Source organism: Oryx dammah, unplaced genomic scaffold (genome assembly GCF_014754425.2).
Source record: "Oryx dammah isolate SB20612 unplaced genomic scaffold, SCBI_Odam_1.1 HiC_scaffold_27, whole genome shotgun sequence".
In the NCBI taxonomy this organism is placed as follows: Eukaryota; Metazoa; Chordata; class Mammalia; order Artiodactyla; family Bovidae; genus Oryx; species Oryx dammah.
The window spans coordinates 134,701,456-134,773,544 of record NW_024070211.1 but is presented as its reverse complement, the minus strand read 5'-3'; the positions used below and the strand labels follow the sequence as shown (position 1 = coordinate 134,773,544).

At 41.9% G+C, this 72,089-nt stretch overlaps 1 protein-coding gene and 1 long non-coding RNA gene across 2 annotated transcripts; one reads left to right on the top strand and one right to left on the bottom strand.

Annotated features, from left to right (window-relative positions):
* The first annotated feature begins 12,367 nt into the window (after positions 1–12,367).
* AMER3 (APC membrane recruitment protein 3) lies at positions 12,368–17,787 on the top strand. Its single transcript, XM_040227877.1, has one exon. The coding sequence runs from the start codon at positions 12,368–12,370 to the stop codon at positions 14,786–14,788; it is 2,421 nt and encodes an 806-aa protein (XP_040083811.1). The 3' UTR covers positions 14,789–17,787.
* A 26,665-nt stretch (positions 17,788–44,452) lies between these two features.
* Positions 44,453–45,052, bottom strand: LOC120854076. Its single transcript, XR_005718913.1, has 2 exons — positions 44,943–45,052; positions 44,453–44,495 (listed from the first exon to the last, which is right to left on the bottom strand). It is a non-coding gene; the product is annotated as an uncharacterized LOC120854076 (long non-coding RNA).
* Positions 45,053–72,089: the final 27,037 nt, after the last annotated feature.

Sequence of the window (72,089 nt, the reverse complement as noted above, 5' to 3'; positions counted from 1 at the left end):
GATAAATATGTGTTTCTTACTTTCAGACCATAATGCTGAACTGGGTAAGAAATTAAAGGATTCTAATGGGAAACCTGATGGCTTCATAAAAATTAACAAAAGGACTTAATGAACTGGTGAATATGCTTATAACTTTTATGGTTTCTATCTGAAAAATTTACTGGTTTGAATATATGTTTTCTAGGTATAAGGAAAACCTTCCCCTCAAACTAATTATGACTTACAGTAATTTGGTAAAATTATTCTTTTGTAAGCAAAAGTAAAACATTTATCTTTTCTCTCTCTGATCCCTCTAGAGACTGGGAACTCTTAGATTTCCAGTAGCTTTATCAGATAAATTAGGAAGGCTATCTCACTAACAAGTACAGAAATCTCAAAGAATCTTGGAGCTCTTGAGAAGGGAGAAATTCACCTAAATTTATTAAGCAAAATCTGTAATAAGCCCTTGGCATAACTTTCCTAGCCTTGAATTTTTTTTTTAAAGTTCAGCCTGAGACCCAGCAAAGCAAAAAAAAAAAAAATGTCTATAAGAACTGTGGTTTTGGAGAAGACTCTTGAGAGTCCCTTGGACTGCAAAGAGATCCAACAAGTCCATTCTGAAGGAGATCAGCCCTGGGATTTCTTTGGAAGGAATGATGCTAAAGCTGAAACTCCAGTACTTTGGCCACCTCATGTGAAGAGTTGACTCATTGGAAAAGTCTCTGATGCTGGGAGGGATTGGGGGCAGGAGGAGAAGGGGATGACAGAGGATGAGATGGCTGGATGGCATCACTGACTCGATGGATGCGAGTCTGAGTGAACTCCAGGAGTTGGTGAGGGACAGGGAGGCCTGGCGTGCTGCGATTCATGGGGTCGCAAAGAGTCAGACACGACTGAGCGACTGAACTGAACTGATAATCAATTATGGCTATATAAATCATAAGGTCAAGTTTATTGAGACCAGACATTTTCCAAAAAATGTCATCTTAATTTGGTTATATTTGGTAAAAATGAGGGTAACCTTAGGGAGAAAAAGATGTTTCAATAAATGTTAAGTCCTAGTTTTGTTAATGGAGGTCTGTATCTACTAAGGCTCATTTCCTGGATAGTTCTCTACTATATTAACATAAACTTTAATTGAGTTATTAAAGGACACTCTAAGTTGGTTTCTGAAGCTTATCTCAGTAATGTATCATTGGACAAAGATCAGATGCCTCACAACCTGCAACCAGGACTGGAAAATAATTTAAGGGACTGTCTCCAACCCAAATGGAAGGACTTTTTTTTTTAATCAAAGGAAACTACATTACACCAGGACAAGAGGAAGATATCAGAAGCAGACACTTTGCCCAAGATGTTGGACCCAACTCATGATAATTTATAACGTTTTCTTGACTTCTTGGGGCTTTACACACAAAATGTTTTCTATCATGGACATCATCCTATGCTAGTTTTAAAACTCAATCCAGTTGTTGGGTTTGTGGCTAATCACCTGCATCTAATACTTCTAAATTACTTTGGTGGATGTCTCCACTCCAAGGCTTTAATTGGATGACCCTTAAGAAATTTATTTTAGAAGAATGAGAGTTCAGTCCTGTTCTATCTACTCATACTACTAGATGGGACCCTCTCAGATGGCCTATTGATAATACCTGCTCTGACCTGACCATAGTTTCTTTTCAGGTCACTCAAACTCAGTCAGAATGATGACCTAAGTCTCAATCAAAAACTGTAACCTCTCATCTGTTTAGAGGAAAACTCCCATAAAAATGGGATGGACCTATATGGTTGGCATCAGTCTGTGGTCATTTACGGTTTAAGGCCCCCTGTTTATCTTGGGAACAAGTAAATTATACTAGAATAATCAACCTAGTAACACTAGGAAATTGGGCTGAGTCTTATATAATATTCCTAAAAATAAAAAATATTGGTACAGAATAGACTAAGTAAAATGACCTAAGAATGTACTGTTGTACACCTAATGTAAGTTCTCGGCTTAATTCTCACTTAAGTCTTTAATAATACTGCCAATGATATTATTTGTATTTGCTAGTTTTACAAGAGTATTGTTTCTTGCAACTACCAAATATGTAACTGAGTCCCCAATGAAAATAATGATGACTAGGAGGCTTGCAGTGGTTGATGAAACATATAGTTCTGTATACCATCAATGATTGTAATAGTGTAACTCCAGATATGCTGCTGCTGCTAAGTAGCTTCAGTCGTGTCTGACTCTGTGCGACCCCATAGATGGCAGCCCACCAGGCTCCCCCGTCCCTGGGATTCTCCAAGCAAGAACACTGGAGTGGGTTGCCCTTTCCTTCTCCAATGCATGAAAGTGAAAAGTGAAAGTGAAGTTGCTCAGTCGTGTCCCACCCTTTGCGACCCCATGGACTGTAGCCTTCCAGGCTCCTCCGTCCATGGGATTTTCCAGGCAAAAGCACTGGAGTGGGGTGCCATTGCCTTCTCCAAACTCTAGATTTGGGAAGATGTAATAAGAGAGAATATTTTCCTGGACAGAAGACAGGTGTCCAGAGACCTTTAATTATTAAAGACCCAGTCCAGTAATAGCACATTGGCCTATCAGCAAAACCTTTTCCAGAACTAGGAATGAGCCATCCTAACAACGTGGGATGAAATAGTCATTAAATGCCTCCCAAATTATGGTCAAATTTATGACTATGAGGGGGGTCTTATCAACCACAAATTGGTGCTTGCCAAGGGCATTTGCCATTTGTCTCTCTGGAGATTGACTCCTGTGCTGCTGCAGCTATCGACCTGCAACATGTCCTGAAGGAAGTTCAGGGTAGGGAACGAGCACAGTCTGTGCTCCTGGTAAATTAGTGGGACAGGTCTTTAGATAGCTAGATATTTCCAGGAACTGACTTCATAATCACAATGTTTGTGTCTCCTCATATCTAGAAAAGCACTAAATCCCTGCATGGTGACATCAGCTTCTCACAATTAGCAGAAAACCTTTTGCAAAATAAGTGCCTGATTGCATGAACTCCTTCTTCACCAAAATCACATATTTTGACATTCCCCAACTACCTCTTTGGGCCATTTTCTCAGAGTTATCTGTACTATCCCCTGGGCTCTGGCCATCATTTTTTCCCCAATAAAACTCATGACTCTTACATTGTGCATGTTTTTTAAATCAACAACTCCTTTAGAGTATTTTTAATTTCAGTAATTGTGTTGTTCATTGCTGTTTGCTTCTGTTTTATTTCTTCTAGGTCCTTGTTAAATGAGTTAAAAATTTCTTGCATTTTCTCATTCTATTTTTGACCTTTTGAAAATTCTTTATTATGTTGTTGTTCAGTTGCTCCGTAGAGTCTGACTCTTTGCCTTCCAACGGGCTGCAGCACGAGAGGCTTCCCTGCCCTTTAGTGTCTCCCAGAGTTTGCTCAAACTCATGTCCATTGAGTCAGTGATGCCATCCAACCATCTCATCCTCTGTCATCCCCTTCTCTTCCTGCCTTCAGTCTTTCCCAGCATCAGGATCTTTTTCCAGTGAGTCAGCTCTTCACATCACGTGGCCAAAGTATTGGAGCTTCAGCTGCAGCATCAGTGCTTCCAATGAATATTCAGGACTGATTTCCTTTAGGATGGACTGGTTTTATCTCATCGATGTCCAAAGGGCTCCCAAGAGACTTATCTGGCATCACAGTTCTAAGGCATCAGTTCTTCAGTGCTCACTCTTTTTTATGGTCCAGCTCTCACATCCATATAAGACTGCTGGAAAAAAACCATAGCTTTGACAATATGGACCTTTGTTGGCAAAGTAATGTCTCTGCTTTTTAATCACTGTCTAGGTTTGTCATACCTTTTCTTCTGAGGAGCAAGTGTCTTTTAATTTCATGGCTGTAATCACCCTCTGCCGTGATTTTGGAGACCAAGAATATAAAGTCTGTCACTGTTTCCATTGTTTCCCCATGTATTTGTCATGAAGTGATGGGATCAGATGCCATGATCTTAGTTTTCTGAATGTTGAGTTTTAAGACAGCTTTTTCATTTCCCTCTTTCACTTTCATTAAGAGGTTCTTTAATTCCTCTTCACTTTCTGCCTTAAGGGTGGTGTCATCTGCATATCTGAGGTTATTGATATTTTCCCCAACAATCTTGATTCCAGCTTGTGCTTCATCCAGCCCAGCATTTCGCATGATGCACTCTTCTTATAAGTTAAATAAGCATGCTGACAATATGCAGCCTTGACATACTTCTTTCCCAGTTTTGAACTAGTCTGTTGTTCTGTATCCAGTTCTAATTGTTGCTTCTTGACCTGCATACAGGTTTTTCAGGAGGCATGCAAGGTGGTCTGGCATTGCCATCTCTTTAGGAATTTTCCACAATTTGTTCTGAACTATATATGCTGCTGCTACTAAGTCACTTCAGTCGTGTCTGACCCTGTGCGACCCCATAGATGGCGGCCCACCAGGCTTCTCTGTCCCTAGGATTCTCCAGGCAAGAACACTGGAGTGAGTTGCCAGTTCCTTCTCCAATGCATAAAAGTGAAAAGTGAAAGTGAATTTGCTCAGTAGTGTCCCACTCTTTGCGACCCCATGGATTGCAGCCTTCCAGGCTCCTCCGTCCATGGGATTTTCCAGGCAAGAGGACTAGATTGGGGTGCCAATGCCTTCTCGATACATATAGGTTATTTATATATATATATAAATATATTTTATATAATGTATAATTATATAGTTTTTTATTACATGTAAATACATATTTATGTTATTTATATGTTTATGTATACACACACACACACACACATATATATATTGTTTTGCTTTGGGGTTTTTAATACCCAAAAGCAAAAATGTTTTTAAACTCTCTAAAAGAAGGAAGTAGATGGCTTAGAATAGCTCTCACTGACAAAAGGGTGGCAAGCAGAGCATTGACTAAATCAATTATCACTCATTGGAAGAAGTTAATCAAAAGGTGACAAGTTTAAGGAATATAAAGTCTTTGTAATGCTGTAATTTGGAAGAAGGGAGACCATGGTTGGAGAGGCTAAATGTGTATTACCAGTTGTTGTTTTTCAGTTGCTCAGTCATGTCTGACTCTTTTTGACCCCACGGTCTGCAGCACACCAGGCTTCCCTGACCTTCACCGTCTCCTGGAGCTTGCTGAAACTCATGTCCATTGAGTCGGTGATGCCATTCAATCATCTCATCCTCTGTCATGCCCTTCTCTTCCTACCTTCAATCTTTCCCAGCATCAGGATCTTTTCCAATGAGTCAACTCTTCCTATCAGGTGGCCAAAGTAGTGGAGTGTCAGCTTCACCATCAGTCCTTCCAATGAATATTCAGAACTAATTTCCTTTAGGATTGACTGGTCTGATCTCCTTGCAGTCCAAGGGACTTTCAAGAGTCTTCTTCAACACCACAGTTCAAAAGCATCAATTCTTTGGTGCTCAGGTTTCTTTATGGTTCAACTCTCACATCCATACATGACTACTGGAAAAACCATAGCTTTGACTGTACAGATCTTTATTTTATTACTAGTAGTCATGTAAAAATGTGAGACTTGAAGCATAAAGAAGGCTGAGCACTGAAGAATTGATGCTTTCAAATTGAGGTGCTGGAGAAGACTCTTGAGAGTTCCTTGGACTGCAAGGAGGTCAAACCAGTCAATCCTAAAGAAAGTCAACCCTGAATATTCATTGGGAGGATTGATGCTGAAGTTGAAACTCCAGCAATTTGGCCACACTATGTGAAGAGCTGACTCAATGGAAAATACCTCAATGCTGGAAAAGATTGAGGGCAGGAGGAAAAGGAGGCAGCATAAGATGATATGGTTAGATATCATCACTGACTCAATGGCCATGAATTTGAGCAAACTTCTGGAGAGAGTGGAGGACAGAGGAAACTGGTGTGCTGCAGTTCATGGGGTTGCAAAGAGTGGGACACAGCTTAGCAGCTCAACAATAACAAATGTTTATTAGCTTTAGCTGGTGAGGACTGTGGAGTCTAGGGGATCCGACACATGATTCAGGATTATTTGGTGATAAGGCACAGATCCACCTTTGTTTTTACCTAATAGGGTGAAAACTGATTCAGGGACAACTGAAGGCCAGAAATTGCTGGGAAGTTCAGGACTATACTATCAACATGAGTGGAGGGGGACTTCTGGGATAACAGTGAGTCAGTCACTGGGCTTAAAGATGGTTCAACTCCAAGAAATGTAAGAAGGGGGCTCACCCAAAGGTGGGTGGTGACCCTCACTGAAGGAGGGGCCTGTGGTGGAGCTCTTGAATGGGGTAACTGGGGTGGGACAGTCTCAAGGTGACTGAAGTTAAAGAAGGCTGCTGCCCTGTGACAAATTCAGCACAGACCAAAGGCAGTATTCAGGTTTTTTTTTTTTTTTGAAATAGGAACAAGGAGGGAGTTCACCATGCTCAAAGAAAGGAAAGGCCTTCATCATGCAGGAATCCCTGACCTCTCTGGGGACTCAGCCCAAGCCTTGGCTGGAAGACTCCTTCATTCTTCCTCCCAGAGCTCCTCTCCTACACTCCTCTGTGCTGCTTGGGATCAGTCCCCTCATCGCACCCCGCACCCTGCCTCACCAGCCCTGTGCTGCGCCCCTCACACATGCTCCTGGCACTTCTCTCTGAGCCATCCCAGAATTGCTTAATCCATATTTTATTCCTACACCCAGTGTGCAAACCCTTTGCCCTCTGCTCAGTGGGGAGAGAGCCCTCAAAACACTTTCGCCCCTCCTGCAAGACTTCGGGGGCCCACAGTACCAGCAACCCCCACACTGTGACTACCTGAAAGGGAAGCACCTCCTTACTTCTCATTAATAATCTAATCGGGGCCCAAGAAAGGTTCTCCATAAGGAAGATTCCGGGAAGAGTGCCCTGCATCTCGAGACTGGCCTTCTCCTTCTTCCAAATCCTCTCTGAACACTGGGTAGGACTCGGGGCTAGGCCCTTCCGAGATGGTTGGGGTTAAACTTGCCAGGCGCTGCGGGATGTGGGGGTTAGGGGTACCCACACCTGCGCACTCTAAGGAGTTCTGACCGTGGCTGTGGAATACAGTATACGGTCGGGGCCGACAGTCATGATTGGATGACTGTCAGTCTGGGGTGCACAAGAGGCTGGGCCTCAGGGATGCAAAATCACAGCCCTGCGGGGAGGCAGAGAAGCACCGAGGCTGATATCAGAATAAACAAAGCGAGACGAGGCATTGCCAGAGCAGCCCCCATTCGGCTCGCGCGCGTCACCTCTCAGACTACTGCGTGGCGGCGGACAGGCTCCCGGCCCACCTCTGCCCCGCCCAGGCCTAGTTGCCCTCTCGCGGTTAACCCTTGCGGGCCCATTTCCTGGAACGGCTGCCCAGCGCCTCCAGCGCCGAAGGAAGGACGCGGGCCCTCCGCCTCCCCCGGGTCCTGAGTGGGAGCCAGGCGCCGGGAACTGGCCGTGGTGCTGAGCGCGCAGCTCGGTATCGGGCGCGGCTTCCAGACCTGCCAAGACCGCATACCGCGACACTCCCGGCCTCAGCGGTAAGTAGCCAAAGCCCCGAGGATGTAGGCGTGCGTGGAGTGGGGGAAGGGAGTGATTGGGGAATTTTTGTGCGATTTTCGTGCAATGGGCGGGCTGAGTGGAGGAACCAGTGTCTGCACTCTGTCCACTCCCCGGTGCCCAGCGAAGATAATGTGGTGTCCGGGAGAGATGATCAGTCTGAGCGAGGGAAGGGGGAAACCTTCTCGCGGATGGGGTCTTGGGAACGGACGAGTAAGACTGGAGGCCCATCTTCTCTCCACTGGGCAGGCCAGGAATATCCAGACACTCCCTTATAAAAAGTGGACCAGGACCTTCGGTCCCCAAAGGTCCCTTTGTCTCCCCAACATGAGGGTTGAGTGAGCTGGTAATGTTCAAAACAGTGCAGTCTCTGTTTCTGCTTTATCCCCCGTCTCACACCCACCCCAGAACACAGAGACTGTCCCTCCCCACAATGGCCTTCACTCCATCCATATGGAAGGTTTTGGCTTCGACGAGGTAGCCTATTACAGAGATAAACTACTGCTCCATACATACCCTCTCCACCCCAGTGTCCAAGAGGTCCCTGGGTGGGGCTCTCCTCAGAAGCCCCTATGCTTATCACCACTCACCCCTTTGTGTTTCATGTTTGTGATCTCCTGGATATTGGGGGGTGGGGCAGGGGAAATCAGGGTAAATACCAAAACTATTAGCCACGATTTTTGTATTTCCAAACTGTTTCTGTTGCATATGTGTAACTCCAATTTTTTATTTTGCTCCATGAAATACGCAATCATTTTCATGTTCAAAAATGAAAGAAAAGCATAGAATTACCTTACCAAAAAGAAAAGAAAATTCCAGGCAGTTGAGCTAGTTAGTCATAATGTAGAAAAGCAGCAAATGAAATTGCTTCATTTTCCCAGTTTGCAACAAGTTCACATGGATGTGCATGCTCTGTGTAAGATGCTTCGAAGGGAAGCTTTCACATGTGGGAAGTCTCTGCCACCACTTTCTTTCCACTGGACCCTCCTCTGGCTCCTAACTGAGCTCTCTGCCCTTTTGCTTCTACTTTACATTCTTATTCACAACTAGAGTGATCTGCTAAAACTAAAAATTGGTTTTCATGGCTGGCAAATAATGGGAGAGTATCTATCAGGTTCCCTCCTAAAAGGGTGTTTAGCCACAGGATAACAAAGCAGAATGTGCATTTTTAAAACTGAGAACCTGGACACATATGGCCTCTGCCCTCAGGAAATGAGAGTGCCAGCACCTGGGTGTCTAGATAAATCCTACTGTGCTCCTGAGAATTATCAAGAAAGATGACTGCTCAGCCTGACTCCACTTGGGTAGTGGATCCTCTGACCACTTAGGGAGTTCCCACCCATGTCACATATGGATTGCAGATTTCCAAAGAGTCAGGATCCAGTAAAACATCTTAACATGGAAACTGAATGGACTGAACACACACCGAATTTCAGTGAAATAATCTTTATCATGCCTGGTTGAAGTTATTTTTGAGAGTACAGTAAGAAAAAGATTTTTCTAAAACATAAGGAAAGTAACTGCATAATCATAATCAATATCTCCAAAATTTCTTGCCATAGAAATTATACTACCTTCAGTTACAATTTTTCTAAGTTTGCATGAGCTATACTTTTGCTTTTAATCTTCATTTTCATTTTACTTTCCAAAATTTCTTACAAAACAAATTTATTCTTCAATTTTTAGATTTCCCATGAAGGGGAAATTGAATTGGTTCATAGAATGTGTATCACAGTTAAGAGCACAGGTTTAATATCAGACAGTCTTGGGTTCAAATCCTAGCTCTGTTGCCACCTGTGTGAGGGCCAATCCATTGACTTTTCTGGATGTTAAATTCTCCTTTGTTAAAAGGGGTTACAGCAGTATGTCCCTTATAAGCTTATGGGCTAAGCATTCTGCCTGGTTACCACTATGCTGTGTGCCCCAAAACCCATCAGGGCTGGACTACAAAGGTTTGGGAGAAGTAAGAATGGGGTCTGCAGGTACGGGTTGGGAAAGGCTTGGGCACATGCTACCTAATAGGAGGCAGAAAGGCAGCTGACCCACTGTCCAGGGTGCTGCCACAAAGAACTGGGCTATAGCCAGAGCCAAGCCTGGGTTCTGCAACTTTCCCTTGCGTGGTGCCTGCTCCTTCTGCTCTCCTCTGTCAAAAGTCCCAGGTGTTCCTCTACTGGGGAGGAAGCATTGCTAAGGGGTGGGAGTGAGATGGAGGTGGTGATGTTTGCCCCCGTGAGCCTGTGAGGTGCCACCTTTGCCACCTCTTCTCATCCTCTTTGGTTTTAATGTTGCCAGTTGGGCTGGGAGTCAGCCCCTCCACTCACCTCCCAGACCTCATGTCAAAGCATTTCTGAGACTCTCTGGAGGGGGCTGATAAGCCTCTTTGGCAGTGGGTGTGAAAGGCATGCATACTGACAGAGTCACTTACTTGCACACCTGCTCTATTCCTTCCTCACAGATTGTGGACTAAGGGAGAGTGAATCTAGGGGCTCCCTATGGAGAACCAAAGAAATCAGCCCAAACTCTATACTCTCTCCCTGGTCAAACTGCCAGAAGACCAACTGGCAGTCCCTCCCTGCCAAGGACATGTGGAGACAGTGAGACAGATGGAGCCTGAGAGCTGGATACCTGTGAGGTCCAGTAAACCAGGATGGAGGGATTGGCTCTAAGGGAGTGCTCTTCACCCGTGCCTTCTTTTAGTTTTTTTTTTAAGAGTTACATTTTATTCAGTGGAAATTTTTAGGGCTTCAAGCCCAGGAGGCAGCATCTCAAGTAACCGTTAGAGAACTGCTCCAAGGAATCGAGAGTGGGAACCAGGTTATATAGAGGATTTGCAACAAGGGGCAGGTATTATTAGTGTCAAATTATTATTGTTAATTAAAGAAAACCAGATATCCCAAGTTAAGGAATTTAGTGCTTTTCTAGGTATGGGAAGATGCAAGAGTCTGGGCTCGCTGGAATCATTCTTTTGATATGCACCTCAGCTATCTGGGGCCAGTATCCTGTGTTTCCACATCCTGACTTTCCTCAGGGCTCACTGGCTCCTCTTGGAGTGCTGCAGTCGCTGATGACTGTGACATCCTTTGATTACTGACACAGTACTGCCTTCTTTTCATGTGTTCTCATGGGTTTCCAAACTCACCCCGAACTAGACCACTGCTTCTCTCCCCCAAACCAGCTCTTAGCACAGGTCACTTCCTTGCCTTCATTCACCTCTCATCCTCTCCACTTCAGCTTTCCCTCTTTTATGATCCCCCTAATGATGGCAACCCACTCCAGTACTCTTGCCTGGGAAATTCTATGGTTGGAAGAGCCTGGTAGGCTACAGTCCATGGGGTCGCGAAGAGTCGGACACGACCGAGCAACTTCACTTTCACTTTTCACTTTCATGCACTGGAGAAGGAAATGGCAACCCACTCCAGTGTTCTTGCCTGGAGAATCCCAGGGACGGGAGCTTGGTGAGCCACCATCTATGGGGTCGCACAGAGTCGGACACGACTGATGTGACCTAGCAGCAGCAGCAGCAATGGCTTGTATCCAGGCCTCAGTGTTTATCCCACTTATGGCATGTATCCAGGCCTCAGTAATTATCCCCCTAATGGCATGTATTCAGGCCTCAGGTTTCTAGACTGTTTGTCTTTCTTTCTTCAGTTGCTGAATCTTGGTGTTTCTTCCTTTGAAAGATAGTATGGCTTTACTCTCTTTATCGTGCTTATAGTTGCAGCCTCCATCCAGACCTTATCTCCTTACACCTGGCCCATTTTACTGACTCTTGTGAGACCCCTCTGTTCAGAACCTCTCTCATGGTTTAGTCCATCCTCCACTCAGACATCAGATAAATGGTCTCAGACCACCAAATTCATTATGCCATTGCTTCCACCTGCTCCCTCAGAAGACTTCTATAGCTCTTTATTGACTCAGGGTAAGGCCAGACTCCCCAGCTGTGGCAACAATGATCAACTTGTTAACATTCTTACCACCTCCCCACTCTCAAGTCCAGGGAAGACATCAATAAGCGATTCCAGCATTCTTTCCCATTGAACTCAGACTGGGCATCAGAAACTTTCTCTGGATGGCACTCCAGGTAGCAATGTCTGTCAGTTAGGATACGCACAAAAGACAACACCTGCCTGCTCCTCCAGCACATGGCCAGTGTATGGCCAGTCTGTCCATTCCTGGTCTCATGCTTGTCTCCTCTCTTTTGCTTTCTGCCACATTGCTGTCTCTCTTCTTCTGCTCAAGCTCTGTGCGCACCATGAAATGCTTGGTTGTGCCTTGCTTGCCTGCTGGGTATATCAGTCCTGAAGGGCACACATGTGTTTTCCCCTTCCACTGATGACCCACGGCACCCAGCCCTGGAAGCAGATTTCCTTTCAGCTTTGCTGCTTACATGAAGGAAGCAACTTACTTATTGACTTCTCTGCTTCATTCACTCAGAAGGGCCACGATACTCCCCCTAAGGATATGGTGCTATTGGTAGCGTGTAGGGCCTGGATATGGGAGGCTAACTTGCCCAGACAAGCTTTGAAAGGCTTCTTGAGTGAGTCACAAGATCACAGTACAGGAACACCAGACCCTGTTTGCTCTCATTTTGGCTCTAACTCTGTGCCTTTAAGCATGTGACTTAACTTCTCTGAGTATCAGTTATCTTCAAAGGCTGGAGCAGTAAGTGTGGGGGTGGGATCGTTCCTATCTCCCCCTCCCCTTGCCTCCGCAGAGGATCCAAGCTCAGATGTCAGAGCTCAGCTCCCATGCCTGTGTGAGTGGGGCCGCGGGTGGGGTATGGGTTTTCTAGAATCACAAGCCTCCATCCTAGATATTGAGTGTCTCCTGCTTTCCCCCATAGCAGTGGGAGACACTGCAGAATGGAGCTGAAGAGAGGAAAGACCTTCATCAAATCTAGCCTGCAGATTGACCATGAGAAACCTCCAGACCCAGCAGCGACTGCCCTGACCACAGAGGATGCAATCTCACTGGGAGGACAGCAGCTTCCCCCCAGTGAGAGGGGCCCCCAGGTTAGTCCCAGCGCCCAAGGATACAACAGATGCCTCGATCGGGAAGCCCAGCCAGACGCCAATGGAGGGCCTGCAGCTCTCTGTGGGGCCCCCTTCAAACTGGTTCGGAAGAGCAAGAATCACGACAGTGTGCCCAGGGCTGACAGGGCAGCCACAGCTACAGAGGGCAGTGCAAGTTCCCCAAGGACCCCCAGCAGCCAGCGCATGATCGACTACCGCCACTTTGTGCCCCAGATGCCCTTCGTACCAGCTGTGGCCAAGAGCATCCCAAGGAAGAGGATTTCCCTGAAACGACCCAAGAAGTGCTTTCGTAACCTATTCCACATCCGCAGAAACAAGACTGAGAATTTGCCCTCAAGGGCAACCAAGGGGCAGGGCTTGTCTTCTCCCAAGGGCCCATCAGAGACTGGAGGGCAGCGAGGCATAGCCTTCCTCCCCTTGGGCGAGGAACTGGGACTGGATGGCCGGTGCCAGGACCTGTCTGACAGTGAGTTCCTGCCCGACTCTTCCTTTGACCTCTGCAGGGCCCTGTGTGAGGACGTGGCGTCACTGAAGAGCTTTGACTCACTCACAGGCTGTGGGGAGATCTTTGCAGATGAGAGCTCAGTGCCATCCCTGGAGCTGAACGAGGGCCTGGCGAGCCCTGCCCAGAGATCACAGGCTTCTGACAGCAAGGCTTCCAGGGGCCCCTTCCAAGGCAGCATAGAGCAGCTGGCATCGCCTGCCCAGAACGAGATGTCTGACTTTGCCAAGTTCTGGGACCATGTGAATCACTCAGTGAGGCAACAGCAGCATGCCCGGCTAGGCCCGTGGCTGGGAGGCCCCCAGGCATCAGACACAGACCAGCCCAGGCCAGATGCAGCTAGGCTGGCTGAGCTCCCCCTGTGCCCATGCAGGGATCCCCACAGCAGCTCCAAAGCCAGCTCCACAGACACAGGGACCCCCAAAAGTGAGCGGCCGGAGTCTGTGTCCACGAGCGACGAGGGCTACTATGACGCCTTCTCACCAGGCCTCGAGGAGGACAAGAAGGAGGCCCCGAGCCCAGGCACAGCCACAGCCACCTTCCCCCGGGACAGCTACAGTGGAGACGCCCTCTATGAGCTGTTCTATGACCCTGCTGAGGGCCCTGGGCGTCCGAGCCTGGATGACGACTTGCGTGGGTCCGAGAGTCTATCGGGGCCTGCACCGGGAGCTCCGTTGTCCATGTGCAGCTTCCATGTCGGTGCAGAGGAGAACCTGGCTCCTGTTCCAGGCCCAGACCTGCTCAGCCAGAGCTTCTTGCAGAGCTCTTGGAAGGGCAAAGAGTGCCTGCTGAAGCTCTGTGACACCGAGCTTGCCATCACCATGGGCATTATCAACTGGCTTCGCCGGGGCCCGGAGCTCCATGCCTTGCCTGCCTCCGCTCTCAGAGAGCCGGCAACTCCCTCAGGAAGACTGGTGGAGAAACCAGGAGCTGGCTCTGAGAAGATGGGCCTAGGTCCAGTGAAACTGGATGGCAGGGGGACCCAGGCTTTAGATGCAGGTAGAATCTCTATGAGCTCTGTACCCAGCAGGAAGGAGCTGTGGGCATGTTCAGGTCCCAAGGGCCTGCTTGCTGGAGTGAGCAAGGCCCTAGCCGGGGCCAAGCAGGAGACCAAGTCTTCATCCTGTGACCCCTGTCTGGAGTGTGTGCCGGTCTCTGGGGAACGAGGGACACAAGGCCACCCTGAAGGCTCATTCTCCTCTGTAGCATCTGCAGCCGCCATGGCAACCAACACATCCAGGAAGAACAAGGTCCCACACCCATCTGTCTGGCCTGGTTCCCAGGAGCCCAGGCTGCCTAGGAACCTTGGGTGTTTCCAAGGTCCCTGGAGGCCAGGTCCTGGGGGAAGCACCATGGATTCAAAACTCACCCTGACAGGCTGTGTGGCCCAGGTGGAAGCCCTACAGATCAACCCAGACTGCCAGTCCCCTGCTTCTCAGCCCCCAAGACAAAACACAGGTAGTGGGCTCTGCGGGAAGCCTCAGGCCAGGGACCCTGACATTCTGCAACAGCAACAGCCTAATGGCTTCCCTAACCTGGCTGCCATCTGTGGCCTGCCCTCCCTGGCCAACCCACTCCACATCCCACAGGACCAGAGATGCCCAGGCAGCATTCTGGACCTGAGTCAGCTCAGGGAGGAGCCTGCCATGCTGAATGTCCAGGCCCGTGTCTCTGTGGAGGACCGGCCCCTGCAGCCCAACTCAAGGGCTGTGGAGCAGGCTGCACAGAGGGGCCAGCTGGACTTGTAGTGTGCCTCTGCCTGGGATCACTTGCCAGAAATTCTGGTCCTCACTTCCAACAGCTAGTGAGAGGGGGGCCCCCTTCTGCAAGTGCCCAGAAAACCACTGCAGCTTTTTGGATCACAAGGGATTCTCTGCAACCAGTAGGAAGTAGGGGCTACCAGGACAGCATGACCAGGCCCCAGCTTTGGAACAGTTTTGCATCCTTGGGATCACATTCAGGAGAGTCTAAGACCCAGATCTCCATCCTTTGTTCCTGATGTGAAGACTGGAGGACTGTGCTGGGGGGAAGGGAGTGTCAGTATTCAGACAGGCGGAGTGGGGCATTTTAACACAGAGGCATCCGTGCCTAAACCCAACAGCTCTGTCAGAAGAGGTCCTGGGAAGCCCAGGGCCAAGGACAACTGCAAAGCTGCCAGCACTCTCAAAATGTTCCTCACACACTCACACAAATGAACAGTCTAAACCCAGGTGTCTAAACATACCCTTGGCCACTTACCATACAGTATGTTGGAGAGAGGAACTCGGGCTTGAAACTTTCGGGGATGGAAACAGTACATATTGTAAAGGGCACATATTGTGTTGATAAGTCTGCACAAGAATTGAGAGTAATAAATGTGAGTGAGGAATCTGAGACTTGGGTAGAAGCTTGAGACTAGGGGTTAGCTCAGTAGTGTCTAGTCACCCCACCTCCAGAATGAGCAGCCATAACCTATGGCTGAAGGGCTGAAGGGCCCTGAAGGGCTAAGGGAATCAGAAGCAGGACCAGCCATCTTAGCAAGAGCCTTGAACCAGCAGATGCCATGCATTCTTGTGCAACCTTGCCAGGGCTGGCCAGACCCTGGAGACCCTGAACAATAGGTGTTCCCTGTCACAAAACATTCCATACGAACAATGGTTTCCCCCCATTTGTGCACTCTAACAGATCTGTGGGTGGCAAGACACTCTTGGGGAAGAAGCTGTCTGATTCTCCACACTGCCATTTTCACCCTCTGTGCTGCCAGCATCCTAGCTGCCTCTTGCAGGAAGGCTCATTTTTGAATGAAGCTGTATCCCCTAACCCCTCAAAAAAATCACAACATGCAGAGCACCAAACATTCAGAATCACAAAAGGAAAGGTGGCTTGTATCTCAGGAAGGGCAGGTGTCTGTCTGGCCAGCCTCAGGGCAGCAGACCAACAGCAAGCTCCTTGACAGGGTCCTCTGATGAGATCCTGCCTCAGGTGCCCTGTTTTGTTGAGTTGCCAGGCCGGGAGAGGGGGGTGCTACAGGCAGCTATAGAGCTGTTTCTTGAAGAGGTGCCATGGGCCCAGTGATGAGGGAGGGATTCCAGACAGAGAGATGCCATCTGACCACAGGCTGGGGCCACTCCTGATTGTCCTAGGCGTTGTTTTCAGGCTGGAACATGCTCCGCGGCTCTCATTAATAATTCCCTGGGGCCTGCTATGGGCGGATGAGGGCAGCAAATGGGAGGCTCAAAGGGCATGACAAGTCTCCTGACCAGGCCCATTGAGACAGGACACACGGAAGGCCAGGGCCCGCCTTCCTGGGAAGCCGCACTTGACCCTTCCTCCTAGGACTGTCACAAGTGACAGTTTTTGGGGCCTTGACACGAGTAGGTGATGCTTGTCAGCTGCTTTCCTGGTTTCTGACATGGAAACGTAGACCATGGTATGGATGTGACTTGCCCACATCATCCTCAGCCAGCAAGTGGGGCCTAGTTCTTGGCAGCCCCCACTGTGAACACCCTTCTCAAGGCCTCCACTCCTCCCTTCTTTCAGGGTACAGATGTCTGGGGCCTCTGGGTGCCAGGAGTACACCTCCCTGTTACTTTGTACTGCACCTGAGCAGAGCGAGTACCCAGTAAATACTGCTGCAAGAATGAAATACCAAAAAGTTGTGCATGGTTTTCTGATTTCTTGCTGCCTGTGGGCCTGGGGTCTAGAGAGCAACAGAGTTGGGTTTAACTTGGTTGAACTTCTGATGAAGACTTCCTTGATATGACACAGTGACTCATGGAGATGTAGAAGAACCAGCCCAGCCCAGAAGTACTGGGAAGGGTATGAACCAAGGTGGTTCCAGGACTCAGAGGCCATGGCAAAGAGGATGTACAATGACCCAACAGCAGGGAAGCAGATATAAAGACCTGGGTCATGCCTGCCTGCCCAGTGGCTCACAATCTGTGGAGGATCTTAAGCAGTGCTGGCACCACAGAGATTATCCTTCAGCAATCTGAGTAGCAGACCCAGCAGTGGTCTATGAGACATCTTGCTGGGAGAATGAAGGAGGCCATGTGGTCTTCCTCTCGTGTTCTGTAAGTCAAGGTTCCCTCAGCCCATCTCCCTTTCTGTTCCCCACTCTTCAGGCTGCCTTTCCCAGAGAGAGGGATCCAGGCAGTGCCAGTCTGACTGGACTCCACAGGTCTCAAGCGTGTCCTTGAGGTGACCCACTGCTAGGAAGTGGGGAACTTTGGGAGCCAGCTCCTGGGACAGGTGTCAAACCCAGTGATGTGTGCAGAACAGTTCCGTGTGGGGCATTCTCAGAACTCTGGTCAATTTCCAGTCCTTCTATTCACACATGGCTGTAGAAGTTACAGAAAGTTTTTCCCATGTAAAGTAAAATCCTGAGAAGAAAGTCCAGCTGTCCCCAGCTCATAGCTGTCCCAGGGTCACACAGTGGTGGGGAGCTGGGACTCACCCCAGTGCCTGCGCACTGTGCTTTTGCCCTTCCAACCTTCTGAGGTTAAGTTCAAAAATGGGAGGTGCTGGAAGGGATCCAGGTAGCCTCGCAGCTGAGCCTGACAGTAGGGTGGCTGGGTGGACCAGGAGGGCAGGGAAGTGAGCAGAAGGTGCTAGAATGGAAAAGGGGGTGAAGGCCAGCACAGGTTGGGGAAGACTCTGCAAACTACATTGGGGGTACTTCTTACATTTCCTGGCTCTTCATTTTATTTATTTGTTTACTTGCTTATTTATATGAAGTGAGGACTGATACACCGAATACAGAACAATGAAAACTAAGTTTCTTCTAATTCCTCTCTTACCCCTGTTGTTTTGATTCAAAATTCCATTCACTACAAGCAATCCAAACAATGCCAAGTGCAGAGCCTTAGCTTCCCTGTCCTTGAAATTGGATGTGTCCTCAGACCCTTTCTGTGCCCATGACATAAATACACATGACTTGCACCTTTTTTTTTTTTCATTGCACACTGTAACATAGACATCTTCCTTGGGCTTAGCAGGCATTAGCATCACGCAGGTTCTCCACTCTCTTGAACAGCTTGCACAGCAGTCTCCTATAGGTGGCAAGTAATTTAGACACTCTGCTGCTGATGGATGCTAAAGTTAATTTCCCATTTTAGCTGTTACAAACAATACTGCACTTCTTTTTTTGGCTAAATGTTCTCTCTGAAAGTCCTCTTCAAAACTATGAAAATGAAACTTAACAAGGAAAAGATGCATTTTTTTTAAATGACCAGAGAATCCTGATTCCATATCCCCACCCCAGTGCCGAACTATCTTAAGGTCCTGGTGTTGTTAATGGCTTGAGCTTCATGCTCATACAAACATACTACATGCCTTCATCTTTGGAAGGGGATAGGTTGGTTCTTTTGTTATTATGCATAAGGTCTTGGAATTTGTCATTTTCCTCCTTACAAGAAAAAGGTGGACAAACTGAAAATCTATGATTTTCTTGACCTGTCAGAGAATGAGATCACAGAGCAAATAATTTCTCTGAAGCCTGGAGACACAGGTACCTCCAGAGAATGAGGCAACTGAGACCTGGAGCAGAAGCTTCAAGATTATGAAGAACTGGTAGGGGCATTTAGGGAGTAATTTTGACAAATTGCTATGACTGAGAAGGCAAGTATAAGGGGCTTGGCAGTAAATGGGGTGCCCATACATTCATGGCTTTCTTCCAGAAACCATTCTATATTTTCAGGGTGGGGACAAACGTCCCCTCATGGGCCTGGCAAAGAGAGAATAGCCACTGTGAAACCCTTCATATCCTTCTCCCTAACAGGCCTATGTAAAGGGGAGAGACTTCTAAGAGGGATATTTTGAAACCTTTTCCAAGCTGAAAGAAGGGAATTCTACCCAATCCCAGACATTTCCAGCCTTTCTGTCTCACTTAAGAAAAACATAGGCAGATAGAAAGACAGAAAGAAAGGGATAGTTAACCAGAAGAGGATTCTAAAATAAAAACCGGAAATGGAGAGCCAGAAGGAACTAGGGTTTCAGAAGGCTTTACCCCACCCCGGCATCACAGGTCTACAAAAGATTGAGACTGATTAGAAGCTTAGAAGGGCACGTTTTCCCGCTTCCAACTAAACCTATCTCCACACTAAACAGCTTTAGTAATAAGAACTGTAGATTAAAACTAAAAGAGCTATGAGACAAAGATTCACTAAAGATCAGAAGAAAGGGGAGCCACAGCGAAATGGAGGGAGGGAAAATAAGCCCATTACAGTAATACAAATCCTCTGGTGCTTATATAAGAAATAAGGAAATAGCCCACCTCTTAGCCAGATTAACATAAACCTGCACACTAAAAACCTATTTACTTCACTACCTGTTACCCTATACAGTCTCTGACTTTCAGCCGAAAACTATTTGCTAAAGGCAAAAGGAAACAATGTCTGAGGAACAAAGATATTACCAGAACTAGTCACAGGTGTTGGAATTATCACATTAAAGCTTATAAAATGAGTGATTAACATGCTGAGAGTTCTAATGAAAAACGTAGACAAAGGTGGTAATACAGCTGACAGGAAAAATTTCAAGAAAGAGATCAAAAGAAACTGTTAGACGTCAGACACACTGTACATTAAATGAAGAATCCTATAAATGAGCTCATCAGTAGACTCACCATAGTTTAGTAAAGAATCTGAGTTTTTGATCTTCCCTGGGGGTCCAGTGGTTACGAATGCACCTGCTGATGCAGGGGACGTGGGTTCAATCCCTGGTCCAGGAAGATTCCACATGCCATGGAGCGAGTAAGCACATGCACCACAGCCACTGAGTCCACGTGCTGCTGTAACTACTGAAGCCCGTGTGCCTACAGTCCGTGCACCACCAGCGAAGCCATCACAGTGAGAAGCCCATACATCACAAGGAAGAGCATCTCCCACTCACAACCAGAGAAAGCCTGAGCACAGCAATGAAGATGTGCTGCAGCCAAAAGTAAATCAAAATAAATAAAATTTAAAAATAAAAAGATAAGAATCTGTGAGTTTTATTAGAAAATACCTGAGACAAATAAAAATGAGACACTATATACCCAAACTTAAGGGATACAGAGAAAGCAGTACTAAAAAGAAAATTTATTGCTGCAATGCATATGCTAAAAAAGAATAAAGATCTCAAATTAATAACATAACTTTATATTCATAATTTAAGGAACTAGAAAAAGAAGAAAAAACTAACCCAGACCCAGCAGAATGAAAGAAATAATAAGCCTTAGAATGGAGATAAATACAATGCAGAAGAGAAAAAAACAGGAAAAAAGTCATCAAAATCAAAGTTGGTTCTTTGAAAAGATCAACTAAATAGACAAACCTTTAGTTTAGACTGAGAGCGAGAGAGAGAAGACTTAAAAGTATTAAAATCAGAAATACATAAGTGGAGATATTAACAGTTTTATAAAAATAAAAAAGATAAAAGAATGCTATGGACATTTGTATCAACAAATTGCATAATCTAGATGAAATGGACAAATTCCTAGAAATATACACCTATCAGAAATGAATCATGAAGAAATTAAAAATCTGAGGAGAATAGATCTATAACTAGCAAAGAGACTGAGTCAGTAATTTTTAAAAAATCTCTCAATAACAAAAGGCTCAGGACAAGATGACTTAACTGGTGAATTCCATCAAATGCTCAAGGAAGATTTAACATCAATCATCCTGAAACTCTTCCAAACCTTTGAAGAGATGGGAACAGTTTGTAACTCATTCCATGAGGCCAACACTGCCCTGATACCAAAGCCAGACAAAGACACAACAAGAAAACTACATATCAATATTTCTTATGAATATATGACACAAAAATTCTCAACAGAATAGTGGCAAACTGAATTCAACAGCACAGTAAAAGGATTACACACACCAAGACCAAGTGAGTTTTGTTCCTAAACTGCAAGGATGGTTCAATATACAAAAAACAAAATATGTAATACTATGCCATTAATAAGATGAAGGAAAAAGCATGTGATCATCTCAACTCGAGCAGAAAAACTATTTGATGACATTCAGCAGCTTTTCATGATAAAAATACTCAGAACACTAGGAATAGAAAGAAATATCCTCAATACAATAAAGAGAATTTATTAAAAACTCACAGCTAACATTACTCTCAATGGTAAAAGACTGAAACTTTTTCCTAAGACCAGAAATAAAACAAGGATGCCCACTTTCACTCTTCTATTGGACACATATTGGAAGTTTTAGCCAGAGCAACTGGGAAAGAAAAAGTAATAAAGTACATCCAAATTGGAAAAGTAGAATTATTTCTGTTTGCAGACAAAATGATTTTAAAAATAAATTCTAAAGACCCACAAAAAAACTGCTAGAGCTAATGAAGTAATTCAGCAAAGTTGAACGATAAAAAAATCAACAAATATCAGTTGAAATTTTGGAAATTTTGAAAATACACAAAATGAACAATCCAAAGAGGAAATTAATAAAACAATTTTTAGCATAAAAGTAAAATACTTAGGAATAAATATAACCAAGGAGGCAAAACAATCATACACTGAAAATTATAAAATATTGCTGAAAATATTGTAAGACACGAATAAGTAGAAAGATAACTTATGTTCTTGGACTGGAAGATTTATTAATTTATTTTTAGGAATTGAATTGAATCTGTCTTTATTATGAAAAGTATTGCTAGTTGAACAATATAAAGTTCAAATATTTAAACACAAGCTGTTTTCCACTTATTTAGGTTCTCTTTATGTTTTATAGTTTTCATAGTAGAAGCCTTTCACTTTCTTGATTAATTCTGAAATATGTGATTTAAAAATTTTTATTGGAGTGTAGTTGATGTACAATACTGTATTAGTTTCAAGCATAAAGCAAAGTGAACAAATTATACATATGCATAAATTCACTCTGTTTTAGATTCTTTTCCCATATAGGTTAATACGGAATATAGAGTACAGTTCCCTGTGCTGGGCTATCTGTGTTATATAGCAGCTTCCCACTAGTTATTTATTTTACTCATGGTAGTATATATATGTCAATGCTACTTTCTGCATTCCTTACACTCTCTCTTGCTCCTGCTGTGTCCACAAGTTCCTTCTCTACATCTGTGTCTCCATTTATTCCCTATAAATAGGCTCGTCAGTATCATTTTTCTAGATTCCATATATATGCATTAACATTTGATATTTGTTTTTCTAACTTACTTCACTCTGTATAACAGACTAAAATTTGTTCATTTTATGGCTTGAGTAATATTCCGTTTGTGGCTTCCTTGGTGGTTCAGTGGTAAAGATTCTGACTGCCAATGGAGGAGACACAGGTTCAATCACTGGGTCAAGGAGATCCTCTGGAGAAACAGATGGCAAATCACTCTTGTATTTTTGCATGGGAAATCCCACAGACAGAGGAGCCTGGTAGGCTATAGTCCATGGGGCTGCAAGAGTCAGATGCTACTGTGCAACCAAACAACAAAAACAATATTCCGTTATATATATGTACCACAACTTCTTCATCCATTCATTTGTCAGTGGACATCTACGTTGCTTCCATGACCTGGCTAATGGAAATAGTGCTGCAATGAACATTGGGTACCATGTGTCTTTTTGAATTGTGGTTTTCTCAGGGTATATGCCCAGAAAGTGGGATTGCCGGGTCATATGATAGATTTATTCCTAGTTTTCTAAAGAATCTCCATACTATTCTCCATAGTGGCTATATCAGTTTACATTTCCACCAACAGTGTATGAGGGTTCCTTTTCCTTCACATCTTCTCCAGCATTTATTGTTTGTAGATATTTTTTATGATGGCCACTCTGATTGGTGTGAGGTGAAATCTCATTGTAGTTTTGATTTGCATTTCTCTAATAATGAGCAATGTTGAACATCTTTTCATGAGTTTGTTAGCCATCTGTATGTCTTCTTTAGAGTAATGTCTGTTTAGGTCTTTTTCCTACTTTTTGATCAGGTGGTTCATTTATTTGATTTGAGCTACATGAGCTGCTTATATATTTTGGAGATTAATTCTTTGTCAGTTGCTTCGTTTGCAATTATTTTCTCCCATTCTGAGGGCTGTTGCTTTATCTTGGTTATAGTTTCATTTTCTGTGCAAAAGCCTTTAAGTTTAATTAGGCCTCATTTGTTTATTTTGTTTTTATTTCCATTATTCTGGGAGGTGGGTTCAAAGAGGTTCTTGCTATTTATCTGCTGCAGTGGTCTGCCTATATTTTTCTCTAAGGGTTTTATAATTTCTGGCCCTACATTTAAGTCTTTAATCCACTTTGAGTTTGCTTTTGCGTATGGTGTTAGGAAGTGTTCTACTTTCATTCTTTTACATGTAGCTGCCCAGTTTTCCAGGCACCAATTATTGAAGAGGCTGTCTTTTTTCCTTTGTATATTCTTGCCTCTTATGTCAGGCGTAAGATCCCCATAAGTGCAAAAGCATATCTCTCAACTTTCTATCTTGTTCCATTGGTCTATATTCTTAAAAAAATTTTATTTTTTATTATGGATAATTGCTTTACAGAATTTTGCTGTTTTCTGTCAAACCTCAACATGAATCAGCCATAGGTATGCATATATACCCTCCCTTTTGAAACTTCCTCCCATCTCCCTCCCCATCCCACCACTCTAGGTTGATACAGAGCCCCTGTTTGAGTTTCCTGAGACATAACAGCAAATTTCCTTTGGCCATCTATTTTACATATGGTAATGTAAGTTACCATGTTTCTCTTTCCATATAGCTCACCCTCTCCCCATATCCATAAGTCTATTCCCTATGTCTGTTTTTCCATTTTTGCTCTGTAAATAAAACCTTCAGTACCATTTTTCTAGATTCCATATATATGCATTAGAATAAGATGTTTATCTTTCTCTTTCTGACTCACTTCACTCTGTATAATATGCTCTGTGTTCATCCACTTCATCAAAACTGACTCAAATGCGTTCCTTTTTATGACTGAGTAATATAACATTGTGTACATGTACCACAACTTCTTTATCCATTCATCTGTCAGTGGACATCTAGGTTGCTTCCATGTTCTAGCTATTGTAAATAGTGCTGCAGTGAACAATGGGATACATGTGTCTTTTTCAATTTTGGTTTCCTCAGGGTATATGCCTAGGAGTGGGATTGCTGGGTCATATGGTCGTTTTATTTCTAGTTTTTCAAGGAATCTCTATACCATCTTCCACAATGGCTGTATCAATTTACATTCCCACCAACAGTGCAAGAGCATTCCCTTTTCTCCACACCCTCTCCAGCGTTTATTGTTTGTAGACTTTTTGATGATGGCCATTCTGACCAGTGTGAAGTCATTGTAGTTTTGATTTGCATTTCTCTAATAATGAGCGATGTTGAACATCTTTTCATGTGTTTGTTAGCCACCTGTAGGTGTTCGTTGGAGAAATGTCTGTTTAGGTCTTTTCCCCACTTTTTGATTGGGTTGTTTGTTTTTCTGGTATTGAGTTGTATGAGCTGCTTGTATATTTTGGAAATTAATCCTTTGTCAGTTGTTTCATTTGCTATTATTTTCTCCCATTCTGAGGGTTGTCTTTTCACCTTGCTTTTACTTTCCTTTGCTGTGCAAAAGCTTTTAAGTTTAATCAGGTCCCACTTGTTTGTTTTAATTTCCATTACTCTAGGAAGTGGGTCATAGAGCATCTTGCTTGATTTACATCATCAAGTGTCCTGCCTATTGGTCTATATTTCTGTTGTTGTACCACTACCATATTGTTTTGATGACTGTAGCTTGTAGTATAGTCTGAAGTCAGGTAAGTTAATTCCTCCAGGTCCATTTTTGTTTCTCAAGATTGCTTTGGCTATTCAGGGTCTTTTGTTTTCCCATAGAAATTGCAAATTTTTTTGTTCTAGTTTTATGAAAAATGCTGTTGATTTAATATATATTGCATTGAATCTAAGGATTGCATTGGGTACTATTATTTTCACAATTGATTGTTCCAGTCCAAGAACATCATGTATGTCTCCATCTGTTTGTGTTGTCTTTGATTTCTTCACCAATATTTTATAGTTTTCTGCATACAGGTCTTTTGTCTCTTTAGGTAGACATATTCCTAGGTATTTTATTCTTTTTGTTGAAATGGTGAATGGGAACATTTCCTTAATTTCTTTTTCTGATTTTTCATTGTTAATGTATAGGAATGCAAGTGATTTCTGTGTATTAATTTTGTATCCTGTGACTTTACTAAATTCATTCATTAGCACTAGTGATTTTCTCATGGCATCTTTAGGGTTTTCTATGTATAGTATCATGTCATTTGCAAACAGAGTTTTAATTCTTCTATTATAATCTGTGTTCCTTTTATTTCTCTTTCTTCACTGATTGCTATGGTTATGAGTTTCAAAGCTATACTGCATAACAGTGGTGAGAGTGAGCATCCTGATCTTGTTACTGATATAAGAGGAAAAGAGTCGGACACGACTGAGTGACTTCACTTTCACTTTCACTTTATTTTTCACCATTGAGAATAATGTTTGCTGTGGGTTTTCCATATATGGCCTATATTATGTTGAGGTAGTTTCCTTCTATGGCCATTTTCTGTAGAGTGTTTTATCGTAAAATGGCGTTGAATTTTGTCAAAAGGTTTCTCTGAATTTATTGAGACGGTCATGTGGTTTTTAAGTTTTAATTTGTTAATATGGGTCATCACATTGATTGATTTGTGTATATTGCAGAATCCTTGCATCCCTAGGATGAACCTCACTTGATCATGTTATATGTATTCTGCTTGCTAGGATTTTGTTGAGCATTTTTGCATCTATGTTCTTCAGTGATGTTGGCCTGTAATTTTCTTTGTGTCCATGTGTGTGTGTGATATCTTTGTCTGGTTCTGTTATCAGGGTGATAGTGACCTCATAAAATGCATTTGAAAGTTTTCCTCCATCTAAAATTTTTTGGAAGAGTTTGAGCAGAATAGATGTTAGCTCTTCTCTAAAAATATGATAGAAACCACCTGTGAAGCCATCTGGCCCTAGGCTTTTGGAAGACTTTTGATCACAGTTTTTATTTCAGTGCTTGTGATTGATTGGTTCATTTTTTCTATTTCTTTCTTGTTCAGTCTTGGAAGTTTACCTTTTCTAAAAATTTGTCCATTGCTTCAATGTTGTCCATTTCATTGGCATTTAGTTGCACATAATACTCTTATGATCTTTTGTATTTCTGCATTGTCTATTATAACTTCTCATTTTTCATTTATAATTTTAATGATTTGAGTTTCATCCTTTTTTTTGATGAGTCTGGTTAATAGCTTCTCAAATTTGTTTATCTTCTCAAAGAATTAGTTTTTGGTTTTATTAATCTTTCCTATTGTTTTCTTTTTTATTTATTTTTGCTTTGATCTTTATATCTCTTTATATCCTTTTACTACCTTTGGGAATTTTTTTCTTCTTTTTCTAGTTGCTCTAGGTGTAAGGTTAGATTGTTTATTTGATATTTTTCTCATTTATTAAGGTAGATTTCTATTGCTAGGAACTTCCCTCTAATACTGCTTTTGCTGTGTCCCATAGGTTTTGGGTATTTGTTTTTTCACTGTAATTTGTTTCAAGATATTTTTTATTTCCTCTTTAATTTCTTCAGTGACCTCTTGGTATTTTAGAAGTGTATTGTTTAGCCTCCATTTGTTTGTGTTTTTAACAAATTTTCTCATAGAACTGATATACAGTCACATAGCATTTGTTGTACAAAAAACTGCCTGATACCATTTCAATTTTCTTAAATTTACCAAGCCTTGATTTGTGACCTCAAGTGTGATCTATCTTAGAGAATGTTCCATGTGAGCTTGAGATAAAGTGCATTCTACTTCTTTTGGGTGGAATGCCTTGTAGATATCAATTAAGTTCATCTGGTCCAATGTGTCATTTAAGGCTTGCATTTCCTTATTTTCTCTCTGAATGATCCATCCTTTGGTATGAGTGAGGTATTAAAGTTCCCATTATTATTATGTTACTGTCAGTTTCCCCTTTTATAGTTGTTAGTATTTGCCTTATACTTTGACGTACTCTTTTGTTGGGTGCATGTATATTTATAATGGTTATATCTACGTCTTGGATTGGTCTTTGATCATTATGTGATCCTTTGATCCTTGTGTTTCTCAGTGATCCTTTGATCCTTTGATCCTTGTGTTTCTCAGTGGTATTTATTATAAAGTATATTTTATCTGATATAAGTATTGCTACTCATGCTTTCTTTGGAGTTCCATTTGCATGGAATATCTTTTTTTCCAGTCACTCATTTACAGTCTGTATGTGTCCCTAGGTCTGAAGTGGGTCCCTTGTAAACAGCACATATATGAGTCTTATTTTATTATCCATTCAGCCAGTCTGTGTCTTTTGGTTGGAACATTTTATCGATTTACATTTAAAATAATTATTGATATGTATAATGTTTGTAGTTGCTCAGTCATGTATGATCATATTAACATTTACTTTATTGTTTGGGTTTTTTAAAAAAGTCTTTTCTTTATCTTGTGTTTCTGCTGTATTTCCTGTCTAGAAAAGTTCCTTTAGCCTTTGTTGTAAACCTTGTTTGGCGACATTGAATTCTCTTAACTTTTGCTTGTATGTAAATGTTTGATTGCTCCTTTCAATCTGAATGAGATCCTTGTTGGGTAGCGTAATCTTGAGTGTAGTTTTTTTTGTTTCCTTTGATCACTTTCAGTATATCCTATCACTTCTTTCTGGCCTGCAGAATTTCTGCTGAAAGCTCAGCCGTCAACCTTATGAGGATTCCCCTTTATGTTATTTGTTGCCTTTTCCTTGCTACTTTTAATATTTGTTCTTTGTGTTTAATTTTTGTTAGTTTGCTTAATGTGTGTCTTCATGTGTGTCTCTGGGTTTATCCTGTATGAGACTCTCTGGGCTTCCTCAACTCTAGTGGCTTTACCTTGTTATGGAAGTTTTTCACTAAAATCTCAAGTATTTTCTCATATTCTTTCTTTTTCTCTTTTTCTGGGACCCCTGTGATTTGAGTATTGGTGCACTTAATGTTGTCCCAGGTGTCTCTGAGACTCATTACTTTTCATTCTTTTTTTCTTTATTCTGCTCTGCTTCTGTTATTTCCACCATTTTATCTTCCAACTGACTTATCTATTCATCTGCCTCAGTTACTCTGCTATTGGTTCCCTCTAGAGTATTTTTAATTTCAGTTATCGTGTAGTTTATTGCTGATTGTATATTCTTTACTTCTTCTTTGTCCTTGTTAAATATCCTCTCAATTTGTGCCTTCATTCTATTTATCTGTGCCTCCACTTCATTTCTGAGATTTTACATCATCTTTACTATCATTACTCTGTATTCTTTTTCAGGTATACTGCCTCTGTCCTCTTTATTTATTTGCTTTTATGGGTTTTCACCATTTTCCTTCATCTGCTGCATGTTTCTCTTTTTAATTTTGTTTAATTTACTGTGTTTGTGGTCTCTTTTCTGCAGGCTGCAAGGTCACAGTTCCCTTTACTTGTGGAGTCTACCCTAAGTGTGTGGGGTTGGCCTCGTGCCTTGTGAAGGCTTCCTGCTGAAGAGGGACTGGTGTCTGTGTTCTGGTGGGTAGAGCTGGATCTTGTCTCTCTTAGGGCAGTGCTATGTGCAGCGGTGTGTTTTGGGGTGTTTGTGAGTTTAGTATTGCTTTGGGAAGCTTGTCTACTGGGTGAATTTGTGCTCCTGTTTTGCTAGTTTTTTTGTGTGAGGCATCTAGCACTGTAGCTTGCTGGACTTTGAGTGGAGCCAGGTCTTGGAGTCGAGATGAAGGCCTCTGAGAGAGCTGTTGCCAATGAATATTCCATGAAGTTGGGAGTGATCTAATGATCAACATCCTGATCTAATGATCAACTCAGGTCTTCCACCTCAGAGGTTCAGGTACAACACCTGGTTGGAGCACAAAGACTCCACAAGCCACACAGTATAGAAGAGAAAGAGCAAGAAAAAAGAAAAAAAAAAAAAACTGAACAAACATACAAACTAAAAAGGACAGATAAAACCCTAAGACAAACAGTAAAAACAAAGCTAAACAAACAAAAACACACAGAGAAACCCACAAACATACACTCACAAGAAGAAAAGAGAAAAAAGAAAAAATAAAAAGAAGAACCAAAGAAGAGGAGAGCAATCAAACCAATGAACAAACCCATAAATGAAAACAAACACTAGAAAGTGGAATAGCAAACATACAAAATCTAAAACATGGAAAATGCAATGTAATGCAAAAGTACTTATAAATAGGAAAAAATAAACTAAGTAAATCTATTTAGAATTAAAAGCATAAAAAAGAAAAAAGTAAGTAAAATAATAAATATTTAAGGAACAATTATAAAAGAGAAACAATAGAATGAAACAAAAAAAATGACAAAAATATGCATAGAAAGAGTGATAATAAGAGTATTTTCCTCAGCTGTCAGTACCCTCACCCCACTGTGAGCACCAGCCAATCTACCTACTCAGGAAGTCCTTCAATATTTCTATTAACAGGAAGGTCTCTGGACTTCCTGTGGGCACTGTGGGTTCAGCTCAGACTCACTCAGGTTTTGCCTTATTCCAACTTACCGATCTAATCACATGGACCACAGCCTCATCTAGCTCAGTGAAACTATGAGCCATGCCCTGTAGGACCACCCAAGATGGTCATGGTAGAGAGTTCTGACAAAATGTGGTCCCTTGGAGAAGGGAATGGCAAACCACTTCAGTATTCTTGCCTTGAGAACCCCATGAACAGTATGAAAAGGCAAAAAGATAAGACACTGAAAGATGAACTCCCAAGGTCGGTAGGTGCCCAATATGCTACTGGAGATCAGTGGAGAAATAACTCCAGAAAGAATGAAGAGATGGAGCCAAAGCAAAAACAACACCCAGTTGTGGATATGACTGGTGATAGACGCAAGGTCTGATGCTGTAAAGAGCAATATTGCATAGGAACCTGGAATGTTAGGTCCATGAATCAAGGCAAATTGGAATGGACAAACAGAAGATGGCAAGAGTGAACGTCAACATTTTAGGAATCAGTGAACTAAAATGGACTGGAATGGGTGAATTTAGCTCAGATGACCATTATACCTACTATTGTGGGCAATAATCCCTTAGAAGAAGTGGAATAGTCGTCATAGTGAAAAGTTGTTGTTGAATCACGTGAAGACACTGGGATTCTTGGCCCCTGGAGGAGAAGAATTCAATCCGGGGTCAGAGATGAGGCTTGATCGCTCAGAGCTTTTGTATAATAAAGTTTTATTAAAGTATAAAGGAGATAGAGAAAGCTTCTGACATAGACATCAGAAGGGGGCAGAAAGAGTACCTCCTTGCTAGTGTTAGCAATGAAATTATACTCTCCAATGAATCCAAAGAATGTCTGGAGGTTGTAAAGACCTCACCAGACCTACTCCCATAATTTACATTTTAAGATAACAGAATTAGCCAGAAGGTTTAATCCAGAGACTGTCCTCAGGCAGGATACATTATTGTTATATAATCCTAAGGAATGGAGAGAAGGAAAAAAAAGTTTGTCCTTTCTTCCTCCTTGAGAATTCCAAACCCCTCTCTCCTTGGGGACACCTAGACTTCTTATCAATCTGCCTAGGAAATGACTCTCTCAATAGTCAACAAGAGTCTGAAATGCAGTCCTTGGATGCAATCTCAAAAATGACAGAATGATCTCTGTTTGTTTCCAAGGCAAACCATTCAATATCATGGTAATCCAAGTCTATGCCCCAATCAGTAATGCTGAAGAAGCTGAAATTTAACAGTTTTTTGAAGACCTACAATACCTTCTAGAACTCATACCTCAAAAAGATGTCCTTTTCATTATAGGGGACTGGAATGCAAAAGCAGGAAGTCAAGAAACACCTGGAGTAACAGGCAAATTTGGCCTTGGAGTACAGAATGAAGCAGGGCGAAGGCTAGTAGAGTTGCCAAGAGAATGCACTGGTCATAGCAAACACCCTCTTCCAACAACACAAGAGAAGACTCTACACATGGACACCACCAGATGGTCAAGACTGAAATCAGATTGATTCTATTCTTTGCAGCCAAAGATGAAGAAGCTCTATACAGTCAGCAAAAACAAGACTGGGAGCTGACTGTGGCTCAGATCATAAACTCCTTATTGCCAAATTCAGACTTAAATTGAAGAAAGTAGTGAAAAATCACTAGACCATTCAGAGATGAGCTAAATCAAATCCCTAACGATTATACAGTGGAAGTAAGAAATAGATTTAAGGGACTAGATAAGATAGACAGAGTGCTGATGAACTATGGATGGAGGTTCGTGACATTATACAGGAGACAGGGAGTAAGACCATCCCCAAGGAAAAAAAATGCAAGAAAGCAAAATGCTTTTCTGAGGAGGCCTTACAAATACCTGTGAAAAGAAGAGAAGCAAAAGACAAAGGAGAAAAGAAAAGATATACCCATTTGAATGCAGAGTTCCAAAGAACAGGAAGGAGAGACAAGAAAGCGTTCCTCAGTGATCAGTGTAAAGGAATAGAAAAACAATAGAATGGGAAAGACTAGATATCTTTTCAAGAAAATTAGAGATATCAAGGGAACATTTCATGCAAAGATGGGCTCAATAAAGGACAGAAATGGTATGACCTAACAGAAGCAGAAGATATTAAGAAGAGATGGCTAGAATATACAGAAGAACCGTACAAAAAAGATCTTCACGACCCAGATAATCACGATGGTGTGATCACTCATCTAGAGCCAGACATCCTGGAATGTGAAGTCAAGTGGGCCTTAGGAAGCATCACTACAAACAAAGCTAGTAGAGGTGATGGAATTCCAGTTAAGCTATTTCAAATCCTGAAAGATGATGCTGTGAAAGTGTGGCACTCAATATGCCAGCAAATTTGGAAAACTCAGCAGTGGCCACAGGACTGGAAAAGGTCAGTTTTCATTCCAATCCCTAAGAAAGGCAATGCCAAAGAATGTTCAAACTACTGCACAATTGCACTCATCTCACATGCTAGTAAAGTAATGCTCACAGTTCTCCAAGCCAGGCTTTGATAGTATGTGAACCATGAACTTCCAGATGCTCAAGCTGGTTTTAGAAAAGGCAGAGGAACCAGATATCAAATTGCCAACATCCACTGGGTCATCGAAAAAGCAAGAGAGTTCCAGAAAAACATCTATTTCTGCTTTATGGGACTATGCCAAAGCCTTTAACTGTGTGGATCACAATAAACTGTGGAAAATTCTGAAAGAGATGGGAATAGCAGACCACCTGACCTGCATCAGAAATCTGTATGCAGGTCAAGAAGCAACAGTTAGACCTGGACATGGAACAACAGACTGGTTCCCAATAGGAAAAGGAGTACGTCAGGGCTGTATACTGTCACCCTGCTTATTTAACTTCTATGCAGAGTACATCATAAGAAATGCTGGGCTGGATGAAGCCCAAGCTGGAATCAAGATTGCTGGGAGAAATATCAATAACCTCAGATATGCAGATGACACCAGTCTTATGGTAGAAAGTGAAAGTGAAAAGAAGAGAGTGAAAAAGTTGGCTTAAAGCTCAACATTCAGAAAACGAAGATCTTGGCATCTGGTCCCATCTCTTCATGGCAAATAGATGGGGAAATAGTGGAAACAGTGGCAGACTATTTGGGCTCCAAAATCACTGCAGATGGTGATTGCAGCCATGAAATTAAAAGATGCTTAGTCCTTGGAAGAAAAGTTATGACCAACCTAGATAGCATATTGAAAAGCAGAGACATTACTTTGCCAACAAAGGTCCATCTAGTCAAGGCTATGGTTTTTCTAGTTGTCAAGTATGGATGTGAGAGTTGGACCATAAAGAAAGCTGAGTGCAGAAGAATTGATGTTTTTGAACTGTGGTGTTGGAGAAGACTCTTGAGAGTCCCTTGGACTGCAAGGAGATCTAATCAGTCCATCCTAAGGGAAATCAGTCTGAATATTCTTTGAAAGGACTGACGTTGAAACTGAAACTCCAGTATTTTGGCCATCTGATGTGAAGACCTGACTCATTTGAAAAGACCCTGATGCTTGGAAAGATTGAAGGCAGGAGGAGAAGGGGACAACAGAGGATGGGATGGTTGGATGGCATCACTGACTCAATAGACATGAGTTTGAGTAAACACTGAGTTGGTGATTGGCATGGAGGCCTGGCATGCTGCAGTCCATGGGGTTGCAAAGAGTCAGACACGACTGAGCTACTGAACTGAACTGAGCGTATGTTTGCATGAGTCATTTCAGTCATGTCCAACTCTTTATGACCCTATGGACTGTAGCCCGCCAGGCTCCTCTGTTATTGGGATTTTCTGGGTAAGAATACTGGAGTGAATTGCCATGCCTTCTCCAGGGGATCTTCCTGACCCAGGGGTTGAATCCATCTCTCCAATGGCTCCTGCACTGAAGGAGGATTCTTTACTGCTGAGCTACCAGAGAAGCCCCATTTTAGCTTATACTTGCTTTTAGAGTCCACAGCTGCCCTCAAAGCCCACAACCTCAAAAGCGGGAACTCTCATTTTTTATTCTGATATTCCACAGATGCGTGGTTTACCAAGCCAATTGCAAGGATTTAATCCACTGCTCCTATAGTGGGACTAGCAAATTTCCTTCCTCTCTTTTGGACACATAGCCCCTAGTGCTCACTGGGTTGGTCCCACCTCTGTTTGTAGGCCACCCTCCATCACTTGTTCCCCATCCAGACAAGAGGATGTGAAAGCAGTGGCTGATTACAGCTCACTTGCTAAGCGGGGCCAGGGAGAGGGAGGGTTATGGCAGACACTGCTGAGATGTGTGAGGGGTGCCTGCATTGGAGTTGCTACAGCCTATGGTGCATTGTAAATTGTCCCCAGGTTGTGGGTTCCTCAGGAGTGCCAGGCTGCACAGGCTCCCCAAAGTGTTGACAGTGATTTGAGTCTGCTCACAGCTTGGTGGCAGCCCCGGTATCCATCAGACCCATCTCTGGGGTTGGGAACAGCAGCTGCATCTTGCCCCTTTCTGGCACTGTTACAGGCAGATGTGGCAGCTGACATGTCTACCTCTGGGACTGGAGAACACAGCTGTGGCTTGCTGCCCTTTTGACACTGGTTCAGGTGGAGGCAGCAGCTGGGCTGCGCACCTCCTGGATCAGAGACTGCAGACACAATTCATCCTACTTCTGACACTTGCAAAGGTGATACCTTGCCACCTGTGAGGGCACGGGGTTAGAGTGTCTGAGTGACAGTGATGTCTTGCCTCTGGCATGTGCAGGTTTTTTCCTGGATTTCCTCAGCTGTGTCATACTAGCACCCTCAGATTTTCTTCATGGCAGTCAGCCCAGTCCTCTCCCTGGGGTCTGACCTCCAAAGCCTGAGCCTCAGTACCCAGCCTTCACCCGCCTCAACGGTGAGCAGACAAGCATCTCAGGCGGGAAGTGCTGGTCAGCAATGATCTCTGTACAGAATTCTTTCCACTTTGCTTTCAACAAACCTGCCGCTGTGCCTCTGAGGCTCCGAAGCCCCTTCCCATCCTTGTCCGTGAGGGGTTTCTGAGTGTGTGCAGAAACTTTTACTCTTTCACAGCTTCCTCCCAAAGACTAAGGTCCCATCTTGATGCCTTTGTCTATTCTTTTTCTTATTTCTTTTACCTTACTACATTATGTGGAGATTAGGATGCCTTTTTTGAAGTCTGAGGTCTTGCTGCTGCTGCTTCCACCCGTACCAGTATCAGAAGTGCATCAAGCCACAGCTGTGTTCTCCAGTCCCAGAGGTGGACATGTCAGCTGCCACATCTGCCTATAACAGAGCCAGCATTAAGTTCTCTAGGAATTGTTCCAAATGCAGATATATTTTTGATGTATTTGTGGTGAAAAAGGTGATCGCTAACGCTTACGCCTCCACCATCTTGAAGGTCTGGCCTAGGAAAATTTAATATTACTAAAATGACAATGCTACTTAAGCAATCTAGACATTCAATGCAATACCTATGAAAATCCCAATAGATTCTTTTTCAGGAATAGAAAAATCTATCTTGAAATTCACATGGGCTCTCGAGGGATCAAAAATATCCAAAACAATTCTGAGAAAGAACAAAGCTAGAAAACTCATACTAGATAATTTGAAAACTTACTAAAAGGCTAAAGTAAACAAAACAGGTGCTATTGGCATAGGACAGGCATGTAGATAAATGGAATATAATAGAGAGCCCAGGAAAAAACTTTCACATATTTGGCACTCTTTGACAGGAATGTCAAAACCATTCAAAGGAGAAAGGACCATCTTTACCACAAATCATGCTGGAAAAATTGGATACCACAGGCAAAAGTACAAAGGTGGATCTTAACCTTATCAGTTCAGTTGCTCAGTATTGCCCGACTCTGTGACCCCATGAACCACAGGCCTCCCTGTCCATCACTAAATCCTGGAGCCTACCCAAACTCATGTCCATTGATTCAGTGATGCCATCCAATCATCTCATCCTCTGTCACCCCCTTCTACTCCTGCCCTCAATCTTTCCCAACATCAGGGTCTTTTCAAATGAGTCAGTTCTTCACATCAGGTGGCCAAAGTATTGGAGTTTCAGCTTCAACATCAGTCCTTGCAATAAACACCGAGGACTGATCTCCTTTAGGATGGACTGGGTGGATCTCTTTGCAGTTCAAGGGACTCTCAAGTGTCTTCTCCAACATCACAGTTCAAAAGCATCAATTCTTCAGTGCTCAGCTTTCTTCACCATCCAACTCTCACATTCATACATGACTACGAGAAAAACCATATCCTTGACTAGACGGACCTTTGTTGGACCTTTATTGGCATGTTTTCAACATGCTATCTAGGTTGGTCATAACTTTCCTTCCAAGGAGTGTCTTTTAATTTCGTGGCTGCAGTCACCATCTGCAGTGATTTTGGAGCCCCCCAAAATAAAGTCAGCCACTGTTTCTACTATTTCCCCATCTATTTGCCAGGAAGAGATGGGACCAGATGACATGATCTTAGTTTTCTGAATGTTGAGCTTTAAGCCAACTTTTTCACTCTCCTCTTTCACTTTCATCAAGAGGCTCTTTAGTTCTTCTTCACTTTCTACCATAAGACTGGTATCATCTGCATATCTGAGGTTATTGATATTTCTCCTGGCAATCTTGATTCCGGCTTGTGCTTCTTCCAGCCCAGCATTTCTTATGATGTACTCTGCATAGAAGTTAAATAAGCAGGGTGACAGTATACAGCGTTGACGTATTACTTTTCTTATTTGGAACCAGTCTGTTGTTCCATGTCCAGGTCTAACTGTTGCTTCCTGACCTGGATACAAGTTTCTCAAGAGGCAGGTCAGGTGGTCTGCTATTCCCATCTCTTTCGGAATTTTCCACAGTTTATTGTGATCCACACAGTCAAAGGCTTGGCATAGTCCCATAAAGCAGAAATAGATGTTTTTCTGGAACTCTCTTGCTTTTTCAATGATCCAGTGGATGTTGGCAATTTGATCTCTGGTTCCTCTGCCTTTTCTAAAACCAACTTGAGCATCTGGAAGTTCATGGTTCACATACTATCAAAGCCTGGCTTGGAGAACTGTGAGCATTACTTTACTAGCATGTGAGATGAGTGCAATTGTGCGGTAGTTTGAACATTCTCTGGCATTACCTTTCTTAGGGATTGGAGTGAAAACTGACCTTTTCCAGTCCTGTGGCCACTGCTGAGTTTTCCAAATTTGCTGGCATATTGAGTGCAGCACTTTCACAGCATCATCTTTTAGGATTTGAAATAGCTCAACTGGAATTCCATCACCTCCACTAGCTTTGTTGGTAGTGATGCTTCCTAAGGTCCACATGACTTCACATTCCAGGATGTCTGGCTCTAGGTGAGTGATCACACCATGGTGATTATCTGGGTCATCAAGATTTTTTTTTGCACAATTCTTCTGTGTATTCTTGCCACCTCTTCTTAATATCTTCTGCTTCTGTCAGGTCCATACTATTTCTGTCCTTTATCGAGCCCATCTTTCAATGAAATGTTCTCTCAGTATCTCTAATTTTCTTGAAGAGATCTCTAGTCTTTCCCATTCTATTGTTTTCCTTTATTTCTTTGCATTAATCACTGAGGAAAGCTTTCTTATCTCTCCTTCCTATTCTTTGGAACTCTGCATTCAAATGGGTATATCTTTCCTTTTCTCCTTAGCTTTTCACTTCTCTTCTTTTCACAGCTATTTGTAAGGCCTCCCCAGACAGCCATTTTGCTTTTTTTGCATTTCTTTTCCATGGGGATGGTCTTGCTCCCTGTCTCCTGTACGATGTCATGAACCTCTGTCCATAGTTCATCAAGCACTCTCTCTATCAGATATAGTCCCTTAAATCTATTTGTCAGTTCCACTGTATAATCATAAGGAATTTGATTTAGGTCATACCCGAATGGTTTGGTGGTTTTTCCACTTCATTTTAAGTTTGAATTTGGCAATAAGGAGTTTATGATCTGAGCCACAGTCAGGTCCTGGTGTTGTTTTTACTGACTGTATAGAGCTTCTCCAATTTGGCTGCAAAGAATATAATCAATCTGATTTCAGTGTTAACCTTATACCACACACAAAAATTAATTCAAAATGGATAAAAAAGAATTGAGTCAAAATGGCAGAAGTGTAAGAAGAGGGGGAGTTCACCTTTCCCCACATGTTCATCAAAAATACATCAAGAGGGCTTCTCTGGTTGTATAGTGCTTCAGAATTCGTCTCTCAATTCAGGGGACATGAGTTCAATTCCTGCTCCAGGAAGATACCACATGCCAAGAAGCAACTAAGCCCATGCACCACAACTACTGCCCATGTGCCAAAACTCCTGAAACCTACCTGTCTAGAACCTGTGCTCTACAACAAAAGAAGCCACTGGTGATGATAAGCACACACACAATACAGTGAAGAGTAGCTCCTGCTCACCAAAGCCAGAGAAAGCCCATGTGCAGCAAAGACCTAAAACAGTCAAAGATAAACAAATCTTTAAAAAATTAATGTCTTAAAAAAAGAACGCAGCAATAAATGAAACAGTTCTCCCAAAGCACCTGCTAAAGACTAGCAGAGAACCTCAGACATCTAAAAGGACAAGAAAGGTCTCCACATAACTAGATAGGATCAAAGAAAGAAGGGAAAAGGATGAGAGAGGAAAGCAGGACAGAACCCATACTCCTGAGGGGGGAGCTGAAGAAGAGAGGCTGCTGCAACTAGGGAAGCCCATCATCAGCAGACAGATCAGCTGGGACAGAAGAGTAGCTCTGGGGCTTCAGAGGAGAGCAAAGCAACCAGTGGCAGGCAGGACAGACCTGTATAGAAGGTCCAAGCCACGACACTGTGTGTCCCAGCTTGAAAAGTGTGTCCATCAGTGTGGATGGGGGCTGGGTGCTGGAATGTAGGATTTGGAGAGCATATCCAGGGAGAGGACTGCTCTTGGCCCTGAGGAGACAGCATGAGGGGACAGGAGAAAGGAGCTCCACAACTAGGAATGCTCATGGAGGAAGCCCAGACAGCCATAGAAATGAAGCACCTTGGTTAAGTTACATGCAAAAGATGGGGCTACCATTGCATCCTCTCTCCCCATGTTCCAGCCCCTGATTCCTGGAGTACTAGGAAGGGCTCTTGGGGTACTATGAAGCCAGCTTTCTTGAAACTGCAGATGCTGTCTCCTCCACATGCTCTGTCCCCACTGAGGCTGGCTGTCTCATGCCCATGGTTGCCAGCCTTGTGTCTCCCTCCACCCCCACATGTCCCATCCCACATGCTACTGGCTACCCCATGTGACCCATCCCCACCATGGGATGCTCATGTGCTCCAGGAGCAGCCTCTGGAGCAGACATCTGTGAGTGGCCCACACACTGTGCTTTTATTGCTCAGTCATGTCAGACTCTTTGTGACCCCATGGACTGGAGCCCGCCAGGCTCTTTTATCCATGGGGGTTCTCCAGGCAAGAATACTGGAGTGGGTTGCCATGCTCTTGTCCAGGGGATCTTCCCAACCCAGGAAATGAACCCAGGTCTCGCGCATTACAGGCAGATTCTTTATCATCTGAGCCACCAGAGAAGCCTGAACTTTTTTCTCAAATCCTGCCCCAGCTCCCTTATACCCATTATCCACTTAAGTGAAATTAACTGCTATGAATCTGTCTTGTCCACTCTGTATCTAATATCTAAAAGAGTGCAAGAGATGTTATGAGTGTTCATTAAATATTTGTTCACTGAATGAATGAATGAGTATCTTAACAATAAAAGATGGCAGGGAGTTGTGACTGGGGCAGAGATAATGGGTCTTCTCTCTGAGAAAGATTTTTCTGGGAAACAATCATATACCAATCACCAAAGAAGCTAAAAGTGCATTAAGAAATTTTTGATGAAACTTAATTGATATATTAGAGTATCTGCCTGTCCATAACCCCTTCTGGAGACATACTTATTTCATTTGGGGGTTGGGGACTATAGGATCTGGGCCATACACACACAGTGGTGGAGGTGAAATCACAGCTGAGCCCCAGGGGCCGTGCAACTAAGGAAGAAGAGCTGGAATCTCTCCTCACAGCTATAAAAACCTAAGAATTATATCACCACAACCAGCCTTTAAATCTCATTCCCTGTAGAACATCTGAACAGTCATCAAGTGCTCTTGCAGCCAAGATGGGTCTAAGTTTAGCAACTGTGGACTTGTAAGCATGTACACACAGGATCTGAGCTGCCCCCATAGTGCCCACAGCAAGCCCAGATTCATGATTACTGCAATTCTGGGACCTGACTTTAGTGGATCTGTGCTGGTGGCCTGGTAAAAATAGCACCCAAGAGACACCAGGGCCAATTGCCAGCATGCCCACAGTTAAAATAGGGTCAAGAGCAGTGAAAACAGCAGAGTAACTAATGAGCACAGACAATGGGTGAAAGGTGACACAATAGAGCACACTCACACGTGAACATTTCTAGAAGAGGAATACTCAATGACTTCTCTCCCAGTGAGAATGCTCCAATCCCTCCTACCTCACACCAAAAACCAGAAGCAGCATGGAAATAGATGTGGGGAGCAGATCTCCCCCTCTCAAAAACTAGAGGTCAAGCTGCACCCCTGACAGGGCAGTGAAAACCACAGAGAAAAGGGGAGGTACCACTCAATATCCAGGGCAGACTCTGGTTACCACAATACAAGTCAAACCCCCTCTCAAGGGGATGACAGCCAGTATACACTAAAAAAAAGAGGTGGCAGGCATCTATATTAAAAATAGCCCTCACACCCCCAAAATAAATAGAGAAACCCATGCAGGCTACACTGGGAAAGTCCCACATAAAAATAACCCTCCAAGACATTCTGAGGGTATGGCAGGAAGAACCCTCAGAGCATTTAGCTATAAAAGCCAGTGGGACTTGAGGGCAAAGGTTCCACAGGGCTGATGGAAACAGAGATTCCACTCTTGGAGGGTGCACACAAGGTCTCACATGCACTGGGACCCAGCACAAAGCAGTACCTCCATAGGAACTTGGGCTAAACCTACCCAGCGGTCTTAGAGGGACTCCTAGGCAGGCAGGAGTTGACTATAGCTTACTACAAGGGCAAAGACACTGGTATCAGAGTCCCCAGGGAAGATTAATTGGCATGAGCTCTTCAGGAAGTCCCCATTTCCGCAAGACCCAACCTCATACAACAGCCTACAGGTTCCAGCAAGACAGGAACAAAGCCTTACCTATCAGCAGACAGGTTGCCTCAAGTCCTTCTCAGCTCAAAGTCATCCCCAACACACCCTGTGACAGGGCACTCACAGAGAGGGGACAAAAGAGGCCACAACTAGAAAGAAGAAAATCAGAAATGGGAAAGATCACTGGTAAAGGCAGACACACTGTAAAAGTAGGAAATCATCCACATATAAATATGTTATCAAAAGCAGCAACCATGAAAAGAAGAGAGTACAGAGGCAGGAAATGGGAATTGCATTTGAAATTAAAACAACAGTAACTTAAAACCATATATATAGCCTGCTACATCAAAACCTCATAGGAAATGTAAATCAAAAACTTACAATAGGTACACATACAAAAAAGTAAAAACAACTCTAACACAATACTAAAGATGCTCATATAAACACAAAAGAAGAGAACAAAAGAGGAAGGGAAGAAAAAAGACCTACAAAAACATACCCCAAACAATTAAGAGACTAGTAATAGGAACATACCAAGGTATCAATAATTACCTTAAAACTAACTGGATTAAATGCTCCAATCAAATGACACAGACTGGCTTAATGGATAAAGTCACAGGCTGGCTTAATGGATACAAAAAAAAAGATTCATACATATGCTGTCTCAAGAGACCCACTTCAGACCTAGGGACACATGTAGACAGTGAGGGGATGAAAAAAGGTATTTCATACAAACGGAAATGAAAAGAAAGCTAGAGTAGCAATACTAATATCAGACAAAATAGACTTTAAAATAAAGACCGTTAAAAAATACAAGGAAGGATAATACATAATGATCAAGGGATCAATCCAAGAAGAAGATATAAAAATGGCAAATAGAGACTTCCCTGGTGGTTAAATGGTTTAGAATCTGCCTTCCAATGTAGGGGATGCAGGTTCAACCCTTGGTTGGAGGACTAAGCTACCACATGCCTCAGGACAACTAAGCTCCCACTCTGCAGCTAGAGAAGGTTTGCAAAAAGAAGATCCAGTGCAGCCCTGCCCCCCCACCCCAAATATATACGTTCCTAACATAGGCAACGGAGAAGGCAATGGCACCCCACCCCAGTACGCTTGCCTGGAAAATCCCATGGAGGGAGAAGCCTGGTAGGCTGCAGTCTATGGGGTCGCTGAGAGTTGGACGCGACTCAGTGACTTCACTTTCACTTTTCACTTTCATGCATTGGAGAAGGAAAGGGCAACCCACTCCAGTGTTCTTGCTTGGAGAATCCCAGGGACGGGGGAGCCTGGTGGGCTGCCATCTATGGGGTCGCACAGAGTCGGACTCGACTGAAGCGACTTAGCAGCAACATAGGCAAATATAGGCAAATGCTAAGAGTCATAAAAGGGGAACTTAATAGTAATATAATAATAGAGGGGATTTTAACACCTCACTTACATAAATGAACAGATCATCCAGACAGAAAATATATAAGGAAACACAAGCCTTAAATGACACATTGCACCAGATAGGCTTAACTGATATTTACGGGACATTCCATCTGAAAGCAGCAGAATATACTTTCTTCTTAAGTGCACACAGAACACTCTCCAGGATAGATCACATCTTGGGTCACAAATCTAGGCTTGGTAGATCATAAAAAACTGAAAGCATATCAAACATATTTTCCAACCACAATGATACAAGATTGGAAATCAAATACAGAGGAAAAAACTACAAAAACATGATCACTGAAGAAATAAAATTGGAAACAAAAAAATACCTAGAGACAAATTACAATGAAAATATGATGATCCTAAACCTATGGGATGCAGCAAAAGCAGTCTGAAGAAGGAAATTTGTAACAATGAAATCCTACCTCAAGAAACAAGAAAAATCTCAAATAAGTCATCTAACATTACACCTGAAGCAACTAGAGAAAAAATAAGCAAAACACAAAGCTAGTAGAAGGAAAGAAATCATAAAGATTAGAGTAGAAATAAATGAAAAAGAAATGAAGAAAACAAAAGTAAAGATCAATAAAACTGACAGCTGGATGCAGTCATTAAAGAGAATGCATAGGGAGAACAAGATGACGGAGAAGTAGGTGGATGTGGAGTACATCTCTCTCCACAGATACATCAGGAATACACCTTCAGACACTGACGTGCATGCAGAATGCCAGCTGAGAGTGGATAGGAGTGCCTGACCACTGGAAAAGAATATATACAGCGACGTAAAACTCGATAGGACGAAGGAACTAGGGGGAAAAACAGGAATGTTAGTAGGACTGGACCTGCCCTCGGAGGGTGGGGGAACCAAAGCAGGGGTCTGATCGTCACAGCGGGGCAAGTCAGAGGAGAAATATTTAAGGCTGAGAATGAAACAGCTGATCTGTGGCAGCTTAAATGGAATGAGAATCAGACAGTCCTTGCACAGCCATGCACACACCAGGCAGCAATGCTAGTCTCCTGGAAGTGGCAGTGGCTGGGAGCTGGAGTTTAGGGATTGTAGAGCAATCGCAGGGTGAGTGCCGTTGACTTCGGAGAGGAGGATTGAGGGGATGTAAGGGAGGAGATCCTGGGAAATGCCTGTAGAGGAAAGTCAGGCTGCCATGGAAGCAAGGTGATACTGCTGAGTCACGTGTAGGGGGTGGAGCCATCACCATAGCCTCTATCTCTCCCCACACTGCCAGCATCTGCAGCTGAACAATAGAGAGATTGGCCCATCAAATGCCTGACATACTGAACTACAGAGTAGGACCCCAGTTGGGAGCAGGGGGGCGGGGGGAGCTCTATACTGAACATATACTGACATACTGAACAACGGAGAAGGACCTCAGGCAAGTGAACTCTCTAAGTGCCTGAATGGGCAGAGCTACAGAGAAAGACTGGCCAAAGAGGCCTTCTAATCTCCAGCTACAAGAGGTTCGAAAAAAGACTCTCATAGGGCCATAACTCCTGTGGCAGAGGCAGTCCGTGTCCCTGAAACTTGGTGCCACCAGGGTGTCTGAAAACCAAGCAGCTGCACCACCTTCATGCTCAACTCTCACTGGGGCAGAGCTGTCACAGGTAAAAAAGAAACAACTCTTGCATTTATGCACCCAGGGTTGCTTCGGTTGTGTCTGACTCTTTGTGACCCTGTAGACTGTGGCCTGCCAGGCTTCTCTGTCAGAGAGGGGGTTCTTCAGGCAAGAATACTGGAGCTGTTGGCCAAGACTGGTTGCCATACCCTTCTAGAGCATTATATTTGCTACTACCCTAGCCGCCAACTCCCCTGAGTTCCTGGTGCTGCCAGAACCCCTGCGACCCAAGCAGCTGCACCACCTCCACACCTAGCCCTCACAGGGGCAAACCCAAGCCCTCCAGGGCACTCTCAGGAGCTAAACCCTAGTGGGTGACCCACGTGTAGAGGTGGAAATAAAACCACAGTTGAAACCCAGGGGCAGTGTGGCTAAGGAAGAAGATCCAAAACCTTCCCACCAGCTGTACAAGCTGCAGCTTAATCCACATGATCAACGAAGAAGACTCTGTGTCTATGGAATATATAAAAGGCCATTGAGAGTGCCCACAAAAGCAAATGCACTAGCTCTGATAGCTGTGGACATTGGAGGCAAGAATATACAGAATTAGGACCATATTAGAATCTGAGCTGCTGCCACATCAGGTCCAGAGATCAGTACAGGGTTGGAGGGCATCCTAGGTAGTTAAGGTAGACTGGGATTCCCAGCTTGGGAAAGGACTCTTGACAGCAGTGACTCAAGAAAAATATTTATTATTATTTTTTCACTTGTTCTGTAGATTCTTTTGGATTTGTTCTCCACCCACCGCCCCCGCCCCTCCCCCCACCCTGGCTGTTGTAGTTGTTGATTTTATTGGCAGTAAGAAATCCAATTAAGCTTTTGAGCTTTTTTTTTTCCTCAGTCACATTTTTTATTGTTGTTATAAACCTCCGCCTATATGATGGGCTTTTGCAGTTCTGTGGAGTTTTCCTCTTTTTCTTTTCTTAAAAAAATTTTTTTTAAACCCATTATTATTTTTTCTACATTTAGTCCTTTGTTCGCTTTTCCTACTGTTGCTTTCTCCTTGCAGTTAATCTTTAACATATATAAATCTTTATCTATCTCTATTTAACTTTATATATCTATTCTTTCTTACTTCCCTCTCAACATATTTGTTGTTAGTTTTATTTTCATTGCTTTATTCCCCAATTGGCACCTTGCTTTAATTTTGTTTTCATTTGTGCTATAACTAGTTTTGCTCTGGTAGATATAATTTCTGGTTTGATTGTTTGCTGGGTCAATCTATTGTACTTTATTTTTGTTGGGTTGTTTTGATTTTGCTTAAGGGTATATATGTATATGTGTATATTAGTCATATTTTCTATTGCTAAAAACCTTTGCCTCTACACTGGGCTTTTGCAATTCTGTGGAGTTTTCCTTTTTTTCTTTCTTCTTCTGTATTCTCTCTTTTCTCTTTTTTATAATTTTAATTTTTAATTTCTTCAAACCTATTATAATTTTTCTACATTTCTTCCTTTGTTTGCCTTTCCTACTGTTCTTTCCCCCTTGCAGTTCAGTTCAGTTCAGTTCAGTCGCTCAGACGTGTAGATTCTTTGCGACCCCATAAATCGCAGCACGCCAGGCCTCCCTGTCCATCACCAACTCCCGGAGTTCACTCAGACTCACGTCCATCGAGTCAGTGATGCCATCCAGCCAGCTCATCCTCTGTCGTCCCCTTCTCCTCCTGCCCCTAATCCCTCCCAGCATCACAGTCTTTTCCAATGAGTCAACTCTTCACATGAGGTGGCCAAAGTACTGGAGTTTCAGCTTTAGCATCATTCCTTCCAAAGAAATCCCAGGGCTGATCTCCTTCAGAATGGACTGGTTGGATCTCCTTGCAGTCCAAGGGACTCTCAGGAGTCTTATCCAACACCAGAGTTGAAAAGCATCAATTCTTCAGTGCTCAGCTTTCTCCATAGTCCAACTCTCACATCCGTACATGACTACTGGAAAAACCATAGCCTTGACTAGATGGACCTTTGTTGGCAAAGTAATGTCTCTGCTTTGGAATATACTGTCTAGGTTGGTCATAACTTTTCTTCCAAGGAGTAAGCATCTTTTAATTTCATGGCTACAGTCACCATCAGCAGTGATTTTGGAGCCCTCCAAAATAAAGTTTGACACGGTTTCCACTGTTTCCCCATCTATTTCCCATGAAGTGATGGGACCGGATGCCATGATCTTCGTTTTCTGAATGTTGAGCTTTAAGCCAACTTTTTCACTCTCCTCTTTCACTTTCATCAAGAGACTTTTTAGTTCCTCTTCACTTTCTGCCATAAGGGTGGTGTCATCTGCATATCTGAGGTTATTGATATTTTTCCTGGCAACTTTGATTCCAGCTTGTGTTTCTTCCAGTCCAGCATTTCTCATGATGTACTCTGCATATAAATTAAATAAGCAGGGTGACAATATACAGCCTTGACGTACTCTTTTTCCTATTTGGAACCAGTCTGTTGTTCCATGTTCAGTTCTAACTGTTGCTTCCTGACCTGCATACAGATTTCTCAAGAGGCAGGTCATGTGGTCTGGTATTCCCATCCCTTTCAGAATTTTCCAGTTTATTTTGATTCACACAGTCAAAGGCTTTGGCATAGTCAATAAAGCAGAAATAGTTGTTTTTCTGGAACTCTCTTGCTTTTTCCATGATCCAGCGGATGTTGGCAATTTGGTCTCTGGTTCCTCTGCCTTTTCTAAATCCAGTTTGAACATCAGGAAATTCATGGTTCATGTATTGCTGAAGCCTGGCTTGGAGAAGTTTGAGCATGACTTTACTAGCATGTGAGATGAGTGCAATTGTGCAGTAGTTTGAGCATTCTTTGGCATTGCCTTTCTTTGGAATTGGAATGAAAACTGATGTTTTCCAGTCCTGTGGCCACTGCTGAGTTTTCCAAATTTGCTGGCATACTGAGTGCAGCACTTTCACAGCATCATCTTTCAGGATTTGAAACAGCTCCACTGGAATTCCATCACCTCCACTAGCTTTGTTCGTAGTGATGCTTTCTAAGGCCCACTTGACTTCACATTCCAGGATGTCTGGCTCTAGATGAGTGATCACATCATCATGATTATCTGGGTTCTGAAGATCTTTTTTGTACAGTTCTTCTGTGTATTCTTGACACCTCTTCTTAATATCTTCTGCTTCTGTTAGGTCCATACCATTTCTGTCCTTTATCGAGCCCATCTTTGCATGAAATGTTCCCTTGGTATCTCTAATTTTCTTGAAGAGATCTCTAGTCTTTCCCATTCTGTTCTTTTCCTCTATTTCTTTGCATTGATCGCTGAAGAAGGCTTTCTTATCTCTTCTTGCTATGCTCTGGAACTCTGCATTCAGATGCCTATATCTTTCCTTTTCTCCTTTGCTTTTCTCTTCTCTTCTTTTCACAGCTATTTGTAAGGCCTCCCCAGATAGCCATTTTGCTTTTTTGCATTTCTTTTCCATGGGGATGATCTTGATCCCTGTCTCCTGTACAATGTCACGAACCTCATTCCATAGTTCATCAGGCACTCTATCTATCAGATCTAGACCCTTAAATCTATTTCTCACTTCCACTGTATAATCATAAGGGATTTGATTTAGGTCATACCTGAATGGTCTAGTGGTTTTCCCTACTTTCTTCAATTTGAATCTGAATTTGGCAATAAGGAGTTCATAATCTGAGCCACAGTCAGCTCCTGGTCTTGTTTTTGTTGCCTGTATAGAGCTTCTCCATCTTTGGCTGCAAAGAATATAATCACTCTGATTTGGGTGTTGACCATCTGGTGATGTCCATGTGTAGAGTCTTCTCTTGTGTTGTTGGAAGAGGGTGTTTGCTATGACCCGTGCATTTTCTTGGCAAAACTCTATTCGTCTTTGCCTTGCTTCATTCCGCATTCCAAGGCCAAATTTGCCTGTTACTCCAAGTGTTTCTTGACTTTCTACTTTTGCATTCCAGTCCCCTATAATGAAAAGGACATCTTTTTTGGATGTTAGTTCTAAAAGGTCTTGTATGTCTTCATAGAACTGTTCAACTTCAGCTTCTTCAGCATTACTGGTTGGGGCATAGACTTGGATAACTGTGATATTGAATGAGTTAATCTTTAATGTATTTAAATCTTCATCTATCTCTATTTAACTTTGCATATCTATTTTTTCTTTCTTTCCTTTCCTTTCAACATATTTGTTAGTTTTGTTTTCATTGTTTTATTCCCCACTTGGCACCTTGCTTTAGTCTTGTTTTCCAGTTTGTTCTTAAGTTAGTTTTGTTCTTAACTTAAATTGGTAAATACAATTGTTGATTTCCTTTGTTCATTGGATCAATCTACTGTAGTTTATTTTTGTTAGACTGTTTTTGCTTTGCTCATGGGTGTATATGTATATGTGTATATTCCATTATTTTAATTATTATTTGCCTGATTTTGTAACTGCCATTTGTGTTGGATTCATCTTTTGTTTCTTGATTTTGGATATTTATTTTAATCTCAGTAAATTCCTTAACAAACCAGTTGTGGAAACTTTGTTCCTGACCAGAGATGGACCCCTGAGACTTTGGAGTGGGAGCACTGACTCCAAAACCATAGACTACTAGAGAGTTAACCCTAGGGAGTATCAAATAGTGAGAACTCACACAAAGGAAACCACTTGAATACAAGACCTGGCATCACCAGAAGCACCCTGTGCAGGATGCCTCATCTAAACAACAAACAGAACAAAAATACAAACCCAATCATCAGCAGACAGGAGTACCACCTCACTCAGCCTTGCTCATCAGAGGAAAAACAAACAAACAAACAAAAACTCAGCACTAATCTCACTCTATACGAAGCTCACACAAATCACTGGAACAACCAAAAGGAAGAAAGAATTCAACCTTCTTCAAGGAAAGGATTCAACTTTCCTTGAAGCCTGTGGAAAAGAGACCTCAAACACAATAACTTAAATTAAAAAAAAGAAGAAAAGACAGAAAAATACTACATACATGAAAGAACAAACTAGAAACACAGAAGTTCAAATAAATGAAGAAAAAATAGGAAAATTACCTGAAAAAATTTCAGAATAATGATAGTAAAGATGATTAAAAAAAAAAAACCTTGGAAAAAAAACGGGGAAAATGCAACAATGAATTAACAAAGACCTAGAAGAATTAAAGAATAAACATACAGAGACAAACAACACAAGTACTGAAATTAAAAATATTCTAGAAGGAATCAATAGCAGAATATCTAAAGCAGAAGAACGAATCAGTGAGCTGGAAGATAAAATGGTGGAAATAACTTCTGAAGGTCAGAATAAAGTAAAAACAATGAAAAGAGCTGAGGACAGTCTCAGAGAGCTCTGGGACCATATCAAATGCACCAACATTCGAATTATAGGGGTCCCAGAAGAAGAAGAAAAGAAAAGGTATGAAAAAAAATTGTTAAAGAGATTATAGTTGAAAGTTTCCCCAACATGGAAAAGGAAATAGCCAATCAAGTCCAAGAGGCACAAAGAGTCCCATACAGGATAAACCCAAGGAGAAACACACCAAGACACATACTAATCAAACTAACAAAGACTAAACACAAAGAAAGAATATTAAGAGCAGCCAGGGAGAAGCAACAAGTACCATACAAGGGAAACCCCATACACTTAACAGCTTATCTTTCAGCAGAAACTCTGCAGGCCAGAAGGGAATTGCAGTATTTAAAGTACTGAAAGGGAAAAATCTATATGCAAGATTACTGTAGGATCTCATTCAAAATTGATGGAGAAATAAAAAAGCTTTTCAGACAAGGAAAAGTTAAGAGAATTCAGTACCACCAAACCAGCTTCACAACAAATGTTAAATGAACTTATGTAGTCAAGAAATACAACAGAAGAAAAAAAAATCTGCAAAATCAACCCCAAACAATTAGAAACTGGCAATAGGAACATATCTATCAATAATTACTTTAAATGTAAATGTATTAAATGCTCCCACTAAAAGACACAGACTGGCTGAATGGATAAAAAAACAAGACCCATATATATGCTGTCTACAAGAAACCCACTTCAGACCTCAAGACACATATAGACTAAAAGTGAGAGGATGGAAACATATATTCCTTGCAAATAGGAAGCAAAAGAAAGCCAGAGTAGCAATCCTCATATCAGAAAAGGTAGACCTTAAAATAAAGAATATTACAAGAGATAAGGAAGGACACTACATAATGGTCAAGGGATCAATCCAAGAGGAAGACATAACAATTGTAAATATCTATGCACCCAATATAGAAGCACCTCAGTATATAAGACAAACACTAGCAGACACAAAAGGAGAAGTTGACAGTAACACAATAATAGTAGGAGACTTTAACACCCCCACTCACACCAATGGACAAATCATCAAAACAGAAAATTAGTAAGGAAACAGAAGTCTTAAATGATACATTAGATGAGACAGATCTCATTGTCATCTTCAGGACGTTCCACCCAAATGCAGAATACGCCTTCTTCTCAAGTGCACATGGACCGTTCTCCAGGCTAGACCACATCTTGTATCACTAATCAAACTTCAGTAAATTTAAAATTGAAATCATATCAAGCATCTTCTCTGAACACAGTGCTATGAGACTAGATGTTAATTACAGAAAAAAGCTGTAAGAAACATAAACAAATGGAGATTAAACAAAACATTTCTAAATAACCAACAAGTTTCTGAAGAAATCAAAAGGGAAATAAGAAAATTTCTAGAAACAAATGACAATGAAAACACAACAACTCAAAACCTATGAGATGCAACAAAAGCAGTTCTAAGAGGAAAATTTATAGCAATACAATCCTACCTCAAGAACCAAGAAAAACATTGAATAGATAACCAACTTTACACATAAAACAACTGGAAAGAGAACAACAACAACAACAAAATCCCAAAGTTAGTAGAAGGAAAGAAATCACAAAGATATGAGCAGAAATAAATGAAAAAGAAATGAAAGGAACAACAGTAGAGATTAATAAAACTAAAAGCTGGTTCTTTGGAAGATAAACAAAACTGACAAACCCCTAGCCAGACTCATCAAGAAAAAAAGAGAAAAGAACAAAATCAACAAAATTAGAAATGAAAAAGAAGAGGTTACAACAGACAATGCAGGAATGCAAAGGATCATGACTATTGTGAACAACTATATGGCAATAAAATAGATAACCTGGAAGAAATGGGCGATTGTTAGAAACGTTCAATCTTCCAAGACTGAACCATTAAGAAATAGAAATTATGAACAATTACAAGCACTGAAATTGAAGCTGTGATAAAAAGTCTCCCAAAAAACAAAAGCCTAGGACCTGATGGCTTCACAGGAGAATTCTATCAAACATTTAGAGAAGAGCTAATGCCTATCCTTCTAAAACTCTTTCAAAAAACTGCAGAGGAAGGAACACTTCCAAACTCATTCTATGAGGCCACCATTACCCTGATACCAAAACCAGACAAAGACAACACAAAAAAAGAAAACTGCGGGCCAACTGATGAATGTAGATGCAAATATCTTGAACAAAATTTTAGGAAACAGAATTCAGCAACAGACCAAAAAGCTCATACACTGTGACTAAGTTGGATTTATTCCAGGGATGCAAAGATTCTTCAATATACATAAATCAATCAATGTGATATACCATAGTAACAAATTGAAAGATAAAACCACATGATAATCTCAATACATGCAGAAAAATCCTTTGACAAAATTCAGCAACCATTTATGATTAAAACTCTTCAAAAAATGGGCATAGAAGGGACCTACCTCAACATATTAAAGACCGTATATGATAAGCCTGGACTGGACTTCCTTGGTGGCTCAGATGGTAAAGCGTCTATCTACAATGTGGGAGACCTGGGTTTGATCCCTGGGTCGGTAAGATCCCCTGGAGAAGGAAATGGCAATACACTCCAGTACTATTGCCTGGAAAATCCCATGGACAGAGGAGCCTGGTAGGCTACAGCCCACTGGGTCGCAAAGAGTCACACATGACTGAGCGACTTCACTTTCACTTCACTATGATAAGCCTACAGAAAACATTATTCTCAATGGTGAAAAGCTGAAAGCATTCCCCTTAGATCAGGAACAAGACAAGGGTGTCCACTTTCACCACTATTATTCAGCATAGTTCTGGAAGTCCTATAGCAATCAGAGAAGAAAAAAAAAAATAAAAGGAATCCAGATAAGAAAAGAAAAAGTAAAGATAACATGATGACATGATACTGTACATAGAAAAGCCTAAAGATAGTATCAGAAAATTACTAGAGCTAATCAGTGAATTTAGCAAAGTTGCAGGATATGAAATCAATACACAGAAACCACTTGCATTTCTATATACTAACAATGAAAAATCAGAAAAAACAATTAAGGAATCAATCCCATTCACCATTGCAACAAAAAGAATTAAATATCTAGGAATAAACTTACCTAAGGAGATGAAAGAACTGTACACAGAAAATTAAAAGACACTAATGAGAGAAATCAAAGACAACATAAACAGATAGAAAGGTATTCCATGCTCCTGGGTAGGAAGAATCAATGTGAAAATGACTATACAACCAAATACAATCTACAGATTTATTCAATCCCTATCAAATTACCAATGGCATTTGTCACAGAACTAGAACAAAAAATTCACAATTCATATGGAAACACAAAAGACCCAGAATAGCCAAAGCAGTCTTGAGAAAGAAGAATGGAGCTGGAGGAATCAAGCTTCCTGACCTCAGGTTATGCTACAAAGCTATAGTCATCAAGACAGTATGGTACTGGCACAAAAACAGAAATACAGTCCAATGGAACAAGATAGAAAGCCCAGAAATAAACCCATGCACCTATGGGTACCTTATTTAGACAGAGGAGGCAAGAATACACAATGGGACAAAGACAGCCTCTTCATTACATGGTGCTGTGAAAACTGAACAGCTACATGTAAAAGAATGAAATTAGAACACTTCCTAACACCATACACAAAGATAAACTCAAAATGGATTAAAGACCCAAATGTAAGATCAGAAACTATAAAACTCTCAGAGGAAAACATAGGCAGAGCACTCGATGTCATAAATCAAAGCAAGATGCTCTATGGCCCGCTTCCTAGAGTAATGGAAATAAAAACAAAAGTACACGAGTGGGACATGATAAAATTAAAAGCATTTGCACAGCAAAGGAAAGTATAAACAAGGTGAAAAGACAACCCACAGAACGGGAGAAAATAAAAGCACATGAAACAACTGACAAAGGATTAATTTCCAAACTATACAAGCAGCTCATACAACTCAATACCAGAAAAACAAACAACCCAATCAAAAAGTGGGGAAAAGACCTAAACAGATATTTCTCCAAAGAAGACATACAGATGGCTAACAAACACATGAAAAGATGCTCAATACTGCTCATTATTAGAGAAATGCAAATAAAAACTTCAATGAGATATCACCTCATACCAGTCAGAATGGCCCTCCTCAAAAATTCTGCAAATAATAAGTCCTGGAAAGGGTGTGGAGAAAATGGAATACTCTTGTACTTTTGGTGGGAATGTAAATTGATACAGCCACTGTGGAAGATGGCATGGAGAATCCTTGAAAAACTAGGAATAAAACGACCGTATGACCCAGGAATCCTACTCCTAGGCATATACCCTGAGGAAACCAAAATTGAAAAAGACATGTGTATCCCATTGTTCACCACAGCACTATTTACAATAGCTAGAACAACCTAGATGTCCACTGACAGATGAATGGATAAAGAAGTTGTGGTATATATACACAATGTAATATTATTCTGCCATAAAAAAGGAACAGATTTGAGTCAGTTTTAATGAGGTGGATGAAACTAAAGCCTATTATACAGAGTGAAGTGAGTCAGAAAGAGAAAGATAAATATCATATTCTAACACATATATACAGAATCTAGAAAAATGGTACTGAAGATTTTATTTACATGGCAAAAATGGAGATACAGACATAGAGGATAGACTTATGGACATGGGGAGAGGGGAGGGGAAGGTGAGATGTATGGAAAGAGTAACATGGAAACTTACATTATCATATGTAAAATAGATAGCCAACGGGAATTTGCTGTATGTCTCAGGAAACTCAAACAGGGGCTCTGTATCAACCTAGAAGGGTGGGATGGGGAGGGAGATGGGAGGGAGTTTCAAAAGGGAGGGGATATATGTATACCTATTGGAGAAGACTCTTGAGAGTCCCTTGGACTGCAAGGAGATCCAACCAGTCCATCCTAAAGGAGATCAGTCCTGGGTGTTCATTGGAAGGACTGATGTTGAAGCTGGAACTCCAATACTTTGGCCACCTAGTGTAACGAGTTGGCTCATTGGAAAAGACTCTGATGCTGGGAGGGATTGGGGGGAGGAGGAGAAGGGGATGACAGAGGATGAGATGGCTGGATGACATCACCGACTCGATGGATATGAGTTTGAGTGAACTCTGGGAGCTGGTGATGGACAGGGAGGCATGGCGTGCTGTGATTCATGGGGTCACAAAGAGTTGGACACGACTGAGCGACTGAACTGAACTGAACTGATGGCTGATTCATTTTGAGGTTTTACAGAAAACAGCAAAATTCTATGAAGCAGTTATCCGTCAATAAAAAATTAATTAATTAAAAAAAAACCTGAAAGCTGGTCCTTTGAGAGGATAAAAGAATATTGATTAACTTTTAGCCAGACTCCTACAGAAAAAAAGGAGAGGACTCAAATAGATAAAATGAGAAATGAAAACAGAGAAGTTACAATGTACACCACAGAAATACAAACAATTAAGTAATAGATGCCAATAACATGGACAACCTAGAAGAAATGAATAAATTCTTAGAAAATTACAAGCTTTCAAGACTGAACCAGGAAGAACTGAATATATGAACAGATGGATCAAAAGTAATGAAATTGACACTGTGATTAAAAATCTTCCAACAAACAAAAGTCCAGGATCACAAGCTTCACAGGCAAATTCTGCTAAACATTTAGAGAAGTGTTAACACCTACTATTCTGAAACTCTTCCCAAAAATTGCAGAGGAAGCTACATTCCCAAGCTCATTCTATTAGGCCCAATAACAGCCTGACATTAAACCAGAGACTGCTAAGTCACTTCAGTCGTGTCTGACTCTGTGCGACCCCATAGATGGCAGCCCATCAGGCTCCCCCGTCCCTGGGATTCTCCAGGCAAGAACACTGGAGTGGGTTGCCATTTCCTTCTCCAATGCATGAAAGTGAAAAGTGAAAGGGAAGTCTCTCAGTCATGTCCGACTCTTAGCGACCCCATGGACTGCAGCCTACCAGGCTCTTCCGTCCATGGGATTTGCCAGGCAAGAATACTGGGGTGGGTTGCCATTGCCTTCTCCCTAAGCCAGAGAAGGATATCACAAAAAAGAAAATTACAGGCCAATATCCTAGATGAACATAGATGCAAAAATTTTCAACAGAACACTAGCAAACTGAAACCAACAGCACATTAAAAGGACCATACACCATGATCAAGTGGGATTTATAAGGATGGAGGTTTTCTTCAGTATATTCAAATCCCTCAGTGTGATGCACCATATTAACAAGCTGAAGTACGAGCACCATGTGGTCATCTCAATAGATGCAGAGAAAGCTTGTGGCAAAATTCAACACTCATTTGTGAGAAGTTATCCTGAAAGTGGGCATAGAAGGAACATGCTTCAATATAATATAGGCCATATATGGCAAACCCACAGCAGACACCATTCTCAATGGTGAAAAACTGTGACATGTCCTCTAAGATCAGGAACAAGACAAGGATGTCCACTTTCTCTACTTTTATTCAACATAGTTTTAGAAGTCTTAGCCACACCTATCAGAAAGAAAAAGAAGTAAACAGAATTCAAACTGGAAAAGAAAAAGTAAAACTGTCCCTGTTTGCAGATGACATTATGCTATATATAGTAAATCTTAAAAATGCTAGCAGAAAATTACTAAAGCTCGTCAATAAATTTGTAAAGTTGCAGGGTACAAAATTAATAGACAGAAATTACTTGCATTTCTATACACTAACAATGAAAGATCAGAAAGAGAAATCAAGGAAACAATCCCATTTACCATTGAAATGAAAGAATAAAATACCTAGGAATAAATCTACCTAAGGAGACAAAAGACCTGTACTCAGAAAACTCTGATAACAATGAAAGATATCAAAGATTACATAAACAGTTAGAGAGATATACCATGTTGCTGGATTAGAAGAGTTAATATTTTCAAAATGACTATACTACCCAAAGCAATCTACAGATTTAGTGCAGTCCCTATCAAATTATCAATGGCATTTTTTGAAGAATTAGAACAAAAAATGTACAAGTTATATGGAAACACAAAAAACCTTGACTAGCCAAAGTAGTCTTAAAGAAGAAAAATAAAGCTAGAGGAATGAGACTCCCTAACTTCAGACTATACTACAAAGCTACAGTAATCAAAGTTTTTGATACTGGCACAAAACCAGAAATATAGATCAATGGAACTGAATAAAATTCAGAAATAAACCCATGCACCTATGGTTACCTAATCTATGACAAAGGAGGCAAAAATATACTCAGAAGAAAAGACCATCTCCTCAATAAGTGGTGCTGGGAAAGCTGGAGAGCTACTTGAAAAGAATAAAATTAGAACACTCCCTAACACCAGACACAAAACTCAAAATGAATTAAAGACCTAAATGTAAAGCCAGGTACTATTAAACTCTTACAGAAAAACATTGATAGAATGACATAAATCACAGCAAGGTCTTTCTTGATCCACTTCCTAGAGTAATGAAAATCAAACATAAACAAATGGGACCTAATTTCCTTTGCACAGGAAAAGCAGCCACAACTAGAAACAAGCAAATCAGAAGTGGGAAAGATCACTGATAAAGGCAGACACACTGTAAAAGTAAGAAATCAGTTCAGTTCAGTTCAGTTGCTCAGTCGTGTCTGACTCTTTGAGACCCCATGAATTGCAGCACGCCAGGCCTCCCTGTCCATCACCAACTCCTGGAGTTCACTCAGACTCACATCCATCGAGTCAGTGATGCCATCCAGCCATCTCATCCTCTGTCGTCCCCTTCTCCTCCTGCCCCCAATCTCTCCCAGCATCACAGTCTTTTCCAATGAGTCAACTCTTCGCATGAGGTGGCCAAAGTACTGGAGTTTCAGCTTTAGCATCATTCCTTCCAAAAGTAGGAAATCATCCACATATAAATATGTTATCATAAGCAGCAACCATGAAAGAGGAGAGTAAAGAGGCAGGAAATGGGAATTGCATTTGAAATTAAAAGAACAGCAACTTAAACAAAGACAACTGTCAGAATGGGAGAAAATATTTGCAAATTAAACAAATGACAAGGGATTAAGATTAATCTCCAAGAATACAAAAAATAGCTCATGCAGCTCAATATCAAAAAACAACCACTCACTTAAAGTGGACGAAAGAACTAAATAGATATTTCTCCAAAGAAGACATACAGCTGGACCAGAGGCACATGAGAAGATGCTCAGCACCACAAATTATTAGAGAAATGTAAATCAAAACTAGAGTGATGTATCAACTTACACCAGTCAGAATAGCCATCATCAAAAACTTCACAAACAATAAATGCTAGAGAGGATGTGGAGAAAAGGGAAACCTCCTCGGTAGGAATGTAAGTTGTTATGGAGAGATTTATTTTGGTAAATTCTTGGTAAATACCTCATTGGTAGGGATATAAATTGGTATGTTCTCATTATGGAGAATAGTATGGAGTTCCCTTAAAAAAACTAAAATTAGAGCTGCCATACAATCCAGCAATCCCACTCCTGGGCATATATCCAGAGAAAACCATAATTTGAAGATATATGCACCCCAATATTCATTGCAGCCGTATTTACAATGGGCAGGACATGGAAACAACATAAATGTCACCATCAGAGGAATGGATAAAGAAGTGGATCATATATACAATGGAATATTACTCAGCCATTCAAAAGAATGAAATAATGTCATTTGCAGCAACATGGATAGATCTAGCAATTGTCATATTGTGTGAAGTAAGTCAGACAAAGAAGACAAACATCATATGCTATCACTTATATGTGGAACCAAAAAAAGGTACAAATATACTTATTTGCAAAGCAGAAACAGAGTTATAGATACAGAAAACAAACTTATGGTTACTGGGAGAAATAGGGGAGTGATAAATTGGGAGATTGGTATTGATGTATACACACTCCTATGTATAAAATATATAATTAATGAGGACCTACTTGTATGGCACAGGGAACTCATCATAACACTCTGTAACGACCTATTTGAAGCCGAAACTCCAATATTTTAGCCAACAATGCAAAGAGCTGACTCATTTAAAAAGACTCTCATGCTGGGAAATATTGAGGGCAGGAGGAGAAGGGGACGATAGAGGATAAGATGGTTGGATGGCATCACCGACTCAATGGACATGAATTTGGGTAGGCTCCGGGAGTTGGTAATGAACAGGGAGGCTTGGCGTGCTGAGGTTCATGGGGTTACAAACAGTCAGACACGACTGAGTGACTGAACTGAACGACCTATTTGGGAAAAGAATACCAAAGGCAGGACAAATACCAAGTACAAACACACCCACACACCTCTGGGCATAGCATATTGAAATTGGGGAAACCAAAGGCAAAGAGAGAAATCTGAAGAAAACCAGAGGTGACAGAAAGTGGACAACTTAACTCCAGGGGATCAAGAATAAGAATCACCTGAACTTCTCATTAGAAAATCAGGAAAGAAATGTTAAAATAAGTTTTTCAGACAAAAAGAAATTAGTACAGATCAAACACTTGGGTCTACATAAAGACAGAAACCGGAAAAGAAGAAATGGTAAAATATGTTATCTTTGTCACTAATTGATATATAAGATTTACTTAAAACAATAATTGCAGCAACATATTGCATATTTATGGCATATGAATTGGTCACATGAATAACAGCAATGTCACAAGGCATGGCTGGGGGAAGAACTGAGCAAACTCTGAGTAGCTGCAGTCCACATGAAGCAGTTGATGTGATCTGAAGGTGGACTTAGATTATTTTTAAATGCATATTTTAAACCAAGGCAACCACTAGAAAAGCTTTTAAAAGTAGGAATGATATACTAAGATGGAGACACAATTGAATCATATATTTAAAACCAGAGAAGGCAGAAAAAGTGGGAATGGTACAAAGAATAAATGCAATGGATATATACACATTTACCAAAAAATGGTAGATTTTCCTTCAGCTATCTCAGCAATCGCTTTAGTTGTGAATACCAGGTGAGAACAAGATTATGAGATTGTAGAGAGCAAAACAAATAGACTCATACATTCTGCCTACAAGAAACTCACTTTAAGTAAAATGACATCTATACCTTAGAAGTAAAAGTATAGAGAAATATATATCATGCTGCTGCTGCTGCTGCTGCTGCTAAGTCGCTTCAGTCGTGTCCAACTCTGTGCGACCCCATAGACGGCAGCCCACCAGGCCCCACCGTCCCTGGGATTCTCCAGGCAAGAACACCGGAGTGGGTTGCCATTTCCTTCTCCAATGCAGGAAAGTGAAAAGTCAAAGTGAAGTCGCTCAGTTGTGCCTGACTCTTAGTGACCCCATGGACTGCAGCCCACCAGGCTCCTCCATCCGTGGGACTTTCCAGGCAAGAGTACTGGAGTGGGGTGCCATTGCCTTCTCCTAGTAGTAATGAAAAGAAAACGAGAGCTTGTTAATTTCAGGCAGTCTGATTTTAGAACAAGGAAGACTGTCCTAGGTAGTCTTCATATACAGTCATCCCTTGGACTCCATGGGAGATTGCCTCCAGGACCACCCCCTTCATACATACACACATAGTGGATACCAAAATGCATGGATGTTCAAATCCCTTATATACAGTGGCCTTACACAGTAGGCCCTCCACATCTGTGGGTTCTGCATCTTCAGATTCAATCAAATTTGATCCTCAGGTGGTTGAATCTGCAAATGTTAGGGACTTCCCTGGTGGCTCAGATGGTAAAGCGTCTGTCTACAATGCGGGAGACCCGGGTTCAATCCCTAGGTTGGGAAGATCCCCTGGAGAAGGAAATGGCAATCCACTCCAGTATTATTGCCTGGAAAATCCCAGGGACAGAGGAGCCTGGTAGGCTACAGTCCACGGGGTCACAAAGAGTCAGACACGACTGAGTGACTTCACTTTCACGGATATGGAGGGCAATTTGTAAATTATAAGATTCAATTCTCTGAGAGGACATGATGATTCGAATCATATGCACTTGACAATAGAGCACTGTATTGCTGTATCTCACTGTCCACACTGTTTGCTGAATCCAGGGTAGGTAAGGCTCGAGCTAAGAGGCTGGAAGGAGATTCAAGGGGCCATCGGAACTGCAGACACATTTATTCTCTCCTGGCTGGCAGAGCAGCCATAACACAGCCTCTTCCCTGGCTGAAGCAGCAGCCCTAGCAGTAGAAACTCTATATTCTCTCCTCTCATGGCAGACCCAATGGACACAGCCGTGACGCAGCAGTAAATAAATGCCACCACTTTCTTAGATGGAGCTCACATGTGTGTGCAGCACAAAGTAGCCCAGGAGCAAGCAAGTACCTCGTGACATGCATGCACAGTGCTACAAATCATCTCAGCTGTTACATAGTCAGTATTTACAAAATGTGGGGCAAGACAGCCTGAACATGCTATCTTGGCCAATTTGCTCTCTCCCCACAAGCATCAAAATAAATACAGCAAAAACGAATAGAACTAAAAGACTAGACTTGAACACTTCAACACTTCATTGTCAGTAACTGATATTAATAGATCAAATAGGTAGAAAATCAGCAAGGACATATAGATGACCTATATTGTTGTTTTTCAGTCGCCCAGTCATGTCTGACTCTTTGGGACCCCATGGACTGCAGTACACCAGGCCTTCCTTTCCCTCACCATCTCCAGAAGTTTTCCCAAGTTCACGTTCATTGTGTCAGTGATGCTGTCCGGCCATCTCATGCTCTGACACCCTTTTCTTCTTTCCTCTATCTTTCCTAGGGACTTTTCCAATAAGTCGTTTAGATGACCAAAATACTGGAGCTTCAACTTCAGCATCAGTCCTTCCAGTGAATATTCAGGGTTCAGCTCCCTTAAGATTTACTGGTTTGAGAATTGAAAGAGATACGTGTACCCCAATGTTCATTGCAGCTCTGTTTATAATAGCCAGGACATGGAAGCAACCTAGATGTCCATCAGCAGATGAATGGATAAGAAAGCTGTGGTACATATACACAATGGAGTATTACTCAGCCATCAAAAAGAATACATTTGAGGTGGATGAAACTGGAGGCGATTATACAGAGTGAAGTAAGCCAGAAAGAAAAACACCAATACAGTATACTAACACATATATATGGAATTTAGAAAGATGGTAATGATGACCCTGTATGCGAGACAGCAAAAGAGACACAGATGTATAGAACGGACTTCTGGAATTTGAGGGAGAGGGAGAGGGTGGGATGATTTGGGAGAATGGCATTGTAACATGTATACTATCATGTAAGAAACGAATCACCAGTCTAGGTTCAATACAGGATACAGGAGGCTTGGGGCTGGTGCTCGGGGATGATCCAGAGAGATGATATGGGGTGGGGGGTGGGAGGGAGGTTCAGGATTGGGAACTCATGTACACCCGTGGTGGATTCATGTCAATGTATGGCAAAACCAATACAGTATTGTAAAGCAAAATAAAGTAAAAAAAAAAAAATTACTGGTTTGATCTTGCTGTCCAAGGGACTTTCAGGAGTCTTCTCCAGCACATGTCGAAGGCATCAATTCTTTGGTGTTCTGCCTTCTACCTGTACTATCGATCAACTTGATCTAAGTGACATTTATAGAACACCTCATCCAACATCCCAGGGCTCCCCAGGTGGCACAGTGGTAAAGAATTTGCTTGCTAGTGCAGGAGGTGACAGAGATGTGGGTTCAATCCCAGGGTTGAGAAGATCCCCTGGAGTAGGAAATGGCAGCCAGCTCCAGTATTCTTGCCTGGAAAATTCCATAGACAGAGGGGTCACAAAGAGTCGGACTTGACTGAGCTCATATGCACATCACCCAACAGCTGAACGCACATCTTTCTCAAGCACACATGGAACATGCACAGAAATAGATCCCACCTGGGCCATGAAACATTTTAACAAATTGAAAAAAACAATAATCACACAAAGCTGTTTCCATAGGGGTACAGGTTAATAACTCAGAGCCCACTGTACATGTTTACTAGGAGTGAACAGATAAGTAAAGGGATGGTAGCTGGCAGATGGTGGGAGCCAGGTCCCCAGTGTTAGAGCTGAGGTTACAAATAAGCAAGTAAAGAAGGCTGACACGAAACATGGAAAAGGATTAGAGTCAGAGACACCGGTATGCACTCATGCTTAGCTTATTGTGGGTGCTCATGGATAAATGTAAAAGTATTTATATGTGTATATATAGATGAACTAGTAGTATACATACATATATTTCCTCTCTGTCCATTGAGAGGGCAAAGAAGCAAGCACATCTTAGTAGCAAAAAGCACACTCAGCCTCTAGACCTTGTTTCCTAATACTGCTGCTGCTGCTGCTAAGTCGCTTCAGTCATGTCCGACTCTGTGTGACCCCATAGATGGCAGCCCATCAGGCTCCCCCGTCCCTGGGATTCTCCAGGCAAGAACACTGGAGTTGGTTGCCATTTCCTTCTCCAATGCATGAAAGTGAAGAGTGAAAGTGAAGAGTGAAAGTGAAGTCACTCAGTTGTGTCCAACTCTTAGCGACCCCCTGGACTGCAGCCTACCAGGCTCCTCCGTCCATTGGACTTTTCAGGCAAGAGTACTGGAGTGGGGTGCCATTGCCTTCTCTGAATACTATTCTCTCATAAAAGACTTTTCCTCTCTGATTCAGTTTAGTTCAGTTTCTCAGTTGTGTCAAACTCTCTGTGACCCCATGGACTGCAGCACACCAGGCTTCCCTGTCCATCACCAACTCCCAGAGCTTGCTCAAACTTATGTCCATTGAGTCGGTGATGCCATCCAACCATCTCATCTTCTGTCATCCCCTTCTCCTCCTTACTTCAATCTTTTCCAGTGTCATGGTCTTTTCCAAGGAGTCAGTTCTTCATATCAGGTGGCCAAAATATTGGAGATTCAGCTTCAGCTATCAGTCCTTCCAATGAATATTCAGGGTTGATTTCCTTTAGGATTAACTGATTTGATCTCCACTATTAAATTCAAGGTCTGGGGAGAGAATATACAAAACCCAGAGCAACATAAAATAAGAAAGGACTCACAAATGCACACAGTGTGATGCAGTTTGTCAGGAGGACACAGAAAACCACTGAAAGTGCTCCCAATGGCCAAAGCTGGAGCAAGTTGAGCCATAAAATGGACCATGCAATATTGTGTTATATCTCAAAGATGTGTGAGCTGTACTTAGGACTTGCTTCTTAAGTCAACTGTGGAAAGAGAGTAAAAAGTAACTTTGCTCCCTGTATTACACAGCAATTTCTCCCCACCTATCCACTTTACACACGATAATGTATATATGTTGATACTACTTTCTCCATTCAACCCACTCTCTCCCTCCCTCATTGTGTCCACAAGTCTAATCTCTACATCTGTGTCTCCATTCCTTCCCTGACAATAAGCTTATTAGTATCATTTTCCTAGATTCCATATATACGTGTTAATACACTATATTTGTTTTTCTCTTTCTGATTTACTTCCCTCTATATAACAGGCTCTAGGCTCATCCACCTAACTAGAACTGATTCAAATTCTTTCTTTTTTACGGCTGTGGAATCGGGGTAAGGGAGGAAGGCTTCAAAGGGAGAGTGTATAATCATGGTCGATTTGCATTCCTGTATGGCAGAAACCAACACAACACTGTTAAAATTTTAAAAACAACAAAATTATAAATAAATACAAAAAAGTAACTTTATAGTGGACAAAGCTGGTGAGTATTAGCCAGGTGGTCCAGGAGAAGTCCTGTTGAGAGCATGCTCCCTTGACAGGAAATGGTAAGAACTTACTGATTCTCTGTGATCTCCATCTCCAAACCCACAAATCCAGTCTAACTACAAGAAAAATATCAGACCAGCCCAAACTGAGGGACACTCTATAAACACTGGTCAAGATCATCAAAACAGGAAAAGTCTGAGTAACTGTCATAGCCCAGAGGAGACTCCGGAGACAGGACAACTAAATGAATGTAGTATCTTGGATGATTCTGGAGCAGGAAAGGGACATTAAGAAAAGTCTCAGGAAATCTGGATAAAGTTTAGTTATCAGTGATGTGTAAATATTGGTTAATTAGTTGTTATAAATGTACTATAGTAAAATAAGATATTAACATTAGGGAAGCAATGTAAAGCATATATGGAAGTTCTCTGCACTATTGTAATTTTTTGCAACTTTTCTGTAAATATGAAACTTCTGAAATAAAAATAAAAATTTAAATGTACATTTTTTTAAAAGCTAGCACTAGTACCACCACCTTCTGCCCATAAATGACAACAAGGAGTAAATCTGCTGGTACTGCTCCTGATTGTGAATACACAGTCCTATTGTGGGCAACAGACATATTAAATGAGATAATTATTTGATGGAGAAGGCAGACACAATCTCAACTACACTTGTTAGCATGCCCAATGTAGAGACAGGCCTCCTCCTATATAGCACATCTGTGCCATTTAGGTTAGACAAAAACAATCTTTTTTTTTTTTTTTTCACAAATAATGATAGCTCAAGATTCGACACTCACACTTATTGCCAAGGAGATTTCTCTCTTACTTCCTCTGTGTATGTGAGTGTAATTACACCTGTCTTCTGAGAGAAATCATTTACTTCCTGTCACTACTAAGATATCCACCCATATGTTAGTCAGCTCAGGCTTCCATAACAAAATACCAAGACTGGCTTAACCACCAGGATTGTATTTTCTCACGGTTTTGGAAGCTGAGTTGGTTTCCCCTGAGGCCTCTCGTTTTGGCTTGCACATGACCACCTTCTCGCTGTATCCTCATATAGTCTTCCTTCCTTCCTTCCTTCTGCATCCCTTATGTCTCTCTGTGTGTCCTAATTTCTTCTTCTTAGAAGGATACCAATCAGGTTATATTAAGGCCCACCTAAACAGCCTCATTTTAACTCAATAACCTCTTTAAGGCTCTGTTTCCAAATGCCATCATATTGAGAGGGGGTTAGAATTTCAACATATGAATTTGGGGAGACAACATTTGGCCCATAGTAGGGCATTGACAGTTGGTGGGTGAGTCTATGGGGTTTTTTTTTTTTGGTGTGTGTGTGTTGGTTGGTGGTACTCATGTTCCCCACAATGAGATAGGAATGACCAGGCTTTGGCAGCCAACTGGCTCGTCACTTCTAACTGAACAGTGATCTCAGGAAGAAAGTACTAAAGTCTGGTCTCCTTTTACAATCTATGGCCAGCATATTACCTACCTCAAAAAGGTATCAGGATTTGGGGCTCAAGGACAGAAAGTCGTCCATAAAGGTGGTATTTTTTTTTTAATGTCATGAATCAGGGACTCAGGCTCTGCTCTCCACATTTTGCTGCTTCCATCACTTCACACTGTGGCACAGTCATGCAGATTGAACCACTGGCTGATGGCACAGCCCTGGACTGAGCATTGTTGGTCAGTGGGCAATCTATCTTCAAAATGTGGCCCATTTTTTTTGTGTGTGAAAACCTATGTCCACCAAACATTTTAAAGTAGAAACCCAAAGTTTCTTTTTATCTCAGAGATTTTTAAATATCTGTATGTGAATGTGTGTGTGTGTGTATGTTAGTCGCTCAGTCATGTCTGACTCTGCGACACCATGGACTATAACCTGAAAGGCTCCTCTGTTCATGGGATTCTGCAGATAAGAATACTGAAGTGGGTTGCCATTCCCTTCTCCAGGGGATCTTCCTGATCCAGGGATCAAACATGGGTCTCCTGCATTACAGGCACATTCTTTACTGTCTGAGCCACTGAGGAAGCTAAATAAAGGATATAATTCCCAGTGTATCCTAAAATTTGACATTAAAAAAAAAAGTATATATCATGCTTTCAAATTTATTCATTGGAATCTAAGCACCTTAGCACTTTGGAGACTATCATACAATTTTTCTTTAATGAACAAGATCTTTAATTTATAGTATTTCTTTGCTCATTGAACTTGTTTTTCCATTCCACTTCCTTGACAGAAAATTCTTCTACATTTTTTCATTGCTCCCCATGTCATAGGCATTCTCATGCAGATTAGTTATAAAGTAGAGATGTGTGGAAATTAAGAATCAGCCCACCAGGGTGAAGAGTGGGAACCTGGCTGTGCCCCACACTGGTTTGTCTTGGACAACATCCCTCAGGTGGCTTCAAGCAAGGCAGCAGAGAAGGCAGGTGACCCACTCCCTCCCCCAAGTCAGGGATCAAAAAAGCAGGGAGGGCAAAAGAAAAGCCAGATGGGGCTGATGTCAGGCAGAAATAATCCTGGGAGGAAGGAGGAGGGAAAGGCCATGGTGAAGGTGAAGAACAGCTCAGGCAGGTATGCAGGGTCTTGGACAGAGGGGGACCCAGACTAGAGCCACGCAGGACATGGGGGCTGCCATAGAGGAGACACAGGTGGCAGAAAGGGATAAGAGGAGCCTGGAGACTGAGGGCTCAGAGGACCCTGATGGAGAATAATCAAAGGGAAGGCTCACTTCTTAAGCAGCATCTGTCTGAGTCTCACATATGCACTTGAGTTTGTATTAGCATCTGTGTCTTCTATGCATGATGGAGAATGGGCTGGGGAGTTGCATTTTCAAAATGAATTTACTATAAATACAAATTTATTCTTACTTAAAACAAGCAAGGGAGAAAATCCTAGAAGTATTTTTCCTAGCAAGGAACAATATTTACACAATTTATATTTAGAGGAAGGAAATTATAACAAGAACAATGAAGTAATAGTAGGTTAATTATAAGTTGGTGAGCAAATTCAGTTTTCTGAGATAAACATAGTAAATAGCTTGGCATGAGACGAGGCAATTTTCCACAGCAAACATTCTGAGAAATGCAGTTTCCTATAACAACCTTATGGGGTCTCAATACAATTTATAGGTCATGGGATGGTATGTTAACTTTATGAAATGGAAAAAAACATAAAAGTTCACCTTAAATAGGTGCTTCACACTATGGACTAATAGTATAGATTTCTCGAAACAGTGCCTGACTTACAAGTAGTGTATAAGAGCTACTGAATGAGATAACATAATAAAATGAAATATTTAATTTTTATCACTTGTACCTCTATAGTAACTAAGAAGTATTTCCAAACCTTCTTATTTCATTTCAAAGAATTGGTGTCATCAGCTGAATTGTGATGATAAATGTCCTATGCTGACTCTCTAATCCAGTTATACTATATTTGGAGATAGGTCCTTTAAAAAGATAATTAAGGTAAAATTAGGCTGTTAGAGTGAGTTCGATTGTAATCTGACTGGTATCCTCATAATAAGAGGAAGAGACCAGGCAGTTCCATGTACAAAGGAAAAGCCAAGTGAAGATAAAACAAGAAGGTGGCTGTGTGTAAGCCACGGAGAGAGGCCTCAGGAGAAACCAAACCTGCAGACACTTCATTCTTGAGTTTCCAGCCTCCAGAACTATGAGAAATAAAATGTTGTTTAAGCCACCCAGTCTGTAATATTTTGTTATGGGAGCCTGAGGTGACTAAGGCAGGTGGCATTCCCCAAACCACTCAGTTATCAATTTTTTCTTTACTCTCTGCTTTTCTCTTTAAATATTATTGTGATCTGTGGTTTTGACTATGATTTTAACAAAGGCAGAATCACAGTATTTTGAGCTTATAATTCTACTCTCTAGTATTTTAACAGCTCTACCAAGTTGATCACTACCTTAAGTATTAAAACTTCATCAATCAGACTTTGCTCCAAATAATTTAGATGGCTTCCACCAATCCTATCTCACGCAAAAGCCTAAACCATGCTGATGTTTTTATTTATGTAATTAACAAGGCAATTCAAAAGAGGCTTCCCGCCACCTGGCTTGTTCCTTAATGGCCAGCTATGGGGGAAAAGGATGAATGGGGGCCCCAAGCATCAAGAATTAACATGCTATATGGGCCAGGCCACCCTTGGACATAGTGGGGTCAGATTCTGGCTCCTGGTGGCCATTATTCCCAGCAAGCATGATTGGGAAGCTAGGCTAAAGAATAGTACTGTTGAAGGGGGGAGATCAAAATGGCAGGGTAGGAGGGCTCACTAACCTTCATGAACACATGAAAATTACAACTACATACAGAAGTACCCTTGCTGAAATTAACCTGGGGACTAGAAGAGCAGCTCTTCTACAACCAAGGCTGAGCCAGTACCAGCTTGGAGGCATTCCTGTACACACTCCAGAAGGGTGCAGCCAGATCCCAGAGTGGTGACTGCCACTACCAGAGCTCCCCTCACTGTGCACACTTGGGAGAAGGCAGGGTCAGTTCAGTGGCGTGGCACCAGCCTCTCTGGACCGGACCCAACCTCTCACCAGGGCAAGACACTGAGGGAAAAGTAAAGCTAGCACACAAGTACAGGCCCAAGCACTCAGGCCCCAGCTACTTCTCAACTGCCTTCACACTGGAGAGAAATAACACTCCCTCAGGGCTCCTGTTCCAGCAACTTTGGTTTGACCCCACTCCTATGGGTGGTGATGCCAATAAGCAAGAAAGAAGCCTTGATAGCAATGGGCTCTGGCTGTAGCCCCTCCAACTCCAGCCCTACCTCCCACCAAGGTAGTAGCTGCCAACACAGTCCAGGGGAAAATGCAGCTGTGCTCACTTCAGATCTAGCTTTCCTGCCCAACCACTGGGCACACACAGACTGCATAGCAAAACTCCCACACAAGGACACACCTCCAACTGAGATAAATAACAGTTTCACCTAATTTCATAGAGATAGAGAAAGTGAAAACAAAATAAGAAGACAGAGGGATATGCTTCAAATGAAAGAGAAAAAAAAAAAAAACCTGGGGGAAAATCCCTAGTGAAACAGACATAAAAATTTTACCAGATGGAGTTCAAAGAAGTAATGAGAATGCTGGCAGAACTGGGGAAAATAATAGATGAACTCGTGAAAATTTAACTTCGAATTTTAAAATGTAAAGAAGAACAAGTCAGAGCTGAAGAAAATAATAACTGAAAGAAAAATATACTAGAGGAAATTAATAACAGACTAGGTGATAAAGAGGGCCTTCGCTGGTAGATCATTGGTAAAGAATCCACCTGCAGTGCAGGAGACACAGGAGATGGTGTTCGATCCCTGGGTCTGGAAGATTCCCTGGAGGAGGGCATGGCAACCTACTCCAGTATTATTGCCAGGAGAATCCTATGGACATAGGAGCCTGGTGGGTTTACAAAGAGTCAGACATGACTGAAATGACTGAGCATGCATGAATGCAATATATGATACCTGAAAGCAATAACTTAAAGAGAGAATCTTAAAGGCAGCAAAAGAAAAACAGTCACATACAGAGGAAACACATAGGGCATTAGCTATTAATAGCAGATTTTTCAGCAGAAATGTTGCAGGCTAGAAGGGTGTGGCATGATATAGTCAAAGTGCTGAAAGTGAAAAATATAACTAGGATAATCTACCTAGCAAGATATCATTCATAATTGAAGGAGAGACCAAGAATCTCTCAGAGAAGCAAAAGTTAAGTTCGTAAATACTAAAGATCTTACAAGAAGTGGTAACGAATCTTCTTTAAGTAAAAAAGTAAATAAGAAATTATAGGAGGGAGGAATCCCATGGGTAAAGGGAAACATATAGTAAAAGCACTTATATAAGATCAAGCACTTAAATGATTAATACAAAGGTTAAAAGACAAAAACTGTAAAATCAATATAACTACAATAGACAATTAAAGGATAGACATGACACTGTAAAATAAAACATCAGATGTACAAACTTTTGCATCAGGCGGCCAAAGTATTGGAGTTTCAGCTTCAACATCAGTCCTTCCAATGAACACCCAGGACTGATCTCTTTAGGATGTATGGGTTGGATCTCCTTGCAGTCCAAGGAACTCTCAAGAGTCTTCTTCAACATCACAGGTCAAAAGCATCAATTCTTCGGAGCTCAGCTTTCTTTATAGTCCAACTCTCACATCCTTACATGACTACTGGAAAAACCATAGTCAAGGCTTAGTCGGCAAAGTAATGTCTCTGTCTTTTAATATGCAGTCTAGGTTGTCATAACTTTCCTTCCAAGAAGTAAGTGTCTTTTAATTTCATGGCTGCAATCACCATCTGCAGTGATTTTGGAGCCCAAAAAATAAAGTCAGCCACTGTTTCTCCATCTATTTGCCATGAAGTGATGGGACCAGATGCCATGATCTTAGTTTTCTGAATGTTGAGCTTTAAGCCAATGTTCTTACTCTCCTCTTTCACTTTCATCAAGAGGCTCTTTAGTTCTTCTTCACTTTCTGCCATAAGGGTGGCGTCATCTGCATATCTGAGGTTATTGATATTTCTCCTGGCAATCGTGATTCCAGCTTGGGCTTCATCCAGCCCAGCATTTCTCATGATGTACTCTGCATAGAAGTTAAATAAGCAGGGTGACAATATACAGCCTTGACGTCCTCCTTTTCCTATTTGGAACCAGTCTGTTGTTCCATGCTCAGTTCTAACTGTTGCTTCCTGACCTGCATACAGGTTCCTCAAGAGGCAGGTCAGGTGGTCTGGTATTCCCATCTCTTTCAGAATTTTCCACAGTTCATTGTGATTCACACAGTCAAAGGCTTTGGCATAGTTAATAAAGCAGCAACAGATGTTTTTCTGGAACTCTTTTGCTGTTTTGATGATCCAGTGGATGTTGGCAATTTGATCTCTGGTTCCTCTGCCTTTTCTAAAACCAGATTGAAAATCTGGCAATTCATGGCTCATGTATCATTGAAGCCTGGCTTGGAGAATTTTGAGCATTACTTTACTAGTGTGTGAGATGAGTGCAATTGTGCAGTAGTTTGAGCATTCTTTGCCATTGCCTTTCTGTAGGACTGGAATGAAAACTGTAATGTTTTTAAAATTTTCATTTATTTATTTATTTTTAACACCCAAAACATTGTGATTGGGCATAACCAATTAACAATGTCGTGGTAGTTTCAGGTGAACAGTCAAAGGATTCAGCCATCCACATATATGTATCCATTCTCCCCCAACCCCAGTCCCATCCAGTCTGGCACATAATATTGAGCAGAGTTCCATGGACTTCAATAGGTCTTTGTTGGTTATCCATTTTAAATACAGCAGTGTGTACATGACCTTCCCAAAGTCCCTAACTATCCCTTCCTCTCACAAATCACATTCATTTCCTAAGTCTGTAACTCTTTTTGCTTTGTAAGTAGATTCATTTGTATCATTTCTGTTTATATTCCACATATAAGGGATATCATATGATATTTCTTCTCTGTCTGACTTACTTTGCTCAGTATTACACTCTCTAGGTCCAACCATGTTGCTGCAATGGCATTATTTCACATTTAATGGCTGAGTAATATTCCATTGCATATATGTCCCACTTCTTCTTTATCCATTCCTCTATTGTTAGACATTTAGGTTGCTCCCATGTCTTGGGTATTTTAAGCAGTGTTGCAATGAACATAGGGGTGCATGTGTATTTTCAGGCCATGTTTTTCTCTGGGTATATGGACGGGAGTGGAATTGCAGGGTCATATGGCAGCTTTATTTTTAGTTTTTTAAGGAACCTCCATACTCTTCTCCATAGTGACTGTACCAATTTACATTCCCACCAACAGTCCAGGAGAGTTGCTTTGTCTCCAAGCCCTCTCTAGCATTTGCTGTTTGTGGAATCACACAAGTCAACTGATTTTTAACAAGGATGTGAAGACCGATCAACAAGGAAAACCTCAACTAATGTGATGAAAAAATTGGATATCCACATGCAAAAGAATAAAGTTAAACCCTTACCTATACAAACATTAACTCAAAATGGATTACATACCTAAAAAAAGACTTCATGATGTAAAACTCCTAAAAGAAAACATAGGGAGAAACTTTTATGACATTAGACTCAATAATGATTTCAAATCCTATACCCACAGGTGGGTGACCCACAGACTGGAGAATAATAATACCAAAGAAGTTCTCACACTGTTGTGAATATTCTGAACCCCACATCAGGCTTCCCAACCTGGGGATCTGACAAAGATACAGGGAATCTTCAGGAAATCCAGCCTTGGGGGCCAGCAAGATTTGATTAGAGGACTTCCAGAGGACCAGGGGAAACAGAAATTCCAGTCCTGGAGAGCACAAACAAAATTTTGAGCACACCAAGACCGAGAGGAATAGTGACTCCACAGGAGACTGAAACAAAACTACTTGCTAGAGTTGGAGAACCTCCTGTGGAGGTGTGAGTCGGCAGGGGCTCACCACAGGGACAGGGGCACTGGAAGGTCCTACTTGACATAAACCCTCTGCGAGTTCACCATTAACCCTAC

Coding starts and splice junctions, on each gene's coding strand:
- AMER3 (XM_040227877.1), top strand. CDS start 12,368: ATGGAGCTGAAGAGAGGAAAGACCTTCATCAAATCTAGCCTGCAGATT.